The sequence below is a fragment of the Juglans regia genome, chromosome 6 (genome assembly GCF_001411555.2).
Source record: "Juglans regia cultivar Chandler chromosome 6, Walnut 2.0, whole genome shotgun sequence".
Classification (NCBI taxonomy): Eukaryota; Viridiplantae; Streptophyta; class Magnoliopsida; order Fagales; family Juglandaceae; genus Juglans; species Juglans regia.
In genome coordinates this window covers 36,918,327-36,990,415 of record NC_049906.1, presented here as the reverse complement: position 1 = coordinate 36,990,415, position 72,089 = coordinate 36,918,327, and the positions used below count along the sequence as shown (strand labels likewise).

The following is a 72,089-nucleotide window of genomic DNA, read 5'->3' as shown; positions in this document are numbered from 1 at the left end:
CACACATTACGATTAGAGTTCAAAGTGACAAATAATGAAGCTGAGTATGAAGCAATACTTGCCGGTTTGGCGATCATGAGGATATTAGGCCGATCCCATTGTCGCCCAGCGACAATCCAGGGGACGTTACTCAGTATATTCAGCACCCGAGTAATCAGAGGAGCTCCACCTAGATAATGCCCCATCTCGGCTTGGGGTCGTGATACGCACGCACCCAAATTCCATTCTCATATGAAAACCCAGTTTTTATAAACACATGAACATGAATGCAATACACGAAAACCTAGTTTTCCTTTACAAACATGATCATGCATGATATCATGAAATGTACATGGACCAACACAAATCCACAACCATCAATAACCAACCCAATCAATCCAACCAAACGACTTCAATCATCAATCCATCCAAACCCCGTACTCCTCGGACTCAGTCCGGCAAAACCAATCAATAGTTCAAATACAGTGAAATGCGTTAGTGCAAAAATATATTAAATTCACAAGAATTATTTGGAGAAATACTTACAGTGCAATATAGCAATTTTCGAAGGATCACGAAGCTGCCAGAAGTGGAAGAACAGCTGCAGAACAGTGTAAAATACACTGTGGCCGTGGGTCACAGATACCCACTTTTCAACGAAGACAAACGAAGATCCAAAATTGATAGGATAGGGCCTAGGGAGGTCGTTGAAGCCAATGGTGGTGGTGGTTTGCCGTGGGCGGCGGCGCAAGGGGTGTTTTTAGGCCAAAAATGCCGAAATCAGAGATGGGCTTAGTTGTGCTTCACCGGTGACGGATCGGAGCCGGGGTTGGGTCCATTGGGTTGCCAAGAGGTCGGGGATGAAGTGGTGTGAAGATGGTGGCCAATGGTGGCGCGACGGCGGCGCGCGAAGGAAGTGAAGGCCGCGGCAGGATGTTGCACGTGGAGGCTAATGACGGCGAGATAGGGGCTGAGATTTACGGGGAAGGGTCGCCGGCCAATGGGGAGGGGAACGGAAGGGGTGGTGTTGGTCACGGGCGACAGACGGCGGCGGGCTGGGTGGAGGAGAAATCGAACGGAAGAGAGAGGGAGGGGTGCATCGCGCGGGAGAACGAAACCGAAGGAGAAATAAGGAAGAAAAGAAAAGAAAGAGAAAAGAAAAGGAGGAAAGAGAAATAGAGAGAAAAGAAATGAGGTCCAATCTTCATAACTTGGGTCACGAAAATGATCCAACGGAAACGATTTTAAAACAGCTAGTGAAATAAAATATTTCAAACACAGTGATTAACATGAAAATAAATAATTAAACCCAATAATAAGTTAATTTAATTCGAGAAGAAATTTAAACACATAACAATAATTAATTTAAAGAAAGCACTTCGAAAATAATTTTCATAAACTAAAAATCATAAAAATAACCCAATTAAAAATTCAATAATTTTAAAATAAGAGAATAAAATTTTCGAATAAATAAAAATAATCATTCAGTAAAAATACACTAAAATACGGGGTGTTACAAATAGACTTGGGTAGCTTGACAAGCCAATACGAATGGATCATCTTCGTACCATTTAGATGCAGTATTGACATTCGTAAAGTGATTATCCCTATATATCGACACCCGACCACCGCCTAGATCCCACCAATCACATTTAAAGACATTTGTTACAGACCCACCTAGATATTTCAATCCAATAATATCAAGTATGACACCATAATATGGAATCTATAACCTCAAACCGTGCATGCAGTGTATCGAAGTGCTCTATTTGAGGGACCACGAGCCAATGCATACAATTTAGAAGAAATTGATCCAGGATCACGAGCATGTTGTTCCAAAATCTAACAATTGAAATAGTATATATTTATTATTTCATTATCTAGAGTTAAAAATTTCAAAATATAACATATATATAATTTTAGTTCATACACGTTCTTCAAACCATTTGGGAAATTTTTCTTCATGTCTTGCCTCTATATTTTCTACGCCTTCCGTCCTAAGTTTATCCATGTGCTCACTGTTATAACATGTTGCAAAAGAAGTATATTTTGAGCACAACAATTTAGTTAATTTTAAGAAAACTATAATTATTCAAAGCAATGAAATGACATACCTGAGATAATCATCAATCTCCCGACAATTATTTAGCACATACCACCGAACTTTACCCAACTCTCCATCAGTTAAATCGTAACCTGTTTGTGCACCCAATGATCGTACATTCTGGGAAAACACTGATAGCTGACAAGGAGGCGGAGCAGCAAGATCAGCATTTCGCTCTTGACGATTAAATCGTGTCTCAACACCACAAAGATATAGAGAGCAAAATATTAACCATTCATCGTGTATATAGGCCTCTGCTATTGAACCCTCAGCTTTGGCTTTATTCCCAACAGTGTGCTTCAGTCGACCCAAATATCTTTCAACTGGATACATCCAATGGAACTGCACCGGTCCACCCAGAAGTACCTCTCGCGGTAAATGTATTGCTAAATGGACCATGACATCAAAAAATGATGGTGGAAAGATCTGCTCAAATTTACATAGTATAGTAGCAACGTCTTCTTCCAATTTCGACAACACATCTCGATTTACTACCCGAGCGCACAAATCTTTAAAAAACATACAGAGTTCAGATATGGCGACACGTACATTAGATGTCAGCTTCCACGAATTCCCACAGGTAATAACTTCTGCAAAAATACGTGACAATCATGACTTTTTAATCCATTAATTTTCCAATCATCAGGAGTCACGTATCTACCAATATTTGAAGCATAACCATCTGGCGACTTCACACCTTGCAACCATTTGCATAAATCCATTCTCTCCTCCCTCGTTATCGTAAAACATGCATGCGGCATGACCTCCCTATTGCCTTCCACCCGCAAATGCAGATTATGTTCAATTCCCATTCTCCCAAGATCTTTCCTCGTCTTGATCGTGTCTTTCGTCTTTTTGTTAATACTCATCAATGTACCCAGTATATTATCATAAATATTCTTCTCTATGTGTATTACATCCAAACTATGTCGTAACTTGCATGACGACCAATACGACAAGTAAAAAAAAATAATACGCTTTGTCCGATTCAATTCTGCTGCGCCTCGTTTTCTCTTGCTCTTTCCCCGACCTTGGCCAAAATTGTTTGCTCTAACATGTTGTGTGGCGCCCCCAAACCCCCATGTAAGGAAACACGGGAATCGAGACGCCAGGATGATGACAACACGGTCACGCATCCCAACGAAAGTGCCAAGTGTGTGTGTACATGCAACGGTGTACAAAATAACGCAACGGATTAGTCAACTAAGTACCAGAATTTAAATACAATCTAAACATCAGTAAAGGTTTAAAAGTAGTTATACAGTCATCCAAAATTAAAATACAATACAGAAAATTAAAATATCTAAGCAAGTGATCCCAGATCACTCATCGGGCGGAGCTGTATCCGCAAGCTCACCCTTCTCTTCATCTGCATCAAAATCTGCGTTACCACAAAAGGTACCGCAGGTAAGTATAACCCAAATAACCACGTAATCAAAATGCATTAATGCAACCAACATGCATGCTTATCAAGAAATACGCATTTTCCTCGAAACATCATTTTTCCCGAAAATGATTATTTTCCAACACACGCCAAAATCTTATTTGGCTCAAAATATCCGTAAAACATTTTCCCAGAAAATGATTTACACAAAATCCAACACACTATTTTTCCAAAAAATAGCCAATTAATCCATTATTACCATATGCACCATGGTCTCCCCTAGGGACCATCCGCACGTCTTGGCTTCGTAGCGATGCTCAGTTCTGCGCCCAGCGCGTTCGTAGCCAAGCACCCACTATGCAACAAGTGATGCCTAGTTCTGCACCCAGCGTGTACGTGGCCAGACATCCTCTAGTCCCCGCCAACAGAAGGACCACGGAGTCGGCACGAGACCGTCTCGTCCTATCCCATTGTCGCCCAGTGACAATCCAGGGGACGTTACTCAGTATATTCTGCTCCCGAGTAACCAGAGAAGCTCCACCGAGACAATGCCCTATCTCGGCTTGGGGTTGTGATACACACGCACCCAAAAATCCATTCTCACAAGAAAACCCAGTTTTCAAAAACACATGAACATGAATGCAATACACGAAAACCCAGTTTCCTTTACAAACATGATCATGCGTGCAAAATGCAATGTACATGAACAACACAATATCTAAACCAACAATTACCAACCCAATCAATCACATAAAAAACTCCAATTACCAATCCATTCGACTCCCGTACTCCTCGGACTCAGTCCGGCATGTCCAACCAAATACAGTGAAATGAGTTAGTGCAAAAATACATTTAAATCACGAAAGTTTTTTGGAGAAATACTTACAGCACTATATAATAATTTCTGAAGGATCACGGAGGTGCAAGAAGTGGCAATGCAGCTACAGACCAGTGCCAAATGCACTGTGGCTGTGGGTCTCAAAGATCCACTTTTGAATGGGTGCAAACGAAAACCCGAGATTGATAGGGTAGGGCTTAGGGATGTTGGTGAAGCTAGTGGTGGTAGTGGTTGGCCGTGGGTGGCAGTGTAAAGGGCGGTCGAATGCTAAAATACCTAAAACGGAAATATTGATGATGGAGCTTCACCGGTGACAGATCGGAGGTGAGAATGGGTACATTGGGTTGCTATGAGGTCGATGATAAAGTGGTGAAGAAATGGTGGCTGGTGGTGGCTCGACGGCGGCGCGCTAGCACAAAGAACGCCGTGGCTTGGAGTAGTTCGTGGTGGCTAATGGCGGCGCAAGAGGGGCTGGAAATGGAGGGGTGGGGTCGCTGGCTGGTGGGGGAGCTGATGGGAAGGGCGGTGTCGCGCACGGCGGCGGTTGGGTGGAGCGGAAGAAGCGACGCATGGGAGAGAAAGGGAGAGAGTGTCGCGCGGGAGAACTAGGGGAGAAAGAAAAAAGAAAGAAAGGAAAAGAAGAAAAAGAAAAAGAAAAGAGGAAAGAGAAAATGTTGGGAAATAAATTAGGTCCAATTCTCACATCTTGGGTCACAAAAATGATCCAACGGAAACGATTTCGAAACAACAAGTTAATTAAAATAATTTAAACATAATGAAAAGGTGAAATTAAAATAATTAAATCCAACAATAAATTAATTAAATATGGAAAGCAAATTAGATGCATAACAATAATTAAATATTAAGAAAGCACATGAAAATAATTTTCACCAAATTAAAATCATAAAAATAAACTCACTAAAAATCCAACAAATTTTAAAACAAGAGAATAAATTTTTTGAATCCATAAAAATAATTCCTTCATTAAAAATACACTCAAATACGGGGTGTTACATGTTGCAGTTGTTCCACTATCTCTTCTCCAGAAAACTCTTTTGGTGCAATCCTATCCTCTACTCTCCTATCAAACTTGGCACATTCTTTTCTCCATGCATGATTTGCTTGTAAATAACGTTGATGATCCATGAAACACAACTTCTGAGAATAATTTATCCACTCACTAGCAGTTTCTTTATTACACGTCGGACACGCTAACTTCCCTTTCGTACTCCAGCCAGAAAGATTCCCATATGCTGGAAAATCATTTATGGTCCACATTACCGCAGCATGCATCTGAAAAGATGTCGACGTAGATGCATCATAAGTTCTAACGCCTGTTTCCCATAACTCTTTCAGCTCTTCAATCAACGGATGCATGAATACGTTAATATCATTCCCAGGTGATCTAGGGCCAGGGATGAGTAAAGTTAACAAAAAGTTTGGCGCCTTCATGCACCTCCATGGTGGAAGATTATACAGAATCAATACTATGGGCCAAGTGCAATAACTTGTAATCATATTCCCAAAAGGGTTGAATCCATCGGTTGTGAGTCACTGGCGCACGTTCCAAGCTTCTATCCCGAACTCTGGATATTGATTATCAAAAGACTGCCACACAAGTGAATCAGCTGGATGCCTCATATACGCATCATTCTTAATTGTTTTCTCCTCGTGCCACCTCATATCATGAGCTGTTTTCTTACACATATATAGTTTTTGCAACCTAGGTTTCAAGGGAAAATACCGCAACACCTTAACCGGCACGTTTTTCTTACCCTTCCACCTAGACTCTCCTCATATAGGACATGCTTGTTTCTCCTCATTCTCCATCCAGAAGAATACACAATCATTCTTGCATGCATGTATGGACTTGTACTCAAATCTTAATCCCTTTCTCAACTGTTTCGCTTCATAAAAGTTCATGGGCAATGCAGACCCTTCGGGAAGCACCTCGTTAAATAATTCCAATACCATGTTTATTGCTTTCGTCAACATCCCACACAATGACCTAATGTGAAGCAACCGCACAATAAACGACATTTTGGAATGTTTTGTACAACCTGGGTAAAGCTCGCGCTTTGCATCTTCCCACAGTGAAGGAAAATTTTCACAATCAGTCCCTCCACCACTTGACGCATTGTCGTTAACCTCATCCATAAACATCCCAGCTACAATGTCACCCAACATCTCCTCCATCTCATCCTGCTCATAAACATCATCCATGTGCCGCAAATAATTGTGATGATCGACCAATACATCTGTTGACCCTTCATAAGGCTCACCATGCAGTACCCATCGCGTATACCCCAGATCCATACCGTTCACAAATATATGACTTTCTACTTCATCCAATCCTATCGCACACAAATTTTTACACCCTCGACATGAACACTTAATGTAACCACGACTATCAGCAGAAGCCCGTGCAAAATCAATGAAGGTTCTTACTCCACGTGCATAGGGTACGTAATCCTTTCCAAGTCTATCGCCCAGACGCATCCAATTTTTGTCCATTTCTAAAAACATCTATATATTAATAATACGTACATTGAAAATTCACATGCATGTCATGCTCCAATTCTCATTGCTTTTTTGATAAGGTAGTTGGTCCTATCCCATTCGATATTATATTCTCCATATTGCACAAATCTCGTCACTCTACTACTTTCCATGTTAGTAGAAATTTCGGCAACACCTCCCCATAGTTCTCCAAGTATACATGTTCAAATATCAGGATTGTGACCCTACGAACAATATACCCGAAGAACAGTAAAGGAAGACACCGAAACTTCATATTAAAAGTAGAAAGTAGCGAGTAACAAAAATGTGCAATACAGATAATATAATCACAAATTGTCCACACTGGACAATTCAGGAATCAGTGGGCACATAAATGTACACTGATTCCCAAATAGGTCTATGGGTATTTATGCAATGTCACACACATCTATCAAAAAATCATACAAACAATATCTCCGTGTTGTTTAAATTAACAATGTCACCTTCAAGTAGTATTATATTGTTAAACTAAAGAGAGATGAAAGATTATGTGAATAAGTTTCGTGTCCTGTACACAACGAGGGAGAATGATCTTGAAGAAATATTTAAATTTTAGTCTAATTACTTAATCGTCATAAACTGTTCGACCTTGACAACTCTCAATGCCGAAGAGATTATGACAGTCAAGCAATTAAACTAAAATTTCAACATTTCTTCAAGATCATACTCCCTCGTCGACTACAAGATCATCAACTAACGTTCGAACGTACAATATAAACATTCGAACGTCTGAATAATCACAAAGATACCTTAATCGAGCGGGAAATTTCCCGCCTCTTAGTTTAACGTTCGAACGTTAACTTGAAACGCTCGAACGTACTTCATCCTAATATACTATATTATAGTATAGTATATATACACCATTTTACATATCTATAACTATGCTACATTGTATAGTATGATAGCATAATACTTTAGATCAGAACATAATAATACAGTATATAAACTATACCATATATATAAATCAATAATATATACTAAATTGTTACTTATTAAATTCTGCATTAAATACTAACTTATAATATAGTATATATACTATATTTTATATATCTATAACTATACTATATTGTATAGTATGATAGCGTAATACTTTAGATGAGAACATAATAATATAGTATATAAACTATACCATATATATAAATCAATAATATATACTAAATTGTTACTTTTTAAATTCTGCATTACATACTAACTTATAATATAATATATATACTACATTTTATATATCTATAACAATACTATATTGTATAGTATGATAGCATAATACTTTAGATGAGAACATAATAATATAGTATATAAACTATACCATATATATAAATCAATAATATATACTAAATTGTTACTTATTAAATTTTGCATTATATACTAACTTATAATATAATATATATATACTACATTTTATATATCTATAACTATACTACATTGTATAGTATGATAGCATAATACTTTAGATAAGAACATAATAATATAGTATATAAACTATACCATATATATAAATCAATAATATAGACTAAATTGTTACTTATTAAATTCTGCATTATATACTAACTTATAATATAATATAAATACTACATTTTATATATCTATAACTATACTACATTGTATATATCTATATAGACAATCAGAATGTGTATTTTGGACACCTATCTTGATGTCTGAAGATATGTACGGTCCACTTCATAGCCACAAACGCAACAAATGAAGGTACGCAACTACAACGTGATCACCAAGCTAGCTAGTTAGTCTGTCCTGTATTTTTTAATTTTTTTAAGATATAATTTATATTATACTTACAATTCGAATAATAATCATATTCTAACTAAATTAGTATGAATATATTATATATATTTACTCCATGTTATATATTCAACTTCATATTACCTGTATATTAAATGTTTTTAATATTTACTTAAAATTAAGATCATAAACTTATAATTTTCTTGTTAAACATATTCAATAAAAATTCAAAAATAATAATCACAATATTTTAAATCCATATCACAGAATATTCACAATATTCTCACAACAATATTTATAGACATATTAATTCATCAATGAACACCATAAACTCTCAAACTATTCATAAAATTCACAAACAATAATTATAATTATTTCAAGAGTAAGCATAAAATCACAACAACATGTATAAACATATTGCTAAACTTTAGAAATATAACTAGCACTCTCAAATTCAAAAAAATCAATTAATCTAATTGTCAATAATATTATATAACGTCCTAATATATAACATAAATATTTATAATATAATATATTATAGATAATATTTTAGAAATTAAATTGACAAACGTTCGAACATTTTGTGTAAATAAGGCCAAAACCGAACGTCAAAACGACATTTCCAAAACGCATCCATTGTCAACTCTGTTGCACGCCGCCACGCCTCCGTCATCGCAACTGTCAAACTCCACCACCGCAGCCGTCAAACTCCGCCACAACGTCACTAAAAGGTAAGTATTCATCTTTTTATTCAAATAGCATGTATTTTATTAATATTTGGATTGAGTTTTGTTTAAAACGGAAAATGTAGTGGCCGGATTTTCAACTCCATTTTCCGGCCACCACGGCTAGCCATTGGCCGAATAGTCACCGTAGAAATGTTTCTTGAAGTGTATACTTCATTTCTACGGTGACATTTCGACATTTCTTTTGTGCTTTGTTGAGAAGTTTGAAAAAGTTGTAATAATTAGAAGAAAAGGTCAAAAATTTAAAATTGAAAAGTGATTGTATTTCAGTGTTGTTTGAATGCTGAGATAAGATGAGATCAAATGAGATTAAATAGATTTACATAGTTTAGTATATGTAAGCAATATAGTATTACTACCATAAACAATCAAGTATAGAAATAAGTCAGATGCTAGTATTTAAATAAGCTTAGTATAATAAGTTAATAATACATAATATTAATTTACTAAAGTATAATAACATGTAATTAGACATTATAGTATAAGTCTTGTATAGAAACAAATTAGACACTAGTATAAAAATAACAAATAAGTCTAGCATAATATGTTAATAACGCATAATGCTAATTTACTAAAGTATAATAACATGTAATTAGATACTAAAAATAAGTCTAGTATAGAAATAAATTATACATAAGTTAGACACTTGTATAATATAATGGCATGTAATACTATAGTATAATAACATGTAATTAGACACTAAAAATAATATGTAATACTATAATATGATAACTTGTAATTAAACATGACTATAGTATATGTCTAGTATAAAAATAAGTTAGAAATTAATATAGAAGTAAATTAACAATGAATGATTTAGTTTTAGTTTTTAAATTTTTCAAAAAATTGAAATTTAAAAGCCCACAGAAAATTCTTTTTTGAATGGGCTAAATATGAAGCTAAAAGAAAAGAAAATTAAAGCTGAAACCTCAAATCCGACTCTGCTTCGAAAAGTCAGAGTTGGAGCCTACACAAGTCGGAGTCGGATTGGATCCTGCACGCACAAGTCGGAGTCGGAGTCGGAGTCGGATTTAGGAATGTCTGACTAAGTCGATGTTCGTCCCTAGTTGATAATATCTGAAGATCCAAACGGAGCCTTCCATACGTACACAGCATGAATGGAAACCACGCAACCGACCACGGAGCATGATACGGTTGGTTCATGTGGAAAGTGCTAGATACCTATTTAAAGAGAAAAGATACTTGTGGACCATTGCGGACTATTAAGGGTCGTATAGTTATTTCATGTGGCAGGATTTTATAAATATATGGATATTATGGCATGAATATGCTGGTCTAGATTACAATGCAAAATGAAAGAGAATAATTTTACATCAATTCTCCATGTCACATGACGAGATGCAGCCAACTTCATTGTTCAAATTAATTGCATAAGTCTATCCCCTAAAGATTCTATATATATGTATATATGCGCGATCACGCGCTATGATCTAGAAACTAGATATATTCAATGAGTGGATCTAGAAAATGTTCGAGTCATAGTCAGATTAATTAATATAATTTAATATTTAAGACTTTGACACGATATAAATACAAATTGTGGAATTCCAAACGAAAGGGAAAAATAATCAAGAGCTTGCCTAAACGATTTCTGATCATACGGGAGACAGATTGTGTAACACTCCGTATTTTAGTGTATTTTTACTGAATGATTATTTTTATTTATTCAAAAATTTTATTCTCTTATTTTAAAATTATTGGATTTTTAATTGGGTTATTTTTATGATTTTTAGTTTATGAAAATTATTTTCGAAGTGTTTTCTTTAAATTAATTATTGTAATGTGTTTAAATTTCTTCTCGAATTAAATTAACTTATTATTGGGTTTAATTATTTATTTTCATGTTAATCACTGTGTTTGAAATATTTTATTTCACTAACTGTTTTAAAATCGTTTCCATTGGATCATTTTTGTAACCCAAGTTATGAGGATTGGACCTCATTTCTTTTCCCTCTATTTTTCTTTCCTCCTTTTCTTTTCCCTTTCTTTTCTTTTCTTCCTTCTCCCGCGCGACGCATCCCTCTCTCTCTTCCGTCCGATTTCTCCTCCACCCAGCCGCCGCCGTGCGCCGCCCGTTACCAACACCGCCCCTTCCGTTCCCCTCCCCATTGGCCGGCGACCCTTCCCCGTAAATCTCAACCCCTATCTCGCCGCCGTTAGCCTCCACGTGCAACACCCTGCCGCGGCCTTCACTTCCTTCGCGCGCCGCCGTCGCGCCACCACCATCTTCCTACCACTTCATATCCGACCTCTTGGCAACCCAATGGACCCAACCCCACCTCCAATCCGCCACCGGTGAAGCTCCACTGTCCACATTTCCGATTTGGGTATTTTGGTCTTCTACCGCCCATTGCGCCGCCACCCACGGCCAACCTCCACCACCACTAGCTTCACCGACCTCCCTAGGCCCTACTCTATCAATTTTGGGTCTTCGTTTGTCTTCGTTGAAAAGTGGGTATCTGTGACCCACGGGCACAGTGTATTTTACACTGTTCTGTAGCTGTTTTTCCACTTCTTGCAGCTTCGTGATCCTCCGAAAATTTATATATAGCGCTGTAAGTATTTCTCCAAAGAATTCTTGTGAATTTAATGTATTTTTACACTAACACATTTCACTGTATTTGATCTGTTGATTGGTTTTGCCGGACTGACTCCGAGGAGTACGAGGGTTGGATGGTTTGGTGATTGGAGTTGTTTGGTTGGATTGATTGGGTTGGTTATTGATGGTTGTGGATTAGAGTTGGTACATGTGCATTTCATGATTTCATGCATGATCATGTTTGTAAAGGAAACTGGGTTTTCGTGTATTGCAATCATGTTCATGTGTTTATTGAAAATTGGATTTTCATGTGAAATGATTTATTGGGTGCGTGTGTATCACAAACCCCAAGCTGATTTGTTTGTTATTTTGGTTTTCTGTCTATGATCATGGATGTATTTTATGGAATTTGATTTTGATCAAGGCTGCAGAAGTTAATTGAGGAGTTTGAGTTATAACTCTTGGTTTTGGGAAAGAGAGTATTTCTTCTACCAAATTGTGATAAGAGTTTGTGGTTAATAAGAATGGAGCCACCTTGTAGTCGATGGTGTTAGTTGTATGAGGACATAAGCTTTATGCATGTGGCGAATATCAGAGTGCGCAGCAAAAGCGTGGTATATTTGGTTGTAGTCAGGAGTTCAGATTGTGCTGATTTTGAGGAATTAGTGGTGACTTGAATTTTGAGAAGATACTTGTAATTGGAGATTAATCATTTAGTTGTGCAATTTGTTATTGATGGATAACTTTGGAAGTGGCTATTAGGTTACCAAAAGTAGAATTCAATGGAGGTTCAGAAGTTGTAGCATAGGAGTTGATTGAGGTTGGCACATATTATTGTAAGAGCTATTGATCATTGGAATTTACTGGATGTTGTATTAAAGTTCTAGTGGAAAGTGAGATTTTGGATAATAGTCACCCTAGGAATACTGGTCGTGATGTACCGCAGGGGGACTAGTGTGAGAATGTTGGATATCGCCATGTTTATTGAGGAATGTGCCACGTGCTGTCAAGTTAAGGCTGAACATCAAGGTAGACTTCAACCTTTCCCTATTCCAGAGTGGAAGTGGGATGATATTTCCGTGGATGTTGTAGTGGGTTTGCCGAGGAACCGTAGTGGAAAGAACTCAATTTGAGTGATTGTTGATCGGTTGACCAAGAGTGCCAATTTCTTGCCTATTAATAATACTGACTCTTTGGGTAAGTTGACTCAGTTATATGTCAAGAAGATAGTGCGTTTGCGTGGAGTACCCAAGAGCATTGTGTCGGATTAGGACCTGCAGTTCATGTCCCATTTTTGGAAAAGTTTGCAGGCAGTATTAGGCACTGAGTTGAAGTTTAGTACTGCATATCACTCTCAAATAGACGGTCAATCAGAGCGTACTATTCAGACTCTGGAGGATATATTGTGGTCTTGTCATGGAATTTTAGGGAAGTTGGGAGAATCATAGGCCGCTAATTGAGTTCTCTTATAATAACAGTTTTCATTCCTCCATTCAGATGGCCCTGTATGAAGCTTTGTATGGAAATAAGTGTAGATCGCCCTTGTGTTGGGATGAAGTTGGCGAGAGAAAATTGTTTGGACCTGAGATAATTCAAGAAATGAAGGATCAAGTTCAGTTTATAAGAACTAAAATGGCGGAAGAGCAAAGTCGCCAGAAGAGTTACACAGATATAAGCAGAAGAGACTTATCCTTTGAAGTAAGTGATTGGGTTTATCTTAAAGTCTCTCCTATGAAAGACGTTAAGCGCTTTGGTAAGAAATGAAAGCTTAGTCCAAGATATGTTGACCCTTTTCAGATCGTAGAGAAGATTGGGCTTATTGCTTATAGAGTGGCCTTGCCGGACTATTTTGGCGGTATGTTATTAAGTCTGTTCTTAGTTGAATCTTATTCCTGTCTTAGTCTTAATGTTGACCTTGCCAATTTCGAGGACGAAATTTTATTTAAGGGGGAGAGGATGTAACACTCCGTATTTTAGTGTATTTTTACTGAAGGATTATTTTTATTTATTCGAAAATTTTATTCTCTTATTTTAAAACTATTGGATTTTTAATTGGGTTATTTTTATGATTTTTAGTTTATGAAAATTATTTTCGAAGTGTTTTCTTTAAATTAATTATTGTTATGTGTTTAAATTTCTTCTCGAATTAAATTAACTTATTATTGGGTTTAATTATTTATTTTCATGTTAATCACTGTGTTTGAAATATTTTATTTCACTAACTGTTTTAAAATCGTTTCCGTTGGATCATTTTTGTAACCCAAGTTATGAGGATTGGACCTCATTTCTTTTCCCTCTATTTTTCTTTCCTCCTTTTCTTTTCCCTTTCTTTTCTTTTCTTCCTTATTTCTCCTTCGGTTTCCTTCTCCCGCGCGACGCACCCCTCCCTCTCTGTTCCGTCCGATTTCTCCTCCACCCAGCCCGCCGCCGTGCGCCGCCCGTGACCAACACCGCCCCTTCCGTTCCCCTCCCCATCGGCCGGCGACCCTTCCTCGTAAATCTAAGCCCCTATCTCGTCGTCGTTAGCCTCCACGCGCAACACCCTGCCGCGGCCTTCACTTCCTTCGCGAGCCGCCGTCGCGCCACCATTGGCCACCATCTTCCTACCACTTCATCTCCGACCTCTTGGCAGCCCAATGGACCCAACCCCACCTCCGATCCGCAACCGGTGAAGCTCCACTGTCCACATTTCCGATTTGGGTATTTTGGTCTTCTACCGCCCATTGTGCCGCCACCCACGGCCAACCTCCACCACCACGAGCTTCACCAACCTCCCTAGGCCCTACTCTATCAATTTTGGGTCTTCGTTTGTCTTCATTGAAAAGTGGGTATCTGTGACCCACGGGCACAGTGTATTTTACACTGTTCTGTAGCTGTTTTTCCACTTCTTGCAGCTTCGTGATCCTCCGGAAATTTATATATAGCGTTGTAAGTATTTAACCAAAGAATTCTTGTGAATTTAATATATTTTTACACTAACACATTTCACTGTATTTGATCTGTTGATTGGTTTTGCCGGATTGACTCCGAGGAGTACGGGGGTCGGATGGTTTGGTGATTGGAGTTGTTTGGTTGGATTGATTGGGTTGGTTATTGATGGTTGTGGATTAGAGTTGGTACATGTGCATTTCATGATTTCATGCATGATCATGTTTGTAAAGGAAACTGGGTTTTCGTGTATTGCAATCATGTTCATGTGTTTATTGAAAATTGGGTTTTCATGTGAAATGATTTATTGGGTGCGTGTGTATCACGAACCCCAAGCCGATTTGTTATGTTGGGTACCTCGTACTCAATGGTGTTATGTTGTGATATAATTTAGGATTCAAACCTTGTGTTGATCTTAAGGGATTATTGGTGATTTGAAAATTTGAGATGACACTTGTAATTAGAGATTAAACTTTTGGTGATACGGATTTAAGATATAATTCTTGTTGATTTTGAGGGAATAGGTCTGGATGATGGAAATGTTTATTGATGGTTAACTTTGGAAGTGGCTAATAGGTTACCAACTTGTTGAATACAATGAAGGTTGGTGAGTTTTAACATAGGAGTTGATTGAGGTTAGCACAATTTGTGTTACGAAAATAATAATAATCATTAGGTTTTTGCTGAGTGTTGTATTAATGTTGTTGGTGGAAATGGAGATTTTGGATTTCGTGGCCACCCTAGGAGTAATAGACGTGATGTGTCATTGGGAGACTATTGTGAGCCTAATGGAATCGCCTATAGGAGTAGACTTGGGAGTGCATTACTCATGCTTGTTGGGAGTTGTTGATGGTATGGTCTTTTCGAGCGTGTTTTTGGTTGTATCTTGTATCCTGCTTTAGTGTGATGTTTGACCTTACAAATTTCGAGGACGAAATCTTATTTAAGGGGGGGAGGATGTGATACCCCGTATTCACATGTATTTTGACTAAGTAAATTATTGCATTTATTAAGATTATGAACTTTCTTATTTTAAATTTCAGATGATTTACGTTATATTATTTTAAGATTTTTAATTGTTAATTCAATGTGTTTTCTTGTTATTAAATATTGTTCATTATTTAAATTGCACTTTATTTTAAATTAGTTTATTGTTGGATTTAATTATTTTATTTTTATTTAATCACTACGTTTGAATTATTTTATTTAACTTGCTGTTTCGAAATCGTTTCCGTTGGATAATTTTTGTGACCCAAGATGTGAGGTTTGGACCTCATTTCTTTCCCTTCATTTTTCTTTTTCCTCTTTTTCTTTTCTTCCTCCTTTTCTTTTTCCCACCATTTCTTTTTCTCCTCTCTCTCTTTCCTCTCCCGCGTGCTGCCCCCCCTCTCCCCCGTGCAATTCCTTCATCCACCTAGCCCGCCGCCGTGCGCCGGCGATGATCGACACCGCCCAGCCGACTAGCTCCCCCAGCCATTGGCGACTTCACCCCACCAACCTCAGCCCTCCTCGCGCCGTCGTTAGCCCCTACACACCACACCAAGCCGCATCGTCATCTTCACTCCAGCGCCACCGTTGCGCCTACTCCGACCACCATCTCTTCACCACTTCATCATCGACCTCCTAGCAACCCAATAGACCCAACCCCAGCTCTGATCCGTCACCGGTGAAACACATTCAACTCCATTTCCATTTTGGGTATTTTTTCACTTCAACCACCATTTGCGCCGCCACCCACGGCCAACCACCACCACCTCTAGCTTCACCGACATCCCTAAGCCTTACCCTATCAATCTCAGGTCTTCGTTTGCACCCGTTCAAAAGTGGGTTTTTGAGACCCTCGGCCACATTGCATTTGGCACTGTTTTGTTGCTGCGTTGCCGCTTCTAGCACCTCCATGATCTTTCAAAAATTATATTATAGCATTGTAAGTATTTTCCCAAAGAACTTTTGAGATTTAAATGTATTTCTGCGCTAACTCATATTTACTATTAATTGGTTGGTTGTGCCGGACTGAGTCCGAGGAGTAAGGGGGTCTGTTAGATTGGATGATGGAGTTTTTGTGTGATTGGTTTATGCTATGAGATTTGTTGGCTGTTTTGGGGTTAAATATTGGTGCTTTGCGTTTGACGTTGGTTATGGTGGATATTGGTGATTTTAGGAAGTGATGATATATTTTAGAATTATGAGGGTTTTAAGTTTAGAGAAATTAAAATAGGTTATTTTAGAAGGTGTAACACCCCGTATTTTAGTGTATTTTTATTGAAGGATTGTTTTTATTTTATTCAAAAATTTATTCTCTTATTTTAAAATTGTTGGATTTTTAATGGGTTTATTTTATGATTTTTTAATTTTGTGAAAATTATATTTTGAAGTGTTTCTTAATTATTAATTATTGTTATGCGTTTAAAATCTCTTTATTCTCAATTAATTACTGTGGGATTTAATTATTTCAAATTTCACTTTACCATTACGTTTAAATTATTTTATTTAACTTGTGGTTTTGAAATAGTTTCCGTTGGATCATTTTTGTGACCCAAGTTATGAGGATTGTACCTTATTTCTTTTCCCTCTATTTTTCTTTTCTCCTTTTCTTTTCTCTTTCTTTTCTTTTCTCTTTATTTTCTCCTTCGGCCCTCTCTCCCGCGCGAACTGCTTCTCCCTCTTTCCCGTGCATTTCGTCGCTCACCCGGCCCACCGCCGTGACCGTCACCGCCCACCACCACAGCTTCCCCTCCCACCGGTCGTCATTCCCCATCAATCTCAGCCCCTAACTCGCCGGCGTTCTCCTCCACGTACGGCTTGAAGCCACGGCGTTCTTTGTGCTCACGGGCCGCCGTCGCACCACCTCCGGCCACCATCTTCACACCACTTCATTCTCGACCTCTTGGCAACCCATTGAACCCAACCCCACCTCCGATCCGTCACCGGTGAAGTACATCCAACTCCATTTCCGTTTTAGGTATTTTTGGTCTTCTACCGCCTATTGCGCCGCCACCCATGGCCAACCTTTACCACCACTAGCTTCACCGACCTCCCTAGGCCCTACCCTATCATTTTTGGGTCTTCGTTTGTCTCCGTTGAAAAGTGGGTATCTGTGACCCACGGCCACAGTGTATTTTACACTGTTCTGCAGCTGTTTTTCCACTTCTTGCAGCTTCGTGATCCTCCGGAAATTACTATATAGCACTGTAAGTATTTTTCAAAGAATTCTTGTGAATTTAATGTATTTTTGCACTAACGCATTTCACTATATTTGGTTGAGCATGCCGGACTGAGTCCGAGGAGTACGAGGGTCGGATGGATTGCTGATTGGAGTTGGTTGTGTGATTGATTGGGTTGGTAATTGTTGCTTTGGATATTGTGTTGTTCATGTACATTGCATTTTGCACGCATGATCATGTTTGTAAAGGAAAAATGGGTTTTCGTGTATTGCATTCATGTTCATGTGTTTATGAAAACTGGGTTTTCATGTGAGAATGGAATTTGGGTGCGTGCGTATCATGACCCCAAGCCGAGATGGGGCATTATCTCGGTGGAGCTCCTCTGGTTACTCGGGAGCGGAATATACTGAGTAACGTCCCCTGGATTGTCGCCGGGCGACAATGGGATCTGACGAGAGATTCGTGCTGACTCCGTGGTCCTTCTGCTGGCGGGGACTAGATGATGTCTGGCCATGAACGCGCTGGGTGCGGAACTGGGCATTGCTTGTTGCGTAGTGGATGCTCGGCCATGAACGCGCTGGGCGCGGAACTGGGCATCGCTACAAAGCCAAGACGTGCGGATGGTCCCTAGGGGAAGCCACGGTGCATAGGGTAATAACGGATTAATTGGCTATTTTCTGGGAAAATAGTGTGTGTTGGATTTTGTATAAACCATTTTCTGGGAAAATGTTTTACAGATTATATTTGGGGCAAATGGGATTTTGGCGTCTGTTGGAAAATTATCATTTCGGGGAAAATGACGTTTTGAGGAAAAATGCATATTTCATCATATGCATGCATGTTGGTTGCATTAAATGTATTTTATTCCTGAGGATTATTTGGGTTATACTTATCTGCGGTACCATTCTGTGGTAACGCAGACTTTGATGCAGATGAAAATGAGGGTGAGCCTGAGGAGTCGGCTCTGCCCGAGGAGTGATTTAGGATGACTGTATAACTATTTAAACCCTTTTACTGATGTTTACTTGTATTTAAATTCTGGTACTTAGTAGACTTAATTATCCGCTGCGTTGTTATTGTACACTGTTGCATGTACACACACTTGGCACTTTTGTTGGGATGCGTGACCGTGTTGTCATCATCCCGGCGTCTCGATTCCCGTGTTTCCTTATATGGGGGTCGGGGGCGCCACAAAACCTATAGCTAGCTGTACTCATAAAAATATTATTGATTCCATGCTGGCTGCTAATTATTACCAGCTTTTGAGAGAGTCCAATTGTAGTCATCGGCTTCCAGATGCCATGCGACGTAACCGCCCAAGTTATATTCCGTAAACGCCTCCCCAACCTTAGTAGCGATGCAATGCGCATTGTCAAAATCAATCCAAATAGCCTCCTGATGCCAGTAGGTGGCACCATACGCGTCATTATTCACGAGTCGGCCTCCATATTTGTTGATATATTGCTCCTGGATAGTTCTGAACTCTAAGGAGGTTGCTTTTGCTGGATCAGCGACTGCAAAGAACTCATGTTCATGTTTGCCTGCCAGAGTCCATTCATAGCCATAAAATGGAAGGCCGAGGACCAACTTATTGGTCTCAATTTTTACAGGATTAGGACCAATTCCATTAATCCAGTTATCAATGCCTGCACTTCCACACCAGTCTTTGTTTGCAGGATTACGCCACGCATGAACCGGCCCAGTTTGCTGGTGTGAGTTGGAGGGAGTATAGAAGTCCATGGCCAGTACGTTGATCCAGTCCAGGTTGTCAGAAAGGGCCTGAATGGGATAACTGAATTGGGAGAGAGAAAGAGAGTGATGAGAGAGAGAGAGAGAACGTGGTGGGAGAAAGAGAGAGAGACGGCGAGGATGCCGTGGCTTACCGAGAGGAACACCAAGAGGAACACGGCGGCTTGGGGGTGGCGTGAAGGTGACCGACAGTGATGTCTAAGCAGGTGGCAACGTCGTGGAGGAGGCTGGCCGTGGCGTGGGGTGGCTGGTTTGTGTCTCACGGTACTGTGGGCACACTCTGTTTTCGGTGAGTGAAACAGAGGAGGAGTGTTGGGCGGTGCTGGGGTGGTGTTGGGCGGTTCTGGGGTGGTGTTTGGCTGTGCTGGGGTGGCGTCGGTCTACGGTACGTGGTGCACTCGAGACAGAGCCTGCGGTGCAACTGGGCCAGAGTTGGACGTGGGCGACGGCTGGACAGCGGGATTCGACCGAGACGTTGCTCGCAGTACAGGGTGGCTCGAGGTGGGGCTTGGGCAGTGCTTAGAGGCTCACTGTAACTCAGGCGGCGTCAGGTGACTCTTAGGTTGAAGGTGATTTACGGGAGGGTATATGTTCTGTGTGTGATACTCGTGTAACGGAAGGAAAATAAAAAGACTAAGATAAAACCCTAGAGAAACAACGTGAAGAGAGTCGAGACGTGCATGCATGAACGTGGAGAAGTACAAGGCATGGACTTGGAGTCCGACTCTTAATTCTCACGGGTTGGGCTTTTTGAGTCCATTTTAAAGTGTTTGAGTCTATTTATATTGTATAGAATTAATAAATAGATCAGTCCGTTACCACATTATAATTTATTCGGCTTGTCAGAAATTTTTTAAATCTAAATTTTTAATAAATATTAATAGACCTAGACTGAAATTCTAAATTAACCAAATCCCGTCTTGTAACTTTTTCAGGTCAATTCCAACATAAAAAATCTCATTTAGTCATTTAAATAACTTAATGATCAAACTCAATAAAAATTCATATCCCATCGTAATAAAATATTTGGCCCGTGGTCTATTCAAAATTTATCCAATAAATATCAAATAGATTTTCCATATATAATAATTAAAAAAAAAATTATAGATCAGGGCTTGGTGCTTCACCCAGTGTAAAAATTAAACGTCGTTAAATATTTATTTTTACGGCATATTAATAAACGTCGCTACTTTAAATACCGCTAAATCCTCTATACTTTATTGACATTTATGCAAACGCCAACAAATGTATATTAAATTAACGGAGTTAAAATTACACGTCGTTAAAAATCTGTTTTCGCATCATATCAATCAACGCCACTAATTTAAATGCCGTTAAATCATCTCTATTTTATGGACGTTTATGCAAATGCCGACAAATGTATATTAAATTACCGGCATAAAAATTAAACATCGTTAAATATCTATTCTCGCGGCATATCAATAAACGTCGTTACTTTAAATGTCGCTAAATCCTATATACTTTTACCGACGTTTATGCAAATGTCGGTAAATGTACATTTAATTAATGGCATGCAAATGAAACGTCGATAAAAGACTATGGTCCCGGCATATCTATAACTGTCAGTAATATAAATGCCACCAAATCAACTCTAAGGTGCCGGCGTTTGTGCAAACACCAGTAACTGTATATTAAAGTACTGGCGTATAGGCATAAGCGCCACTAATTATCGACGCATAAACAATACGTCGGCAAATTACTATTTTTACCGTCATTTACATAAACGCCATTAATATAAATGCCGGCAAATTGCCCTTTTTTTGTAGTGCTGCAACCTGAGTAGCGATGCTATGCGCATCGTCAAAACCAATCCAAATAGCCTCCTGATGCCAGTAGGTGGCACCATACTCGTCATCATTCACGAGACGGCCTCCATTTTTGTTGATATATTGCTCCTGGATAGTTCTGAACTCTAAGGAGGTTGCTTTTGCTGGATCAGCGCCTGCAAAGAATTCATGTTCATGTTTGCCTGCCAGAGTCCATTCATAGCCATAAAATGGAAGGCCGAGGACCAACTTATTGGTCTCAATTTTTACAGGATTAGGACCAATTCCATTAATCCAGTTATCAATGCCTGCACTTCCACACCAGTCTTTGTTTGGAGGATTACGCCACGCATGAACCGGTCCAGTCTGCTGGTGTGAGTTGGAGGGAGTATAGAAGTCCATGGCCAGTACATTGATCCAGTCCAGGTAGTCAGAAAGAGCCTGAATGGGATAACTGAATTGGTCTGCATGATCAGGATTAATGACCCGCTGGTGAAAGACCGCTGCAGTTAGAAGCAACTTTGTTTCGTTGGCCTCCTCGTCCAGGGCATGTCGCCAATCAGCGAGGAGTTGGCCAAGAAGATGTTTAAGCTGTACCGTGTGGGACTTTTTCGTTCGGAATTTGCACACGACGATCACGACCACGTACACTAATTATGAAAATTGATGAGATATAATTTTAAGAAAAGATGTTTAAGCTCTTTTGCTAACTGACACAAGACAGAATAGAGATTCTGAAAATTAATTTTAATAGATGATTAATAGAGAAAAGTCTAGAGATTCTCTAAAAAAAAAAAAACCTTTGAATAATATTATTGATTAATAGTAAAATTTGAAATTAAATAGTTACAAAATTTAAAATCATGAAAATTTTTCCAAAAATAAAAATAAAAAACTAAATTATTATATGAGAAATAAATATATAAATAAACTTGAATCATAGCAAAAATTTGGATAAAATCAAAATAGAATCACTGTCAAAATTTAAAACCAAAAATTTACATATAATGCAAAATATTATAAATATATGATTTGATGGAAAATATGGTAAATACATGAGCTTTAATTAAATGAAAAATAATTTACACATAATATTTTTTATAATATTTTTTTACAATTATATTTTAAATGAAAAGTAATTGCATAAAATATTTTATAAAATTATTATTATTTTATAATATTATTATATAATGTGTTGCGTATACGTGATTATTCTAATTAAATAATCATAATCCGTCCAACATTAACGTTTCGTGCAGCACGCCCGCAGACATGAGGCTCCCAGCTCTCAATCATGATGCATGTAAATCATGATTCATGATGTAGACTGATCATCACGTGGAAAATAAGTTCATTAAAAATTGACGTGAGTGATGAGAGATATATATGGACTAATCGAAGCTAGAGTACCTCTCAACATGATAGTGAACATTTATTATATACAGCAAATTAATTAAATTCAAATAATTTGCAATGCTATATAAGTTAATCATAAGGTATAGATGTCCACACAAGATCAGCTTTTGATTATTTAATACATGATGATCAATGAATGAGAATAGTTTTCTTGTGTTCAAATCAATGGTATTGTGTGACCGATTCTAAATTAGACTTAATATTTCTAGTATATTAATATGTCATTAAACATATTTGCATATTGATTTTTCTTTATTTCAATTGTGAATCAACAATATGCAGTACTGTTGTGTGAACAATAATGTGGCAAAAAGTCTTGAGTCATCTATATATGATGATACGTACAAGTTGTTGAATACGTACAAGTCTAAGTTGTCCAATATTGGAACGTCGACCTCCAAGATTTACCTATCTAACATAATGTATCACTACAAAAAATTTGACTTTTAGAGATGAAATTTGTTAGGGACGAATTAAATTTCATCCTTAAAAGTCATTTTTGAGACAAAATGTCTCTAAAAATGCCTGACCTACTAAATGAATGGCAAGTAAAATGAAAAAAAAAAATCAAGGTAGCAAACACGAAAAATAAAAACCATATCTTAATTACATCTCAAATATATAATGCTCAATACAACATAAAAAGTAAAATAATAACTAAAACGACTATTTGCTAAGTAGATCAGCATCCTCTTGTAACATGTTAATGCGTCCATCCAGATCCCTAAACTTCTGCATAATGGGCTCAATGAACTCCACAAATAGAGCTCGTACCTGATCCAAAGTAGCCCCAGGAGGATGTTTCTCAACAGCAGCAGTACCAGTAGAAGCTTGATCGGTGGGCGAGGCACTAGGTTGTCCTGGTGCAGTCTTCCACAAGTGCCCATTGCTCTTGCTGAATGTCATCTTGTTAAGGGGCCCCATCTATGGCGACCTTTGCTTAGTTGCAGACACTGTAACCCCCAATTAGAGTAGGAGGTTAGATATCAGCAGTGCAAATGGTAGACTAACTCCACTGGAATAGCGTCACTCCGACCGAATGCAGTGGAAAGAAATACAATGTTAGATCAATGGGGTTCTCCTGTGCTATCCGCAACAAAAATCTGGCTCAATCGATCCCGAAATCAGTTTTGTATTTTTTCGGATCGATGTTATAGCCAACGATCAAATTAAACATTATGAAAAATGCTATACAATCGGCCTGTTGGATCACCTTGCTCCCATCATATGGAGGAGCCAAAAGATCTCACACTAGATGATGCACATAATCGTCTGTGAGACCATCATCAGGTAGATCCTCATCCTCACTACCATCCAGCTCTACATTCCAGGCTAGCATGGACGATGTAGCCAGTGTGTCGAAATCAAATGGTGCAGCAGCTGGTCCCGGTGTAGCCGTTGCAGGATATGCGCCGGCCACGCGCAGGATGTCAAGGAACTCAGCAATAATACGTGGAGAGAAATTAATACTCACTCTCCAGACCGATAAGGTGTTGAACAAAGCATCAACGTTCTCCTCTCCCATGGCATGGTAAAACTCACCGACTATCTCTGGATATGCAGTCCCCCATTGCTGACAAATCGGTGTCCATCACTGTTCGGTGAAGATGGACTGTATGCTCCGTCCATCCCATGAAAAATCGGAGAATTTAGACAAAATGATCTCACGCTTGATGAGTATAGGCCTCGTCTCCTGAGCATGAGCTGCTCCACTGCTTTGGCTGGCATGATCTCTTGCACCTTTTCTTCCGCTAGATGCCATTAGTACACTATTTAATCACAAGAAAAAATAAGAATATAATTAACCATAATATTTAAATTATATTATTGAAGAATTATACTATATTGAACTGAATTGAAATAACTAGTTCGGATGAAACATATTCGTTCGAACTAGTAAAATCTATTTGAATGGAATATTTTGTTCATTCGAACCGACAATTTGTGTTCATTCGAACGAAATTATTTTATTCGAATAGAAATAAATCTGTTTGGCAACTAAGTGTTCGAACAGACTAGAGTTAGATTGTACGAGAACACGCCAAACAGCCGTGGCTGAGTAGACTCAGCCTCGATCGAATGATGTTATGCTTTCTTTTAATTGGTAGAAATGATTAAGGAGTGAAGCCCAATCATTTATACCGATTATTTTGATGTTATTCTACGGAATACACCAAAATGGGGGGATTTCGGATTCGAAATCCATACCCCCCAAACACAACCCATTCGACCAAAAATGTGGCACTCCCGACCCCCATGTATGGAAACTCAGGAATCGAGGTGTCTGGATGATGACAACACGATCACACATCCCAACGATAGTGCCAAGTGTATGTACATGCAATAGTGTACAATAAACAACGCAGCGGATAATTAAAGTAAGTCAACTAAGTACTAGAAATTTTAATACAAATTTACATAGGTAAAATGTTTAAAGAGAGTTATATAGTATCCCAAAATAAAATATAATTCAAGTCCAAATACAATAACGAGTTATCCGATATCACTCCTTCAGTAGAGCTGAATCCTCAGGCTCACCCTCAGCTTCATCTGCATCAAAATCTGCATTACCATAAACAATATCGCAGGTAAGTATAATCTAAACAACCCTCGAGAATAAAAATGCATTGATGCAACCAACAATTATGCATGCATATGATGAAATATGCATTATGTCCAAAACATCATTTTCCCCGAAAATGAATATTTTCCAACGCATGCCAAAATCCTATTTGGCCCAAAATATTTCCACAAAAATATTTCCCGCCATTTTTCCTGAAAATGGCCCAAAACAATAATCCACCATTTTCCCAGAAAATGATTCACATAAAATCATTTTATCCAACACACGCAATTTTCCCAGAAACGGCCCATTAATCTATTTTTACCATATGCACCATGATCTCCCATAGGGACCATCCGCACACCCTAGCTCCCTTCGTCACACCACGGGTAACGACCGTGCGAGTGACTTCGTGGCCAAGCATCCTCTAGCCCCCGCTAGCAGAGGGGCCACGGAGTCGGCACGAGAGCGTTACCATCCCGTCCGATCCCGTTGTTGCCTAGCGACAACCCAGGGACGTCACTCAGTATATTCTGTTCCTGAGTACCCAAAGGAGCTCCACCAAGATAATGCCCCATTTCGGCTTGGGGTCGTGATACACACGCACCCAAAAACCATGTCTCACATGAAAATCCAGTTATCATTAAATACACATGAACATGTATGCAATCATGTGAAAACCCAGTTTTCATTTACAAACATGAACATGCGTGCAAATATGCCATGTACATGAAAAGACACAATATCCAGCAACCAACAAATCACAACACAACTTCATTCTCCAATCCATCTGACCCCCTTACTCATCGGACTCAGTCCGGCACAACCAACCAGATCACAGTAAAAATGGGTTAATACAAAAATATTTTTAAATCATGACATTTCTTTGAAAAAACACTTACAGTGCTATAATAAAATTTTCGAATGATCACGGAGGCGTAAGAGGTGGCGGCACAGCAACAGGACAGTGCAAAATGTACTAGGCCATGGGTCTCAAAAACTCACTTTTGAATATGAATAAATCAAGACTCGAGATTACTAGGGAATGACTTAGGGATGTCGGTGAAGCTAGTGGTGGTGGTGGTTGGCCGTGGGTGGCGTGGGTGGAGTTTGGAGGCCAAAATGCTCAAAACGAAAATGTGGATGGTGGAGCTTCATCAGTGGCAGATTGAAGCTGAGGATGGGTGGGTTAGGTTGTTGGGAGGTCAAAGATGATGTGGTGAAGAGATGGTGGCACGACGGCAGCACTGGAACAAATGGTGGTCGTGGCTTTAAGCCGTGTGTGGAGGTTAAAGGTGGCGCGAGAGGGGCTGGGAATGGGGGGGTGGTCGCCAGCCGGAGAGGAAGAGAATGGGAGGGGTGGTGACGACCAGGGCGGCGCACAACGGCAGTGTGTGGTGGACGATGCAAAGGACGGGAGAAAGGGAGGAAAATCGCTTGGGAGAGAAGAAAAAGAGGAGAAAAAGAAATGGGGAGAAAAGAAAAGAAGAAGAAAAGGAAAAGAAAAAAGAAAAAGAAAAAGTAAGGGAAAGAAATGAGGTCCAATTCTCACATCTTGGGTCACAAAAATGATCCAATGAAAAAGATTTCAAAACAGCAAGTTAAATAAAATAATTTAAACGTAGTGATTCAATGAAAATAAAATAATTAAATCCAACAATAAACTAATTTAAAATAAAGAGAAATTTAAATGCATAACAATAATTAATATTAAGGAAATATATCAAATTAATTTTCACAAATTAAAAGTCATAAAAATAAACCCACTGAAAATCCAATAAACTTAAAACAAGAGAATCAATTTTTAAATTAATAAAAATAATCATTCAATTAAAAATACACTGAAACACGGGGTGTTATAAAAAAAACCAAACAGTAGATGTGGAGACTTGACTCATACCTCTTAGAAGTTCAAATGTGGGGTTGCTACAGCGGTTGAGTGTCAGTTTTCACGGCGGAGATAAGGGGCGAACTTGGAAGCTCTTGGCAGCTGCTGGTTCGAATGAAGTGATTTGTTTCATTGTATTCGAACTTGGTATATAATGACCGTGGCGTCTCGTTTGAACGAGATAAATATTTGTTCGAATGGTTATTATACTAATATATTTCTAATTATATTACTAATAGTAATATATAATAATACTAAATTACAAAGTAGAAAAGTATAAAAATAATACTAATAATAGTATTATAATACTTTTATTTAATATATTTAGTATATTATTTGTAAATATACTTAGTCGATCACCTATAACAAACTAAGTACTTAGCATAATTACAATGGCTTAATTATATAGCCACTATATATAAGTTATGATAACTATACTCATATAGTTTATATAATATTATAACATTAACTGTAGATATACGTTACTATTATAAGTTATGATAAGTAGTGACCAAGTACTTAATATAATTAATATATATAATTAAGTACTATTAATAGTACTTATTAGTTATATAGCTATAACTATTATAAGTTATGATAACTATACTTATTATATTTTATATAATAAGGTAACAAGTTATATTATATAATATAGTGCAAAATTACAAGTAACTATACTATATATATATATATATATATATATTAATAGGTTATGATAATTATACTCATATAAATTATATAATAATATAACACTAAGTATTGTATAAGTACTATATATTAATAAGTACTATATATTAATAATTAATATATATATTTAGTATAAGTATTATATTCTATTAGGCCAAAAGTATATTATATATGATCAATTATAATATAAAATATTTGTTATAGTGTATATATATACTATATACTATATAATATTAAAATATTTTATACAATAGATTATTAAAATGATAGGAAATTACTAATAAGCATAATAATACTATTCTTAGTTCGAACCCAATAACATACCGTTCGAACGGATTTATCTCGTGAAATGTGTTTGGAGGGAAACTTCGCACCAAATACTCTGAATGTCAGTTTATTCAAACGTGAAAATTCCTGATTCAAATGAAAATACCATTTGATCTTCTCTACATATGAAAAATATGCCAATGAATATTTTGATTTGTTAGTTCGAACGAGGAATTTTCGCATTCGAACTTGAATTAAATCGCGGCAGAATTTGGCGCCTATTTGAAATTTTTGTGTTCGAATGAGTAAATGTCCAGATTCAAATACCGCAACCTCCAGTTCATTTTCACAGATTCAAATACCTTAACCTCCAGCTCATTTTCACTTCGATATTGCATTTCTTTGGAGGCAAAGCTTACTAGTGTGTGTGAGAGAGAGTTGTGGAGAGAGAGAGGAACAGACTTAGTGAGAGAGAAGGGAGTCTTGAGAGAGAGGAGAGGTTTATAAGAGGTAACTATTATTTTTCTATCTTTCAAGTTTCACTAATGTTAGTTTATCGCACATGATTTAGGGTTTTCTCATAATGTGTTTTATGCTTATATAGGTATTGTATATTGCTAGTTCGTTTGGATTGCTTAAATTTGAGGTAATATTTCTAATTTTTAAATTTTTGATAATTTATAGTTTTTAATTAATTATGTTAAGATTTTTGGTATATTTGTCTTTGTACAATCTCATTTAAAATGTATCTTACACCAATATGCATCTTATGAGATTGTGTTTATGAAAATTGTGTTTTGTGGCAAATGTTTTATCTTTGTTTCGTGTTTGGAATCTGAGCTTGTACTGTTCAAACGCTATAATCTTTGTTCGAACAGAATTCTGTCCGAACAGAATCTTGTTCGAACATAATTTTGTTTGAATAGACTAATAAGATTTTACTTACTAGATTTTACTTAAAATTATAAGATATATAATATAACATAGGAATTATTAATACTTAAATTAATAATTAATACTTATAAAATATTTAATTAAAAAACTATATAGTATAATTAATAAATTTTTTGGACTTAAATTAAATTAATGTTTAATACTTATAAAATATTTATAATATTGGTGATTTGTAATGTAATTTTGCAATGTATTTGTGATTTGGAATGTAATTTGCTTTCAAATTTATACAATAATTGTATGAGTTTGACAGTTTTGGATTTTAGTGTTATTTTTATATGCACAAGGTATAAGGACGATCTCTTTGTTCTCGCTTGCCAAGCAAATCAAGTATTAAATTTTGATGATCCGGAGTACGGAAATCCATGGTGGGTAGTGGAGCAGTTTGCACCAAGAAATGTATATGATTACATTCTAGAGGCAGATGAACCACATGAAGAAGTTGATAGTCCAGCAAATGAATAAGCATATCAAGAAAAACGAAGCAGGCATCAATCTATTTGTTGATCTAAACCAATATGATATGGTCCCATTACGTAGAGAAGATGTTCAACTAGAAGTAATTGAGGGTGAAATATCGGAAAAAGATGAATCAACTGACATATCTAGTGAGGATAAAGGCGACTGGTCTAGCAAAACGGATAATGAATGAATTTTTAACAAGAATTTTTGTAAATATTATTCTTATAAATATCCGTAACGATTGTTTGAATAATAATTTGTTATAATTTTAAATAGATCTGCCTCCCAAATGCAAAGCAACACGTGTGCCATCTTCATCTATTACTAGCTTCCCGTGTGGTTCATCTGCCATGAATAGTGAGCCAACATTACCAGATCCAGAATAAGATATTTTATCAAATTGAATACCACATTTTATGCTCAATTTAAGTAATATATCTATAAAATAAAATAATGTAATCAAATTACATGCTTTAATTTTTGTATAAATAGTTGTTGTAAGCCAGTGTCGAGGTAGAGGCACTACGTACGATGGGTGTCTACATAGAGAAAGTAAGGAAAGTCGGTAACATTAAAGTTGATATTCTTGATGATCACACCGGTGGCTCTGGAGATTTGGCAGTGTGGCTTACTTTTTATGTTGGTACGTTTACTCTCACGTATGCACTGATTGCAACATCCTATTGATCTAAAGTTTCCCAAGATGTGAAAGAGCACATCAAAATTCATTGCTCGGTAATAAGCTACATCTCAAGCAACTAAGTATATAAAATGTTACTTTTAAGTTATTTTGTATATATATTAATTGTTTATAATTTTTGAAAGGATGACTTTGAGCTAAATTTTGGCCGACGAGAGGATCGATTAACAGTTGAGGAACTGATGTCGAATGAATTCTAGAGGTACAAAGGTCGATACAATGCACACTATAAGAAGTTCAGTACTACAATAGAGGCGCGCCAAAATCCTTTATAAGCAATGCCACCAAACGAATGGGAGAAGATTTGTGCTATGTTTGAAGATCTTGCTTATCAGATAATTTCGCTGCTATCTTCTTTTAATACTATATGATAGATGTATTAAACATATAAACATAATATATATATTTTTTTTAGCAACGGAGTACTGTGAAAAAAGCAAATAGATCAAATTTAATGATACACAATCATGATATCTCTTAAAGAAACTGCTGCAGATCCATCTGATGCATCATCTGTCAACGATGCTCAGATCCTTTCTCAAGTTCTTGGATCACGTTTTGGAGATTTGAGGGGCTTAGGACGTTGCGTCAAGCCATCATCAACATCATCATCCTCTTCTTGAGTCAAATCGAATGACGACAAGACTAAAGAATTTAAGGAAGCAACACTTGAGATAGAACGATTAAGGTCCAAGGAAAAAGAGTTGCTAATCCCATTAGATCAAGCAGTGGATCTTGAGCCAAGATTAGAAGAGAACATGCAAAGGAGACTGGGGATGGAGATACAAAAAGCTGTGCTCAGTTGCAATCAATTATGTTACAAAACTCTATACCACCACCACAATTGTAAAAAGTTATATTTTTCTTTCATTGTCTTTCTATTATTATGTTCCAAAACATTTGAATAATTTATGTTTGAATTACAATGTGTATTACTAGTATGGTATTTTTAATTAAGTAAATCATGTTATGTATGATTAATACTATTCGAACAATAAATAACAAGTTCGAACGGTAAATTACTATTTATAATTCCATTCAAATAAAAACAGACCCATTTAAACAAAAAATAACCAATTCAAAAAAGAAATGAGAAATACAGTTCGAACAGACATAATTTATATTCGAACAAAATTTATTACCTCGAACACTACATTCGTTTGAACAGGATCAACTATGGTTATTTGTTCAAATGGATAGGTCGGTTCGAACTGACAAATATTTCATTCGAACAATTTGTTGAGATGAAATTGGTTTGTCTCACCCCAAACACCTTTTGAGATGGTCTTTTAGAGGCAAAATAGAGACAAAAAATTTTCGTCTCCAATTCTTTTTTGGGATGAAATTAGGGTTTTTTAATTTTTTGTCTCAAAAAACCATATCTCTTGTAGTGTTTGAGACTTAACATTAATTGCCTGATCATGATCAGTCATATAAGACAAAAAATTCTATGGAAATTTCAAGTGTAAACAATCGGGAAAAACAGAGTTCTTCAATAGGGAAAAAAATTAAAGAGTTGTGGAATGGAATTAACATGAAACCCAGGATTTGTTCACAAATAAATCGTTCTGGAATTAAGATAAAGTTGCTAATTAATTAATTTTTTAAGAGAATTATAGCTGGCTAGTTTGTAAATTTTATTGATAAAATGCTCACTTATGATGGAAAAATGCATATTTATAATTATGAGCTATGACCTATAGTTTGTTTTTTAATTTTTCTAATATAATTGTAAACGAGATTTGTAGGTGTATCTTTGAAAATCAGGGATAAAGATTACTAGCATTACTCTTACTACTCAAAGCGGCATTCTTTTTAGGTCAACAGAATTTATATCAATAAAATCAATTTAAGGGTATTCATTTTGAAAAAATATAAGTGTAATTTAGTAATTATATAGAAAATGCTTGAGACACGAGATCACCTATCCATGAGGTTTGTACGTACAGGATCAAGCATTGCTTTATTGTTGTTCACGCATTGTTTATAAATATTAAGGCATAAAAAAAATATGAACAATGCATTAACAATTATATAACCAGTGCAAACCCTTCTCTACCCATATGTATCTCTCTCTCTCTCTCTCTCTCTCTAAAACAGAAGAAAAAAACCCATTTGAGTTCAAAAACCCTAGCCATGCACCACCACTATTCCACTGTGCCACTTCATTTTCCATCAGCTACAATTAGCCCTAGATCTCTGTCTCTGTAACACTCACCCTCTCTTACCTCAATCTGCTTTTCCCACTCTCTCACTGTTACGGTGATTTTATCTATTTATTCATTTATCTGCATTTTTTTGTGTTCTCGTATTAACTATTGTTGTTGTCAAGTCACATCGAGGGCATTTTTCCTCATTCACACTGTTGTTCAGTCATAAAGGAGGGTTTGAATTTCCCACTAATTTTACTACTTTATGGCTTTTGAATATGTGCCGAAAATCCCATCCCTTGCACTGAATTATTGTTAATGAATGCATGTTGGAGGTTTTCCCATGTGATTAGTTAATAAATCCTTTAAGTAATTGCCGTATTTTAGTGGACTACATTACAATTGATACATGTTGTTGATAATCTTGTCATTGAATTGTGATTGTGTATAAATTGAGATTCATAAATTTACTTGATCTTGTATTATATGTCTTTTTGGGGGTATGTGTGTATCATGACCCCAAGTCGAGATGGGCCGGTGGTGTTCCTTTGGTCACTTCGAAGTGCATAAATTTAGTGATATCCCTTGGGTTATCTTTGGGAGACAACAGACTTGGATAAGACAGTAACGATCTTGGGTCGATGTTGTTACCTCTCTGTTGGGGAAGACTGGAGTATGCTTGGCCACAAGGGTGATGGGCGCGTACTTAGGCATTACTTGTTACGAAGTCACAAGCACAGTCGTTACCCATGGTATGGTGAAAGAACCAGGCCGAGTGGATGGTTCATTTAGGTGTGAAGTCCAGCCCAACCTCAGGCCTAAGGCCCTTGGAAGTCTACCAAGTCCACCATCAAAATGACATTGTTTTGACCCCTTAAACAAGACCCTACTCCCTTTCCTCCCTCCCCCATCCTCCCTCTTTCCCTCTCTTTCTCCTTCTCAGTCTTCCTTCTCCCTGTCTCCCTATGGTAATCCTATCTGCAGTTTCACTCCCCGAAACTGTCAGTTTTGATGCAAAGCATGGGTATGGTGATAGTTTATCTGTTGTCTCCCTATTGTAATCATGTGTTGTACTTAACTCTTTTTAATTAGTTTGGGTTACTGTAATAACCGATTGCTTATAGTTTGAGACAAGTGACTTATGAATAATCCATTGTGATGAAATTTGAATATATTATGGTACTGATATTTAGATTTAATGGCCTACTCTTTAATTTAGTTGCAAATATAACTATATACCATTTAGTTTTAGCATGTGCGTGCACACTTATTGCCACATTGAGCGAGAGGCGTATGATTCGTGTACCAAAATCTCGACATCATGCCGAGGTGAGGGCCAAGGGTACCACATTAGGGGATACCATGGTGCACACATTAATAATTTGATTTTATTTGGGTGTGTGTATCATGATGAGAGGTGGAACCGGGAATTTTTTTTTTTTTTGGGGGGGCGGAACCAACATAAATATAAAAGCATGTAAGTTCTAGTAGTCCCCCTCTATATGAGTACACGTGCATTACTAAAGATCTATTTAAAGACTTGAAGTAAAAAATCAATATTGTAACCACTCAAAATCGATTAAATAATACAAAAGTCAATATTGTTCTACAAATTCATCATAAAAGCACAAATAAAGGATAAAAATTAGGAAAATAGAAAATAAACTTCATTGTTGAATCTAAAACTCAATGTTGAAAGCCTTCTATTATATAGATAGGAATAGCCATGTGATATATGTTGCCTTCATTTCTAATTGTTAACTAACTTGATGGTAGCATAGATGTTAACAAAACCCAATCACAATTAGCTAGTAGAAAATTTTCTTTATATTGAGGACATTTAAAAAAAAAAATTATGTATTAAAGAAGGGTTTTGAAAAACATGGCACCCCCACCCCTATATGTAGTTTCGACCTTGATCACGACCCTAAGCCGAAATGGAGCAATATCTCGGTGGAGCTCGTCTGATTACTCAAGAGCACATAAAGTTGAGTGACATGCCCTGGGTTGTTATTGGGCAACAATGGGCTCGGGTGAAACTGTAATGCTCTGGGGTCGATGCCTTTGTCTCTCTGCTGGTGGAGGCTAGACGATGCTTGGCCACACATCCGTTGTGAGTAGAATTGGGTATCGCTTATTACGAAATCACATTGTTGTTACTCGTTGTGTGGTGAAGAGAGCCAAACTGTATGGATGGTCGGCATAGAGGAGACCGTGATGTTATATATCATGCAATTATGACTCATAAAATTTGATACGATATATTTATAAGCTAAATGACGGAACATAATTAGTTGGAAGTTTTTAAGATTTCTTCTGCTAGTTTGGTGAATTTACTCATCAATCCCTCTAAGAGAACTTTAGAGCAATGGTGCATAATACACTACAACATATAAAGTTTTTTGGGATGACAATTTTTGGAACAAAAAATAAATACTTCTTGGAACAAAAAAAAAAAAACCATCCCAAGGCCGTTCCAATAACAGTGTCCCTGTAACACCCCGTATTTTAGTGTATTTTTAATGAATGAATTATGTTTATTGATTCAAAAATTTATTCTCTTGTTCTAAAATTATTGGATTTTTAATTGGGTTATTTTTTATGATTTTTAATTTACAAAAATTATTTTTGAAGTGCTTTCTCTGAATTAATAATTGTTATGCGTTTAAATTTCTTCTCTAATTAAATTAACTTATTGTTGGGTTTAATTATTTATTTTCATTTTAATCATTACGTTTGAATTATTTTATTTCACTTGTTGTTTTAAAATCGTTTCCGTTAGATCATTTTTGCGACCCAAGATGTAAGGAATGAACCTCATTTCTTTCCCTACATTTTCTCTTTCCTCTTTTTTTTTTCTTCTTTTTTTCTTCTTTTCTGCTTTTTTTTTTCTTTCTTTCTTTTCTTTTTCTTCCTTCTCTTCCCACGCGCACGTCTCTCCCTCTCTTCTCTCCGTCCGTGCGTCGTCCCCCAGCCAGCCGTGTGCCGGCAGTGACCGACACCGCCCCTCCCTCTCACCTCCCCTTCGACCGGCGACCACCCCCCTGTAATTTCAGCCCTCCACGCGTCGTCGTTAGCCTCCACGCATTGCTTAAAGCCGCGGCCACCATTTGTTCTAGCGCCGCCGTCGCGCCACTTGCGGTCACCATCTTCTCACCACATCATCCTCGACCACCTAGCAACCCAATGGACCCAACCCCAGCTCCGATTCGCAACCAGTGAAGCTCCACCATCCACATTTCCGTTTTGGGCATTTTTGCACTTCAACCACCCTTTGCGCCGCCACCCACGGCCAACCACCACCACCACTAGTTTCACTGACATCCCTAAGCCATACCCCATCAATCTCAGGTCTTCGTTTGCACCCGTTCAAAAGTGGGTATTTGAGACCCACGGCCACTGTGCATTTGGCACTGTACTCGTGGCGCCCCCGACCCCCAACACGGTCACGCATCCCAACGATAGTGCCATGTGTGTGTACATGCAACAGTGTACAATAAAAACAACGCAACGAATAAGTCAACTAAGTACCAGAATTTAAATACAATCTAAACATCAGTAAAAGGGTTTAAAAAATTATACAGTCATCCCAAAATAAAGTTTAATACATGCCCCAAAATACAAATGAGTGATCTCAAATCACTCCTCGGGCGGAGCCGACTCCTCAGGCTCACCCTAAACTTCATCTGCATCAAAATCTGCGTTACCACAAAATGGTGCCACAGGTAAGTATAAACCAAGCAATCCTCAGGAATAAAATGCATTTAATGCAACCAACATGCATGCATATGAAGAAATATACATTTTCCTCAAAACATCATTTTTCCCGAAAATGATTATTTTCCAACACACGCCAAAATCCCAGTTGGCCCAAAATAATCCGTAAAACATTTTCCTAAAAATGGTTTACACAAAATCCAACACACTCTATTTTCTCAGAAAATAGTCCATTTTTTACGTATGCACCATGATCTCCCCTATGGGTCATCCGCACACCCTGGCTTTGTAGCGATGCCCACTTCCGCCCCAACACGTTCGTGGTAAAACATCAACTACACAACGAGTGATGCCCAGTTCCGCGCCCAGCACGTACGTAGCCAAGCATCCTCTAGTCCCCGCCAGCAGAAGGACCACGGAGTCGGCACGACTCTCCCGTCCAATCCCATTGTTGCCCAGCGACAATCCAGGGGACGTCACTCAGTATATTATGCTCCCAAGTGACCAGAGGAGCTCCACCGATATAATACCCCATCTCGGCTTGGGGTTCGTGATACACACGCACCCAACAAATCATTTCACATGAAAACTCAGTTTTCAATAAACACATGAACATGAATGCAATACACGAAAACCCAGTTTCCTTTACAAACGTGATCATGCATGAAATCATGAAATGTACATGTACCAACTCTAATCCACAACCATCAATAACCAACCCAATCAAATCCAACCAAACAACTTCATTCATCAACCCATCCGACCCCCGTACTCCTCGGACTCAGTCCGGCAAAACTAATCAACAGTTTAAATACAGTGAAATGTGTTAGTGAAAAAATATATTAAATTCACAAGAATTCTTTGGAAAATACTTACAGTGCTATATAATAATTTCTGGAGGATCAGGAAGCTGCAAGAAGTGAAAAAACAGTTGTAGAACAGTGTAAAATACACTGTGGCCGTGGGTCACAGATACCCAGTTTTCAACGGAGACAAACGAAGACCCAAAATTGATAGGGTAGGGCCTAGGGAGGTCAGTGAAGCTAGTGGTGGTGAAGGTTGGCCGTGGGTGGCGGCACAAGGGGGTGGTTTAAGGCCAAAAATACCCAAAACGGAAATAGAGTTGGATGTGCTTCACCGGTGACGGATCGGAGGTGGGGTTGGGTCCAATGGGTTGCCAAGAGGTCGAGGATGAAGTGGTGAGAAGATGGTGGCCAATGGTGGTGCGACGGCGGCACAGCGGCGAAAAGAATGCCACGGCTTCAATGGGCTCGTGGTGGCTAACGGCGGCGCGAATGGAGCTGAGGTTGGTGGGGTAGGGTAGCCGGCGGCTGGGGAAGCTAATGGGCTAGGCTGTGTCGGTCACCGCAGGCTCACGGTGGCGCTGGGTGGAGAAGAAGCGAACGGACGGAGAGAGGGAGGGGAGCTGGGTCGCGCGCGGGAAGAGAGTCGAAGGAGAAATAAGGAAAAAGAAAAGAAAGAGAAAAGAAAATGAGAGAAAAGAAAAATTGAGGGAAAAGAAATGAGGTACAATCCTCATAACTTGGGTCACAAAAATGATCTAACGGAAACGATTTCAAAACGACAAGTTAAATAAAATAATTTAAACGTAATGGTAAAGTCAAATTGAAATAATTTAATCTCGTAGTAATTAATTAAATATTAAAAGCAATTTAAATGCATAACAATAAATAAATATTAAGAAAGCACATAAAAAATAATTTTCACCATTTAAAAATCATAGAAATAAACTCACTAAAAATCCAACCAATTTTAAAATAAGAGAATAAATTTTTGAATAAATAAAAATAATCTTTCAGTAAAAATACACTAAAATACGGAGTGTTACATCCTCCCCCCTTAAATAAAATTTCGTCCTCTAAATTAGCAAGGTCAAACATTAGACTAAGACAAGATCAAGATTCAACCGAAAGCAGACTTAGAACATACTGTCAAAATCAATCAAATAAGTATGGATATTGCTCCCTCATGTCGGCTTCTCTCTCCCAAGAGAAATCTTGAGCCAACAGATCACCCCATGACACTTTCACCAAAGGTATTGTCTTGGACCTCAACCTTTGCTCTTTCCAATCCACAATCTGTGTGATACCCCATATGATATGGATAAGGGTAGGTCGTGTATGGGATCCCACATTACTTGGGAATGAGAAGTTATTGCTCTTTATAAGGTTCCAATGGGGCTCCAATTGTATCATTGACTAGTCCTTTTGGAGTATAGGCCATGTGGTTTGGACCTTCTATTGGGGCGTTACAAATGGTATCAGAGACTATCCCAACCAGAAATGTGAGACTTGAGCCATGCCACCTACAATGGACAGACCCGACGAGGACGTCAGAAATTTAAGGGGGGTAGATTGTGATACCCCATATGATATGGATAAGGGTAGGTGGTGTATAGGATCCCACATTGTTTGGGAATGAGAAGTTCTTGCTCTTTATAAGGTTCTAGTGGGGCTCCAATTGTATCATTGACTAGTCCTTTTGGAGTATAGGCCATGTGGTTTGGACCTTCTATTGGGGCGTTACAAATGGTATCAGAGACTATCCCAACCAGAAATGTGGGACTTGAGCTATGCCACCTACAATGAACAGGCCCGTCGAGGACGTCGAGAATTCAAGAGGGGTAGATTGTGATACCCCATATGATATGGATAAGGGTAGGTGGTGTATGGGATCCCACATTACTTGGGAAGGAGAAGTTCTTGCTCTTTATAAGGTTCTAGTGGGGCTCCAATTGTATCATTGACTAGTCCTTTTGGAGTATAGGCCATGTGGTTTGGACCTTCTATTGGGGCGTTACAATCTGTGTCGGGGCAACTTCATAAGTAAGGTTAGGCTGAAATTGAATGCGTTCAGGGTCAACAAAACGTGGCTCTTGCTGTCCAAAACTCCTCTTCAACGAAGACACATGAAACACATCATGAACATCCCCAAAATAGTCCGGCAAGGCAACTCTATAAGCAACAAGCCCAACCTTCTCTATGATCTGAAAAAGGCCAACATACCTTGGACTAAGCTTTCCTTTCTTACCAAAGTGCTTAACGCCTTTCATAGGAGAGACTTTGAGATAAACCTAATCACCTACGTCAAAGGATAAGTCTCTTCTTCTTGTATTTGTGTAACTCTTCTGGCGACTTTACGCTTCTGCCATTTTAGTCCTTATAAACTGAACTTGATCCTTCATTTCTTGAATTATCTCAGGGCCAAACAATTTGCTCTCGCCGACTTCATCCCAACACAAGGGCAATCTACACTTCCTTCCATACAAAACTTCATACGGGGCCATCTGAATGGAGGAATGAAAACTGTTATTATAAGAGAACTCAATAAGCGGCAGATGATTCTCCCAACTTACTTGAAATTCCATGACACAAGACTACAACATATCCTCCAGGGTCTGAATAGTACGCTCTCATTGACCGTCTGTTTGAGGGTGATATGCAGTACTAAACTTCAACTTAATGCCTAAGGCTACCTGCAAGCTCTTCCAAAAAGGGGATGTGAATCGCGGATCCCAATCCGACACGATACTCTTGGGTACTCCATGCAAACGCACTATCTCCTTGACATATAACCGAGTCAACTTACCCAAAGAGTCAGTATTATTAATAGGCAAGAAATGGGCACTCTTGGTCAGCCGATCAACAATCACCCAAATTGAGTTCTTCCCTCTAGGAGTCCTCGGCAAACCCACAACAAAATCCATAGAAATATCATTCCACTTCCACTCAGGAATAGGGAGAGGTTGAAGTCTACCGGCAGGTCTTTGATGCTCAGCCTTCACTTGACGGCACATGTCACATTTCTCAATAAACAAAGCGATGTCCAACTTCATTCCTTCCCACCAGAAATTCCTCTTTAAATCTCGATACATCTTTGTGCTTCCTGGATGAACTGAATAAGGAGCCGCATGAGCTTCTGCCAAAATCCGCTCTTTAAATTCAGAATCTCGGGGAATCACTCTATGATCCTGAAACCGAAGAATACCATCCTTATCCAAGCTGTAATGCAAGGGTCCTCTAGACTTCCTGACTCTTTTCCTGATAGCTAACAACTTAGGATCCTTTCTTTGAAGAGTCTTCAATTCTTCAAAATCCACTATTCGGACATCCAAGACTATAGATAACAATTCCTCTTGCTGTGAACTCTCGATAAGAAGTCTTCTCATTCCACAAAGGAGAGAGTCCAAATCTGATGACTCTGCTTCATCCACTTGTTGAGACTTCCTACTCAAAGCATCAGCGACTAGATTCGCCTTTCCTGGATGATACTTGATCTCACATTGATAGTCGCTAATCAGCTCTAACCACCGTCTCTGCCTCATATTGAGATTCTTCTGAGTAAACAGATGTTTCAAGCTCTTGTGGTCAGTATAAACTTCACAGGTTTCGCCATACAGATAATGCTGCCAAATCTTAAGCGCAAAAACTATTGCTGCCAACTCCAAATCATGTGTGGGATAATTCCTTTCATGAATTTTCAGCTGACGAGATGCATAAGCAACAACCCATCCCTCTTGCATAAGAACGCATCCCAACCCAAATTTGGATGCATCGCTAAAAATCACAAATGGCTTGTGTGGCTCCGGAAGTGCCAAAATAGGTGCCGTTGTCAATCTTCTCTTCAACTCTTGAAAACTTCTCTCACATTTGTCAGACCATACAAACTCAGTATTCTTCCTCGTCAAGGCAGTGAGAGGTCCTGATAGTCAAGAAAAACCTTCCACAAATCTTCGATAATAACCGGCAAGTCCTAAGAAACTTCGTATCTCACGAACTGTTGAAGGGTGAGGCCATGACAAAACAGCTTCTACTTTACTAGGATCTACAGCCACCCCTTCTTGAGAAATCACATGTCCAAGAAACTCAACTTCTTCTAACCAGAATTCACACTTGCTTAGCTTAGCATACAACTGATGCTCTCTTAATTTTCCAAGTGCCAGACGAAGCATGCTCTTCAAAATCTCGAGAATAAATCAGAATGTCGTCAAGAAACACCACCACAAAAGAATCCAAAAAGGGTTGAAACACCCGATTCATTAAATCCATAAAAGCGGCAGGAGCATTCGCTAACCCAAAAGACATCACTTTAAATTCATAATGCCCATACCTCGTCCTGAAAGCAGTCTTGGGCGCGTCCTTATCCCTTATCCTCAGCTGATAGTACCCTGATCTCAAGTCAATCTTCGAAAAGACAGCTGCTCCCTGAAGCTGGTCAAACAAATCATCAATTCTAGGAAGAGGGTACTTGTTCTTGATAGTCACCTTGTTAAGCTCCCGATAGTCTATACACATTCTGAGAGTACCATCTTTCTTCTTGACAAACAAAATAGGCGCTCCCCACGGCTAAGTACTAGGCTGAATAAATCCTTTATCAACCAATTATTGCAATTGAGTCTTCAACTCTTTTAACTCAGCCGGTGCCATGCGGTAAGGAGCCTTATGCATAGGAGCCGCCCCAGGTTCCAGATCAATAAAAAATTCCACATCGCGAACGGGAGGCAATCCAGGTAACTCATCCACGAACACATCAGGAAATTCTTCCACCACTGGAATATCCGCTAAAGATTTCTTCTCAGATGGTGTAGACACGACTTGAACCTAAAAAGCATCTGCTCCACAAGCTATATCTCTCTTAGCTTGAATTGCTGATATAATTGATGGTCTTGCCTTCAACTTGCTTCCCACGAATTCTAAATAATCCCCATCCGAGAGTTGAAAATAAATTACTCGACTTCTACAATCAATATTTGCAGAATATCGATACAGCCAATCCATACCCAAAATTATATCAAATCCAAGCAACTTGAATACAATCAAATCTGTGTCCAATGTCCTTCCACCAAAATCTAAAGGACAGCCTAAAGCAACTTTGAAGCACCATACCATCTCACCATTTGGAAAAGTCACTAATAGGGATTGTGATAAAGGCTCCGTGACTAGATTACACATCTGAGCAAAAGTGGCGGACACAAAAGATTGGGACGCCCCAGAATCAAACAAAGTACATGCACAGAAATCATATTGACGAACTCTACCTGAAGCAAACACATCCACCAGAAAAATTCAAAAAACCCAACCACACCAAACATTAAATCCAAATAAAATAACTAAATGCATACCAGTAATCACCCAGCGTCGTGGGTCTCTGGAGCCTCATAATCCACATCGCCAGGAGTCACTGCATAGACCTGGGCTTGTACCAACTGTCTCTAGCTGCCCCTTCCACCTCGTCGACCTCCTCATCCTCCTTGACCTCCTTGAACTCGACTGGGACACTCTCGAGCAAAGTGACCCGGCTGGCCACATCTATAACACTGAATTCCCCTTTGACCTCAATCGCCCTCATGGGCTCTACTGCATCTAGGGCACACTGGAGTCCGGCCTCCTACACGAACACCGGAGGTTGTCTGTGAACGGGCCCCGGTCCTCTGAACAAACTTCTGTGGCGATCCAGAACTACTTCCTTCACCAACATAACTCCGCCTTTTCTGACCCAGAGGGGAGCCCACTGCAAAGTTATTCTCTCGCTCTGCTATATTGGCCAAGTCCACCAACTTCTGAAATTCCATAATCTGAAGATAAGCCACTTGTCTGCGTATTTCAGGGTGCAGACCCTCCAGGAAACGCTCAACCGCAACTCTTCGGTGGCAATAAGGTGAGGAGCGAACCGTCCAAGCGCCATAAATTTCCTTCCATATTGCTCGACCGTCATGTCTCCTTGAACCAAATTATTGAACTCTCGAGCCTTTTGCCGTCTCACCGAAACAGGGAAGTATCGATCATCAAATTCTTTCTTAAACCGCTGCCAAGACACAGCAGCCAAGGATCCCAACACCATTTCTAGAAGTGGCCGCTTGGTCTCCCACCAGTTTGCCGCTTCACCTTGCAACATATAGCTTCCATATAATACCATATGGGCCTCAATGCACCCACAGACTTCAAATGTTCTTTCCAGATCTTGAATCCACCTCCTAGCTCGCATTGGATCCTCCTCCACAGAAAAGTCAGGAGTCCTATGCGCTAGGAAGCGCTCATAGGTGCACCCAACTTGGACCGCTCTATTTGGATCTCCTTGTGGCAGTCGGAAATTTTGCTAGAGGAACTCTGTCATCCGATTCAATGCCCTCGCCATGGCATAATTTCCATCTCCCCTTGGTAGTTCATCCCCGGGCTCATCGGCTGGCCTCCTTGGTCTTACCATTTTCCTGTCATAGAGCAATTTCCAACCCCGCCTAATTCCAGGTAAAACCAAACTCAACCAAAAGCAACACAAAAAATACAATAAGATAAAATAGAATTAAATAACATCAATCAACATAAAATAAAATAACAATAAACTCATAATATCTCATATTTATTTTTAAAATAATTCATTTAACTTACAACACTTTAAAAATTATTTTAAAACAATAAAATAATTTCTGGTACTATCCTAAGGGACATGTGATTTTACCCAAAGCCGAACTGCTCTGATACCACCTATGGCGCCCCTGACCCCCATGTAAGGAAGCATAGGAATCGAGACGCCAGGATGATGACAACACAGTCACGCATCCCAACGATAGTGCCATGTGTGTGTACATGCAACAGTGTACAATAAAAACAACGCAGCGGATAAGTCAACTAAGTACCAAAATTTAAATACAATCTAAACATCACTAAAAGGGTTTAAAAAATTATACAGTCAACCCAAAATAAAGTTTAGCACATGCCCCAAAATACAAATGAGTGATCTCAAATCACTCCTCGGGCGGAGCCGACTCCTCAGGCTCAGCCTCAACTTCATCTGCATCAAAATCTGCGTACCACAAAATGGTACCACAGGTAAGTATAAACCAAGCAATCCTTAGGAATAAAATGCATTTAATGCAACCAACATGCATGCATATGAAGAAATATGCATTTTCCTCAAAACATCATTTTGCCCGAAAAAATCCCAGTTAGCCCAAAATAATCCGTAAAACATTTTCCCAGAAAATGGTTTATGCAAAATCCAACACACGCTATTTTTCCAGAAAATAGTCCATTTTTTACGTATGCACCATGATCTCCCCTATGGGTCATCTTCACACCCTGGCTTTGTAGCGATGCCCACTTCCGCCCCCAACACGTTCGTGGTAAAACATCAACTACACAACGAGCGATGCCCACTTCCGCGCCCAGCGCGTGCGTAGCCAAGCATCCTTTAGTCCCCGCCAGCAGAAGGACCACGGAGTCGGCACGACTTTCCCGTCCGATCCCATTGTCGCCTGGCGACAATCCAAGGGATGTCACTCAGTATATTATGCTCCCGAGTGACCAGAGGAGCTCCACCGAGATAATACCCCATCTCGGCTTGGGGTTCGTGATACACACGCACCCAACAAATCATTTCACATGAAAATCCAGTTTTCAATAAACACATGAACATGAATGCAATACACGAAAACCCAGTTTCCTTTACAAACATGATCAAGCATGAAATCATGAAATGTACATATACCAACTCTAATCCACAACCATCAATAACCAACCCAATCAAATCCAACCAAACAACTTCATTCATCAAGCCATCCGACCCCCGTACTCCTCGGACTCAGTCCGGCAAAACCAATCAATAGTTTAAATATTGTGAAATGTGTTAGTGCAAAAATACATTAAACTCACAAGAATTTTTTGGAAAATACTTACAGCGCTATATAATAATTTCTGGAGGATCAAGAAGCTGCAAGAAGTGGAAAAACAGCTGCAGAATAGTGTAAAATACACTGTGGCCGTGGGTCACAGATACCCACTTTTCAACGGAGACAAACGAAGACCCAAATTTGATAGGGTAGGGCCTAGGGAGGTCGGTGAAGCTAGTGGTGGTGAAGGTTGGCCGTGGGTGGCGGCACAAGGGGTGGTTTAAGGCCAAAAATACCCAAAACGGAAATGGAGTTGGATGTGCTTCACCGGTGATGGATCGGAGGTGGGGTTAGGTCCAATGGGTTGCCAAGAGGTCGAGGATGAAGTGGTGAGAAGATGGTGGCCAATGGTGGTGCGACGGCGGCGCAGCGGCGATAAGAATGCCGCGGCTTCAATGGGCTCGTGGTGGCTAACGGCGGCGCGAATGGAGCTGAGGTTGGTGGGGTAGGGGCGCCGGCGGCTGGGGAAGCTAATGGGCTAGGCTGTGTCGGTCACCGCCGGCTCACTGTGGCGCTAGGTGGAGAAGAAGCGAACGGATGGAGAGAGGGAGGGGAGCTGGGTCGCGCTCGGGAAGAGAGCCGTAGGAGAAATAAGGAAAAGAAAAGAAAGAGAAAAGAAAAGGAGAGGAAAGAAAAATGGAGGGAAAAGAAATGAGCTCCAATCCTCATAACTTGGGTCAAAAAACGATCCAACGGAAACGATTTTAAAACGACAAGTTAAATAAAATAATTTAAACGTAATGGTAAAGTCAAATTGAAATAATTTAATCTCGTAGTAATTAATTTAATATTAAAAGCAATTTAAATGCATAAGAATAAATAAATATTAAGAAAGCATATAAAAAAATAATTTTCACCAATTAAAAATCATAGAAATAAACTCACTAAAAATCCAACCAATTTTAAAATAAGAGAATAAATTTTTGAATAAATAAAAATAATCATTCAGTAAAAATATATTAAAATACGGGTTGTTAAAGTTCTTCCTGCATTTCCACTTCTTGTACCCCTGTGATCCTCCGGGAATTATTAAATAGCACTGTAAGTATTTTTCAAAGAACTTTTGAGATTTAAATGTATTTTTACACTAGCTCATTATATTGTGTTTGGTTGAACAAGCCGGACTGAGTTCGAGGAGTACGAGGGTCGGTTGGATTAGTGGAGGAAATTTGTTTGTGATTGGATTGTGTTGGCAAATTGTTGGTTGGGATTTGTATTGTTCATGTACATGACATATATGCACGCATGATCATGATTGTAAAGGAAACTAGGTTTTCGTGTATTGCATTCATATTCATGTGTTTATTGAAACTGGGTTTCATGTGTAAGAATGTTTTGGGTGCGTGTGTATCACGAGCCCATGTCGAGATGGGGCATTATCTCAGTGGAGCTCCTCTGGTCACTCGGGAGTGTAATATACTGAGTGACGTCCCCTGGATTGTCACCGGGTGACAATGAGATCGGATGAGGTAGTCTCGTGCCGACTCCGTGGTCCTTCTACTGGCGGGGACTAGAGGACGCTTTGTAACACCCTGTATTTTAGTGTATTTTTATTGAAGGATTATTTTTATTTTATTCAAAAATTATTCTCTTGTTTTAAAATTATTGGATTTTTAATTGGATTATTTTTAGGATTTTTAATTGGTGAAAATTAATATTTTTATGTGCTTTCTTAATATTTATTTATTGTTATGCATTTAAATTGCTTTTCATATTTAATTAATTACTGTGGGATTTAATTATTTCAATTTGACTTTACCATTTCGTTTAAATTATTTTATTTAACTTGTGGTTTTCAAATCGTTTCTGTTGGATCATTTTTGTGACCCAAGTTATGAAGATTGGACCTCATTTCTTTTCCCTCTATTTTTCTTTCCTTTTTTCCTTTTCTCTTTCTTTTCTTTTCTTCCTTATTCTCCTTCAGCCCTCTCTCCCGTGCGAACTGCTCCCCTCCCTCTCCCCGTGCATTTTTTTGGTCCGCCCAGCCCACCGCCACCACGCCGCCATGACCTGCACCGCCCGGCCCACCGTTTTCCCCACCCACCGGCGACCTTCCCCCACCAACCTCAGCCTCCCTTGCGCCGCCGTTAGCCTCTACACGCACCACAAAGTCGCGGCACCTCTTGTGCTCGCGCGCCGCCGTCGCACCACCATTGGCCGCTATTTCTTCACCACTTCATCATTGACCTCTTGACAACGCATTGGACCCAACTCCACCTCCGATCCATCACTGGTGAAGCACAACTAACCACATTTCCGTTTTGGGTATTTTTGGCCTTAAACCACCCCTTGTGCCGCCACCCACGGCCAACCTTCACCACCACTAGCTTCACCGACCTTCCTAGGCCCTACCCTATTATTTTTGGGTCTTCATTTGTCTCCATTGAAAAGTGGGTATCTGTGACCCACGGCCACAGTGTATTTTACACTGTTCTGTAGCTGTTTTTCCACTTCTTGCATCTTCGTGATCCTCTGGAAATTATTATATAGCACTGTAAGTATTTTTCAAAGAATTCTTGTGAATTTAATGTATTTTTACACTAACACATTTCACTGTATTTGAACTGTTGATTGGTTTTGCCGGACTGAGTCCGAGGAGTACGGGGGTCGGATGGATTGGTGATTGGAGTTGTTTGGTTGGATTTGATTGGGTTGGTTATTGATGGTTGTTGATTAGTGTCGGTACATGTACATTTCATGATTTCATGATTTCATGCATGATCATGTTTGTAAAGGAAACTGGGTTTTCGTGTATTGCATTCATGTTCATGTGTTTATGAAAACTGAGTTTTCATGTGAGAATGGATTTTGGATGCGTGTGTATCACGACTCCAAGCCGAGATGGGGCATTATCTCGGTGGAGCTCCTCTGGTTACTCGGGAGCGGAATATACTACGTAACGTCCCCTGGATTGTTGCCGGGCGACAATGGGATCGGACGAGATGGTCTCATGCCGACTCCGTGTACCTTCTGCTGGCGGGGATTAGAGGATGTCTGGCCATGAACGCGCTGGGCATGGAACTGGGCATCGCTACAAAGCCAGGACGTTCGGATGATTCCTAGGGGAGATCATGGTGCATAGGGTAATAACGGATTAATTGGCTATTTTCTGGGAAAATAGTGTGTTGGATTTTGTGTAAATCATTTTCTGGGAAAATGTTTTACGGATATTTTGGGCCAAATGAGATTTTTGCATGTGTTGGAAAATTATCATTTTCGGAGAAAGTGATGTTTTGAGGAAAATGCATATTTCATCATATGCATGCATGTTGGTTGCATTAAATGCATTTTATTCCTGAGGATTATTTGGGTTATACTTACTTGCGGTACCATTCTGTGATAACGCAGATTTTGATGCAGAGGAAGATGAGGGTGAGCCTGAGGAGTCGGCTCCGCCCGAGGAGTGATTTGGGATCACTCATTTGTATTTGGGGCATGTGTTAAACTTTATTTTGGGATGACTGTATAACTATTTAAACCCTTTTACTGATGTTTACTTGTATTTAAATTCTGGTACTTAGTAGACTTAATTATCCGCTGTGTTGTTATTGTACACTGTCGCATGTACACACATTTGGCACTTTCGTTGGGATATGTGACCGTGTTGTCATCATCCCAGCGTCTCGATTCCTGTGTTTCCTTACATAGGGGTCGGGGGCGCCACAGGTGGTATCAAAGCAGTTCGACTCTGGGTAAAACCAGTTGTCCCTTAGGATAGTACCAGAAATTATTTTATTGTTTTAAAATAATTTTTGAAGTGTTGTAAGTTAAATGATTATTTTAAAAATAAATATGAGATATTATGAGTTTATTGTTATTTTATTTTGTTTTGTTTTGTTTTATTTTGTTCAGAGTAGAAAGGTGGGTTAAGGATTGTGTTATGACAGGAAGATGGTACGACTGAGATTGCCATTGTTAAACTTGAACATTTGGTGTAGTAGGCCTGAACTCTTGGTGATTGATTTGTTTTAATATCGAGGCTCGAACATCTGGTATGGGTGGACTCTTGGAGTAGGAACTCAAGTTGCTGTTGAGGAGGGGAATAGTTTTAAATTGCTTAGGATAATTAAGGTCTTAGGTTCCGTAGAATTTATGTAATGAGTCTTTGGGGTAGGAGGTTGTAAGTTCAACGAATTTCAAGGTTAGATTTATGAGAAGTTCATCTGAGGTTTGAGGCTTCATAGTTTTTAGGAAATAAGTTTTTGGGATTTAAGCTGGTAGGTTCAACAAACATTTGAGGGATTACTTAGATTAGAAGTTTTCGATCTTGTCGACCTTGATAAGCAATTTGATAACATTTGGAGTTTTAGAATTTACAAGTTTTATAAGGTGAATGTTTTAGATTTAAGGTCATCGATCTTGAGGATTTCGGGAAATAATTTTTATCTGGGTTAAGGTTTTAGAATTGCAGAGTTGAAGGGCTGAATTAAAATAGGATTGATGAGAGTTGAGTTACTGATATGAGAATTTTTTCAGGAGAGAATTTCTTTGGAGATGGAAGGTAATGATCTAGTTTGTGTTTTTCTGGGGATTGAAGATGTTGATCTAGTTTGGTTAATGATTGTTTGTAGCTCGAGGTTACAGTGACAAGTTGACGATTTAATCCATATCAATTTTAAGGATAATAAATGGTGCGGATTTAGGAAATGATTCTTGTTGATTTTGAGGATATAGATCCAGATGATGGAAATGGTAATGATGATCACTTGCACGTTTAGAGGATTATTGGTTTTGGCTAATGGTGCATGAGATTAATGCGTAGTAATGGTGAGTGTGTATAGATTTTGGAGAGTACAGATCCTAGTCTCATTTTGGTTTGGAAGAAGTGGTTTTGGTAGGTGTTGAAGAGGAGTTGATACAGTAGTACTAATTCAAGAGACCTTGGCTTTGAGATTTTTGATGAGTTGATTTGAGTGAACAGTTGAAGTGGGTTACTCAATGAAATCATGGTTGGGAATAGTTATTGTGATTATTTTCAGGAATTAATTGTGACTTGAGGTTATCTAGGAATTTTTTTTAATTTTGAGGATATACTTTCTTTTGGAGTTTGAGCCTCCAGTTGCTTGAATAAAGGACATTGTTATTTGAAGAGAGATTGATGGGATGTTATGTATGGTGTATGATAAGATCTTGGAAGTTGAAGTTTAGGCATCAGCAGTGGATAATAGGATCAAGTACGTGAGTCAATAAATCTTTAAGATCCATGGGTGTTGTGCAATGGCTTTTGGTGGATTGAAGATTTGAGCAGTATGGCTTGCTTTGAGGTTTAATAGAGATGTACTATTGAAGGAACTAGTTGTGTTAATGCTAGCTTGGAGGAGTAGAAATAGGTGGGCGAGTTACCAAGATGGTTTCGATAATGTTTTGGTGTAGTCAATGGTGGTTCGTAGTGAGTTTAGTCACCGCTAGATTAGATGTTGTTCAGAATGTAGACGATGAGCTTTTGGGTTTAGATTGTTAGGTAGAAGTCTCTAGGCACTCTTTTTGGTTCGCTTTTGGAATTGAGTCTTTTAAAGTATGTTCCTTATCTTAGATAAGATGAGTGTATTTTGGGTTGAAGTTGCTTGTTTCCAATTTGGGATGCTGAGGTTGTTTGAGATTGGGTTTCTGTCAACCATCATGGATGTATTTTGTGGAATTTGAGTTATAACTCGTGGTTTTGGGAAAGAGAATATTTTTCTACCAATTGTGATAAGAGTTTGTGGTTAGTAGGAATGGAGCCACCTTGTACTCGATGGTGTTAGTTGTATGAGGACATAAGCTTTATGCATGTGGCGAATATTAGAGTGTGCAGCAGAAGCGTGGTATTTTGGTTGTAATCCGGAGTTCAGATTGTGTTGATTTTGAGAAATTAGTAGTGACTTGAATTTTGAGAAGATACTTGTAATTGGAGATTAATCATTAGGTTGTGTAATTTGTTATTGATGGTTAACATTGGAAGTGGCTATTAGGTTACCAAAAGTAGAATTCAATGGAGGTTTAGAAGTTGTAGCATAGGAGTTGATTGAGGTTGGCACAAAGTATTGTAAGGGTTATTGATCATTGGAATTTTCTGGATGTTGTATTAAGGATCTTGAGGAAATGAGATTTTGGATAGCATAGTCACCCTAGGAATACTGGACGTGATGTGCCGCTGTGGGACTAAAACGAGTATGTTGGATATCACCATGTTTATTGAGGAATGTGCCACGTGCTGTCAAGTTAAGGCTGATCATCAAGGTAGACCTCAACCTCTCCCTATTCCAGAGTGGAAGTGGGATGATATTTCTATGGATTTTGTTGTGGGTTTGCCGAGGACTCCTAGTGGAAAGAACTCAATTTGGGTGATTGTTGATCGGTTGACCAGGAGTGCCCATTTCTTGCCTATTAATAATACCGACCCTTTGGGTAAGTTGACTCGGTTATATGTCAAGGAGATAGTGCGTTTGCATGGAGTACCCAAGAGTATCGTGTCAGATCGGGACCTACAGTTCACGTCCCATTTTTGGAAGAGCTTGCAGGCAGCTTTAGGCACTAAGTTGAAGTTTAGTACTGCATATCACCCTCAAAAAGACGGTCAAATAGAGCGTACTATTCAGACTCTGGAGGATATGTTGCCGTCTTGTGTCATGGAATTTCAAGGAAGTTGGGAGAATCATCTGCCGCTTATCGAGTTCTCTTAAAATAACAGTTTTCATTCCTCCATTCAGATGGCCCCGTATGAAGCTTTGTATGGAAGGAAGTGTAGATCGCCCTTGTGTTGGGATGAAGTCGGCGAGAGCAAATTGTTTGGGCCTGAGATAATTCAAGAAATGAAGGATCAAGTTCAGTTTATAAGGACTAAAATGGTGAAAGCGCAAAGTCGCCAGAAGAGTTACACCGATACAAGAAGAAGAGACTTATCCCTTGAAGTAGGTGATTGGGTTTATCTTAAAGTCTCTCCTATGAAAGGCGTTAAGCGCTTTGGTAAGAAAGGAAAGCTTAGTCCAAGATATGTTGGTCCCTTTCAGATTGTAGAGAAAGTTGGGCTTGTTGCTTATAGAGTTGCCTTGCCGGACTATTTTGGGGATGTTCATGATGTGTTTCATGTGTCTTCGTTGAAGAAGAGTTTTGGACAGCAGGAGCCACGTTTTGTTGACCCTGAACGCGTTCAACTTCAGCCTAACCTTACTTATGAAGTTGCCCCGACGCAGATCGTGGATCTGAAAGAGCAAAGATTAAGGTCCAAGACAATACCTTTGGTGAAAGTGTCATGGGGCGATCCGTTGGCTCAAGATTTCTCTTGGGAGAGAGAAGCCGATATGAGGGAGCAATATCCGTACTTGTTTGATTGATTTTGACGGAATGTTCTAAGTATGCTCTCGGTTGAATCTTGATCCTGTCTTAGTTTAATGTTTGACCTTGCTAATTTCGAGGACGAAATTTTATTTAAGGGGGGAAGGATGTAACACCCCGTATTTTAGTGTATTTTTATTGAAGGATTATTTTTATTTTATTCAAAAATTATTCCCTTGTTTTAAAATTATTGGATTTTTAATTGGTGAAAATTAATATTTTTATGTTCTTTCTTAATATTTATTTATTGTTGTGCATTTAAATTGTTTTTCATATTTAATTAATTACTGTGGGATTTAAGTATTTCAATTTAACTTTACCATTTCGTTTAAATTATTTTATTTAACTTGTGGTTTTGAAATCGTTTCCTTTGGATCATTTTTGTGACCCAAGTTATGAAGATTGGACCTCATTTCTTTTCTCTCTATTTTTCTTTCCTCATTTTCTTTTCTCTTTCTTTTCTTTTCTTCCTTATTCTCCTTCGGCCCTTTCTCCCGTGCGAACTGCTCCCCTCCCTCTCCCCGTGCATTTTTTTCGTCCTCCCAGCCCACCGCCCCCGCACCGCCGTGACCTGCACCACCCGGCCCACCGTCTTCCCCACCCACCGGCAACCTTCCCCCACCAACCTCAGCCTCCCTTGCACCGCCGTTAGCCTCCACGCGCACCACAAAGCCGCTGCACCTCTTGTGCTCGCGCGCCGCCGTCGCACCACCATTGGCCGCTATTTCTTCACCACTTCATCCTAGACCTCTTGGCAACCCATTGGACCCAACCCCACCTCCGATCCGTCATCGGTGAAGCACAACTAACCCCATTTCCGTTTTGGGTATTTTTGGCCTTAAACCACCCCTTGTGCCGCCACCCACGACCTACCTTCACCACCACTAGCTTCACCGACCTCCCTAGGCCTTACCCTATCATTTTTGGGTTTTTGTTTGTCTTCGTTGAAAAGTGGGTATCTGTGACCCACGGCCACAATGTATTTTACACTGTTCTGCAGCTGTTTTTCCACTTCTTGCAGCTTCGTGATCCTCCGGAAATTATTATATAGCACTATAAGTATTTTTCAAAGAATTCTTGTGAATGTAATGTATTTTTACACTAACACATTTCACTGTATTCGAACTGTTGATTGGTTTTGCCAGACTGTATCCGAGGAGTACGGGGGTCGGATGGATTGGTGATTGGAGTTGTTTGGTTGGATTTGATTGGGTTGGTTATTGATGGTTGTTGATTAGTGTCGGTATATGTACATTTCATGATTTCATGCATGATCATGTTTGTAAAGGAAACTGGGTTTTCGTGTATTGCATTCATGTTCATGTGTTTATGAAAACTGGGTTTTCATGTGAGAATGGATTTTGGGTGCGTGTGTATCATGACCCCAAGCCGAGATGGGGCATTATCTCGGTGGAGCTCCTTTGGTTACTCGGGAGCGGAATATACTGAGTAACGTCCCATGGATTGTCGCCGGGCGACAATGGGATCGGACGAGATGGTCTCATGCCGACTCCGTGGTCCTTCTACTGGCGGGGACTAGAGGATGTCTGGCCATGAACGCGCTGGGCGCAGAACTGAGCATCGCTTGTTGCGTAGTGGTGCTCGGCCATGAACGCGCTGGGCGCGGAACTGGGCATCGCTACGAAACCAGGACGTGCGGATGATCCCTAGGGGAGATCATGGTGCATTGGGTAATAACGGATTAATTGGCTATTTTCTGGGAAAATAGTGTGTGTTGGATTTTGTGTAAATCATTTTCTGAGAAAATGTTTTACAGATATTTTGGGCCAAATAGGATTTTGGCATGTGTTGGAAAATTATCATTTTCAGGGAAAGTGATGGTTTGAGGAAAATGCATATTTCATTATATGCATGCATGTTGGTTGCATTAAATGTATTTTATTCCTGAGGATTATTTGGGTTATACTTACCTGCAGTACCATTCTGTGGTAACGCAGATTTTGATGCAGAGAAAGATGAGGGTAAGCCTGAGGAGTCGGCTCCGCCCGAGGAATGATTTGGGATCACGACAATTGTATTTTGGGGCATGTGTTAAACTTTATTTTAGGATGACTGTATAACTATTTAAACCCCTTTACTGATGTTTACTTGTATTTAAATTCTGGTACTTAGTAGACTTAATTATCCGCTGCTTTGTTATTGTACATTATCGCATGTACACACACTTGGCACTTTCGTTGGGATGTGTGACCGTGTTGTCATCATCCCGGCGTCTCGATTCCTTTGTTTCCTTACATGGGGGTCGGGGGCGCCACACGCTTGGCCACGTACGTGCTGGGCGCGAAACTGGGCGTCGCTCGTTGCGTAGACGATGCTTGGCCGTATACGCTAGGCGCGGAACTGAGCATCGCTACGAAGCCAGGGTGTGAGGATGACCATAGGGGAGATCATAGTGCATACGTTAAAATGGACTAGTTTCTAGGAAAATAGCTTGTGTTGGATTTTTGTAAATTGTGTGGTCATTTTCTAGGAAAATATATTATGGATATTTTTGGGCCAACTGGGATTTTGGCTTGTGTTGGAAATATTCATTTTCGGGGAAAATGATGTTTTGGATATAATGTATATTTCATCATATGTTGGTTGCATTAATACATTTATATCTCGTGGTTGTTTGGTTTATACTTACCTGCGGTACCATTTTATGGTAACGCAGATTTTGTTACAGATGAAGATGAGGGTGAGCCTCAGGATTCAGCTCCGCCCGAGGAGTGATTTGGGATCACTCATTTTATTTGGGACTTTGATTATATTTTATTTTGGATGACTGTATAACTTTTTAAACCATTTTACTGATATTTAAATTGTGTTTAAATTCTGGTACTTAATTGACTTAATTATCCGCTGCATTTTTATTGTACACTGTTGCATGTACACACACTTGAAACTATTGTTGATATGCATGACCATGTTGTCATCATCCTAACGTCTCGATTCTCGTGTTTCCTTACATGGGGGTTCGGGGGCACCACAGTCCCCAAAAGGTATTTTTGGACGAAAATATCAATTTTGTCCCAAACAAATCTTGTGGGATCAAATTGAGCAGAATCGTTTGATCACGTTCAAACAGAATAATTTTTTTGGGACGTTTGAATTTCATCCCGGAATCACGTCCGAATGTTACAAAATTTACGTTTGAGCGTATTTTGTGTTATTTATGATGGTACAAGGAAACATGAGGAAACATTCGAACAAACAATTGGGTCGAATAGTAAGACGTTCGAACGGACCTTGGTAGGATTGAACGATTTCATATCAATAGACGTTTGAACGTTTAGTTCACGTTCAATGATTCGTTCGAACGGTTTCACATACTGTCCAAACGTTTAATTTTGATTACATTTGAATGTTTTGTATCAATGTTCAAATGATTTTAATCATCTTTTTGAATGGTTTTTTTCTCGTTCGACCGTTAACTATTTTAGTTAACCAATAATTAAAAACAAAATAGACATACATAATATTTAATAAAATACATTACAACTTTTTCAATAGCCATAAAACAAGTCTAATAAGTGTGAACTAAATTAATAAAATAGTAGTAGTACTAGCATTCTTCGTACATAAATATATCCCAAAATTTGTACATAAAATGTAAATTAGTTGCTTGGAGACCTGAACTGTTCCATAAACATCTGCATTTGGAGTTGCACATCTCTCCTAAACTCTTCTTATTGTTGTTCTTGTTGTTTACTGCAGATCTCCATATCTGCTTGTTTCGCCAATTGAGCCTCTAATTCATGCTGTCATGCAGTCAATTCTTCAACGTTGGAATTCACTTTGTCTAACACTATAAAGGTATTATAGGCAAACTTGAACGATGATGAAGAGCTAAAAGGCTTTACATAGCGACCCAAACCTCTAAGATACCCTGAACTTCTGTAAAAATTTCAACATCAATTGTTGAGAAATTTTGATCTAATGCTAATTCAACATGTAGGGTAACCATTTTATCCTACACACGAGAAAGAATTAATATCGTCACAAATATTCAAATATGTTTAATTAAAATAGATTATAATACTTGCATAATTTTTACGAGTATCGGGATGAGTCTACTCTCCATTACGATTAGTATGTGATGCATCATATAATTTTGTCAGATCATAATTGGTATCTGACTTTTGCTACAAGAGACATTTATTTAGATATAAAATCATTAGAATCCTCCAAATAACAAACAATATACAATAAAAAAATAGTATTACCAATTATTTAGAGAGGCGATGGAAAGATCTTGGATCTTGAACCTGCCTGATGATGAATCTTCAATTTTGATCTATTTGTTTTGTTTATAGAACTTCACTCCTAAATAGAAGTTGTAAATATTAGGAAGCGAAAATTATAAATAGAACGCATAATGCTCATGATACCTCGCCTTATATTTACAGAATGCATTACACATAAACTAATAGACAGTCTTACTGTGACGCCCCGACTCCCATATACAGGAACGCGAGAATCGTGACATCGGGATGATGACAACATGGGTTACGCATCCCAACGAATTGTGCTCAAGTGCGTGCAACATGCAAAAGTGCACAAGTAAAGTCGCAACGAATAATATAAATAAGTCAACTAAGTACCAGAATTGTTTAATACAAATATCCAAAACAAATTACCTTCAAAAGTTATACAGTCATCCCAAACTATATTGCAAACGACAATTACATAAATAAGGGATAAAATGAATCTCGACACACGTGAGCAATCACAGATCGCTCTTCCAACGGAGCCAACCACTAAGGCTCGTCATCCTCATCTGCATCAAAATCTGCGATTCCATAAAACGGTACCGCAGGTAAGTAAAAATCAAAACAACTGTCAAGATAAAAAAGCATTAAAGCAACCAACTAACAGATCCCAAAGCCTCATTTTCTCCAAAAACGAGTATTTTTCCAACACACGCTAAAAATCCCATTTTTAGCCAAAATGTAAAATCCAACATTTTTCCAGAAAATGATTTACACAAAAACCCAACCATTTATCGGACACTGTAGGCTGGAATCACAGGCGGGACTATACCACCATCCTTGCTTACCACCATCCCTACCGCGTGCACCGTAGGCGGGAATCACAGGCGAGACACAATCACCATCCCTATAGCGTGCACCGTAGGCGGGAATCGCAGGAGGGACTCTACCACCATCCCTACAGTTCCTTTCCACACAATGAATACATATCAGAGCACTGTAGGCGGGAATCACAGGCGGGACTCTACCACCATCCCTACCGCATGCACCGTAGGCGGGACACAACCACCATCCCTACCGAGTGCACCGTAGGTGGGAATCGCAGGCGGGATTCTACCACCATCCCTGCTTACCACCATCCCTGTAGTCTCCTTCCCTTTTTCTCAAACCAGTCAATCCAAACATTTCAAACATACTTAAAATTATTTCGCACATGAAAATCCAGTTTTCAAATAAATACATGAACATGCATGCAATCATGTGAAAACCCAGTTTTCAGTTACAAACATGAACATGCTTGCAAATGAAATGAACACAACATGACAACAATAACCAACAATCAACAATGTCAACACAATACAATCACACAAGCAACTTCATTCTCCAATCCATCCGACCCCGTACTTCTCGGACTCGGTCCGGCAAAACCAACCAACAGTCCAATACAGTGTAATGTGTTAGTGCAAAAATACATTTAAATCACAAGAGTTATTTGGAAAATACTTACAGCGCTACATAGCAATTTTCAGAGGATCACGGAAGTGCAAGAAGTGGAAATGCAGCTACAAAACAGTGCCAAATGCACTGTGGCCATGGGTCTCAAAGACCCACTTTTGAACGGGTGCGAACAAAGACCCGAGATTGATAGGGTAGGGTCTAGGGATGTCGATAAAGCTAGTGGTGATGATGGTTGGCCGTGGGTGGCGGTTGGAATGCAAAAAGCTCAAAACGGAAATGTGGATGGTGGAGCTTCACCGGCGGCGGATCGGAGCTGGGGTTGGGTCCAATGGGTTGCTAGGAGGTCGAGGATGATGTGGTGAGAAGATGGTGGCCGGAAGTGGCGCGACGGCAGCGCTAGAGCAAGTGGTGGCCGCGGCTTTAAGCCTTGCGTGGAGGATAACGCCGGGGAGTTAGGGGCTGAAAACTGGAGGGGGAGGTCACCAGTGGGTGGGGAGGCTAAAGGGCTGGGCGGTGTCGCACACGGCGGCACGAGCCGGCAGGGCTGGGGGACGATGCACGGACGGAGAGGGGCTGCTCGCACCCGGGGATAGAAGCAGAAGGAGAAGGAAAAAAAAAAAAAGAAGAAAAGAAAAAGTGTGGCGCCCCTGACCCCTATGTAAGGAAACACAGGAATCGAGACGCCGGGATGATGACAACAAGGTCATGCATCTCAACGAAAGTGCCAAGTGTGTGTATATGCGACAGTGTACAATAACAACGCAGCGGATAATTAAGTCTATTAAGTACCAGAATTTAAATACAATTTAAATATCAGCAGAGGTTTAAAAGTAGTTATACAGTCATCCAAAATTAAAATACAATACAGTAAAATAAAATAACTAAGCCAGTGATCCCAGATCACTTCTCGGGCAGAGCCGTCTTCTCAGCCTCGCCCTCATCCTCCTCATCTGCATCAAAATCTACATTACCACAAAATGGTACCGCAGGTAAGTATAACCCAAATAATCCTCAGGAATAAAAATGCATTAATGCAACCAACATGTATGCATATGATGAAATACGCATTTTCCTTAAAACATCATTTTCCCCGAAAATGATAATTTTCCAACACACGCCAAAATCCCATTTGGTCCAAAATATCCGTAAAACATTTTTCCAAAAAATGATTTACACAAAATCCAACACACACTATTTTTCCAGAAAAATAGTTCATTTATCCATTATTATCATATGCACCATGGCCTCCCCTAGGGACCATCCGCACGTCCTGACTTCGTAGCGATGCCCAGTTCCGTGCCCAGCGCGTTCATGGCCGAGCACCCACTACGCAACAAACGATGCCCAGTTCCGCGTCCAGCGTGTTCATGGCCAGACATCCTCTAGTCCCCGCCAGCAGAAGGACCACGGAGTCGGCACGACTCTCTCGTCTGATCCCATTGTCGCCCGGCAACAATCCAGGGGACGTTACTCAGTATATTCCGCTCCCGAGTAACCAAAGGAGCTCCACCGAGATAATTCCCCATCTCGGCTTGGGGTCGTGATACACACGCACACAAAATCCATTCTCACATAAAAACCCAGTTTTCATAAACACATGAACATGAATGCAATACACGAAAACCCAGTTGCCTTTACAAACATGATCATGCGTGCAAAATGCAATGTACATGAACAACACCATATCCAAACCAATAATTACCAACCCAATCAATCACACAAACAACTCCAATCACCAACCCATCCGACCCCCGTACTCCTCGGACTCAGTCCGGCAAAACCAATCAACAGTTCAAATACTGTGTAATGTGTTAGTGCAAAAATACATTAAATTCACAAGAATTCTTTGAAAAATACTTACAGTGCTCTATAATAATTTCTGGAGGATCACGAAGCTGCAAGAAGTGGAAAAACAGCTGCAGAACAGTATAAAATACACTGTGGCCGTGGATCACAGATACCCACTTTTCAACGGAGGCAAACGAAGAACCAAAAATGATAGGGTAAGGCCTAGGTATGTCGATGAAGCTAGTGGTGTCGGTGAAGGTTGGCCGTGGGTGGCGGCACAAGGGGTGGTTTAAGGCCAAAAATACCAAAACGGAAATGGGGTTAGTTGTGCTTCACCGGTGACAGATCGGAGGTGGGGTTGGGTCCAATGGGTTGCCAAGAGGTCGAGGATGATGTGGTGAAGAAATGACGGCCAATAGTGGTGCGACGGCGGCGCGCGAGCACAAGAGGTGCCGCGGCTTTGTGGTGCGCGTGGAGGCTAACAGCGGCGCAAGGGAGGCTAAGATCGAAAGGGGAAGGTCACCGGTGGGTGGGGGTGTGGCTGGGTTGAGCGGTGCAAGTCAGGCGGCGCGGCGGCTGTGGGCTGGGTGGACGAAAAAATGCACGGGGGAGAGGGAGGGGGAGCAGTTCGCGCGGGAGAGAGGGCGAAGGAGAAATAAGGAAGAAGAGAAAAGAAAGAGAAAAGAAAAGGAGGAAAGAAAAATAGAGAGAAAAGAAATGAGGTCCAATCCTCATAACTTGGGTCACAAATATGATCCAACGGAAACGATTTCAAAACCTCAAGTTAAATAAAATAATTTAAACGCAATGGTAATGTGAAACTAAAATAATTAAATGTAACAGTAATTAATTTAGAATAAAGAGATTTTAAACGCATAACAATAATTAATAATAAGAAAGTACTTCAAAATAATTTTCACAAAATTAAAAATCATAAAAATAACCCAAATAAATTTAATAATTATAAAACAAGAAAATAAATTTTTGAATAAATAAAAATAATCCTTCAGTAAAAATACACTAAAATATGGGGTGTTACAAAAAGAAAAGAAAGAAGAAAAGAAAAAGGGAGGAAAGAAAAAATGGAGGGCAAAAAATGAGGTCCAATCCTCACATTTGGGGTCACAAAAATGATCCAACGGAAACGATTTTAAAATAATAAGTAAAATAAAATAATTCAAACGCAATGATTAAAATGAAAATAAATAATTAAACCCAACAATAAGTTAATTAAATATGAAAAGAAATTGAAATGCATAACAATAAATAATATTAAGAAAGCACTTCAAAATAATTCTCACAAAATTAAAAATCATAAAAATAAACCAACTAAAAATTCAATAATTTTAAAACAAGAGACTAAATTTTTGAATCAATAAAAATAATTCCTTCATTAAAAATACACTTAAATACGGGGTGTTACACTTACGCTCCTCTCTCTTACCAAAACTTAGTTCGAAGTCATCCTTAAAAAAATATATACACGAAGATATTATTACCCAGAACAGTCTAAATTTTGCATATATATTAAAAATTATTAATATAAATCAATTATTTAAATATTACCAAACAACACTTTTTGATAAACTCTTTCACATCTTTGGAGAGTATTTACCATGAACTCGTAGCCAAATGTGCATAAATTCATGTAAGAGCACTCACATGCGATGATGCATGCAGTGATGCATGGACGGACTAGACAACAAAATGAAGCAATCGAAGGCATTCTCCACAGCTATAAAAATTCTTAGAAAAGCATTAATGGTTTTTAATACACAAACAAATATTACTTCACATCCTAAATTAATACACAGACAATCATGTGATAGTTGTAGAGTACTTAAATTACATCTCTTTTCCTTTTAGATTCTTTAAATAAATGTATATTATTTTTTAGCGACTTTGGAAAAGTCTTTCAACATTTAAATCTACAACTATCACATGATTTTCCGTGTATTAATTTAGGATGTGAAGTAATATTTGTTTGTGTATTAAAAACCCTTAGTTGTGGGGAATGCCTTCGATTGCTTCCTTTTCTTGTCTAGTCCGTCCATGCATCACTGCATGCGCCATCATGAGGCTGATCTCGATCATGATTCGTTAACGCGGTCTCTAGCTAAGTACTACTGATGTACATAAAATGTCCCACAATATTGTGCATCATGAAGCCATCTGACATTTATAATTAACCTAAGCCAGCCCTATACATATATCAAGCAATATCAATCAGAGACATTTCTACGTCGGAATCGTTTAGGATCGACTATTATTTGTATCTTTAAATATATCTCGAAGTGGATTGAGGAATCAATCTCTCAATTTCAGGCCCTATCGCATGCATGGAATAAGTTCTTCTTCTTGGCTGCTTGTGGGATATTGGACCAAGGCTATATATTATGGCAATACCATGCACACAATCCATTGGCTAGCTTTTATATAAACTATATATATATATATATATAGGGTCATGCATGTGGCGAAATACTTTTGTTTATAATTTTGAAGGTCTTCATATCAACAAAACTGGTTTTATACACTACTTCTTGATCGGATTAAATCTATAAACTTGACGTGTTGAGGCGTATAATTAATTAATATAGAAACTATTTTAAAACTTGTGAAAGATGGTTCGTGGTTTTTCAAAAAAAATAAAGCACAAGCTAACAAAAGTACTCTTAGACAAAACTGCATATATATATATATATATATATATATATATATATATATATATCGAGTTAAATTGAAAAATTAAGGGTAATCTAAGTATTCCACGTGGCAGAAGTTCATATGGATGGCATGAAATATGCTGGTATGGATTGCAAAAAAAAAAAGTATCATTCCATTTCAATCAAAAACAAGTTAGGCTTCCTCGATGGCATCATTTATACTCTTGAGTTGTTAGATCCCTCATATGTGTCATGGCTAAGATGCAACAACATCTTACTTGCTTGGATCCTAAACTTTGTTTCAAAGGATATTGCATCTAATGTATTTTTCATGACCTCAGCTAAATTGGTTTGGGAAAAGCTTAAAGAAAGATTTGCTCAACCTGATGAAGCTCGAACTTATCACCTCCAAAAAAAACTCAGTAGCATTGTTCGAGGACATCTCTCTAAAAGTGATTACATCACACAGCTTAATGTTATTTGGGAAGAGTTACACAATTACATACATCTTTCTTGTTGTTCATGTGGAACCAGTTAATGGGGGTGAGACAATGAAAGTGCTGGCATTGTCACTATGATGTAGAAAGAAGGGACTGCTTGGGTCCTCAACAAGGGAAATAGGAGAAGAGGAAGAGGAGGATGTCATGGCTTAGGAAATGAAGTTTGTTTGCAAACTTAAGCAAATACAACATGACAACTAGCCAGCTCTGATACCATGTTAGAAGTGAAAATAAGAACTCGAAGTGAATCCATAATATGGAGAAAATCTGATTCTCATGGAATTAATTACTAATACAAAGTTCTGCTATATATATACACTACAGAAAACAAAAAAGGAAGAGTCCTAAAGTTAACTTTTTATCTTCTACTAATTTACAAGTAATCTTTTGTAGTCAGTTGGATTAGGCATTGCTTTACATATATTTCATCACTTTATCTGCTTCTGTGCGCAATCTGTGCAGCCTTTGAGAGTGATCTGTCGCCACATGCTTTTCTTCTGTTGCCTTGCTTTTCTGTGTCACTGCTTCACACCTTTTAGCTACTGCATTGTGCTTTTCATCAACTTGGTTGCTGCATTGTACTTCCTGCATGTTGTGGTGTGTTTGTTTAGTGTTCTCATGTGTCTTTTCCTTGTATTTATCATATTTTGTTTCGTGAGAAGCTGTACATGATAATGAATGTACCCTACACAACAAGTTTTTATTATCTAATACGCGGTACGTGAATGATCATACAATATATAGTAGCGAACGTAGTCGCACTAATGATCATGGCCTTTTTTTAATATAACTTGGAGGACAGCACCCCCCTGATTTTTATTGATGCTCAGTACTTATAGCTGAGCAAACCGTGGTAAACAACCAATTAAAAAGGAAATCAACAAAACAACCAGAAAGAGGAACAAAGCTATGATTTTTAATGATCATAGCCTAGAGATCATGCATAAAATGGTTTTATTTTCTTAAATTAAGAAAAGAATGTCTACACAAGATATATGTCAGTTTTTGATTATTTGATTAATGGATGATACATGATTAATACTAGCTAGCTAGGAATTACTTAGTCGGGGAGTAAAAAAGATATTCATCAAAGCCGTCTCAATTAGTATTACCAATATTAATGTAGGTCATTTATATACAATATCATGCATGACGATTCTGTAATTGACGTCATTCATTCCACGTGTACATGACGTGTACGTCAGACGAGAGGAAACACTGTGCATTCATACGTACGTAATCGTGCTTTGATCATGCTCAGACGTGTGCATGCATGACTTGTATGACACATCAAACGAATCCAGTACTCAAATACTAGATGTGGGGGCCGGGAAACAAGACATATATATATATATTCTTTTTTTTTTTTAGAGAAGAGACTTTTATATAAATACATATATATATATATATTTATATATATAGGTACGTATCACCTAATTTATATTGCATACCATGCATATGATACATTAATAATACTTGATCAGATGTAGCGAAGTCTTCCCTGTGGTTCAAGTGCGATTAATGATGATCCGTAATTAATAGTTACGCTAATTAAGACACGAGAGTAACGAAAGAGTACATATATATATATATCTTTTGTAATTCAAAATTATTTTTTGTAAATTAATTAAAGGTATTTCTTACTGGTAGAGTAGTACTGAGAGTACTTTAGTAATAATAAAACTAATTAGAGTCGTTGCATCTCCGAAATCAAGCTTCGTACCTTTGAGACAATATTACACATTGAGTTTAGTAATACATGATGATAATCAATAAATGAGTCCAACATATATGAGGATGGCCATCATCATCGTTGACCTAGGCAAAGCCAGCATAAAGATGTGTGAAGAATTCCGAACGTATTTCTTCTACTAGCCGGTTCATGTCGAAAGACCAGTATCCGGCTTTCACAAGGCCATGACTGGCACTGGAAGCCATTCGATCGAGGGAAAGGCGAAGCAGGCGTAGTTACTATATTTTTTTTTGTGTTTGGTGGTACGAGTAGTGGTAGTTGCTAGCCATGTATGCTTGTGTATTTATAGCCTTTTCAAACCCATATAGAAACAAGCCATATTAATTTTTTGATGTTGTCCCAACTCCCAATTACTGCCATTGCCGGTTCCCTGTAATGGCCCAGCAAGGCAGTACTAGTTAGTACTAATCCGACGGACAGACTTTAATGGGATCTTGTGTGTATATATATATATATATGAAGCCAGCAAGAACGCACGGCCACAGTCGAAGCAACCAAATTATCATGTGTTAATGGACGTGATCTCTCTGTCACAACTGTACTTCGGGGTTTAATGGCAAGTAAAAACACCGTTAACCAACAACAAAGCATGCATGCATCATGAGGCTATTGATCATCTAGATGCCATGAGAGAAAGGGAGTGAAAAGAGAGATCACACCTGAGGGCAGCAGGGTTGTCCATTTTAAAACTCCAAAACTTTCAAAAACATAAAAACTAATACATATTTAATATATGAAGCAAGCAAGAACGCACGATTGATCATCATCTCGTACAATTGGTCACAAGATTAACCTTATTGATGATAATAATAATTATACAAGATTCTATAATAATAATAATAATAATAATAATAATAATAATACACACAACGTACGTACACAACATGATAGCCAGCTAGCCATTGGCCTTATTCTTGATAATACAAGCATCTTATAATATGTTACATATATTAACAGAACTAGTACTAGTACTAGTAGCAGCAGTAGTAGTAGTAGTAGCACTAGTAGTAGTAGTTGTAGTAGTAGTAGTACTACTAGTACTAGTACTAGTGTTTTGATCTGAATTTTGCTGATCATTATCAATATCCTCTTCTCCAGAAGCAGCAGTAGTAGTTGTAGTACCAGTATTAGTATTATTAATATCCCCTTCTCCAGCAGCAGCAGCAGCAGCAATAGTAGTAGTAGTAGTAGTTGTAGTACCAGTATTATTATTAGTAGTTGTAGTAGTAGTAGTAGTAGTATTACCAGTATTAGTAATAGTAGTATCAGGATTATTAATCGCATTAGCCCATGCATTGGAAGCTACTAAAAGAAAGAGAAATTATGTTCATTAGAATATAGAAAATAAAATTTTAAGAAAAGAGAGCTAGCAGCTAGGATATATAGAGATTCTTGTTTTCCCAGCGTTTTGCTTTGGTTAAAATTTATTTACTAAAGTTATCGTCACAAACGACCTAACAGACCTATCGAGTTTCATTTGCTACACATATATAATAAAAATGAAAACGACAATTATATATATAGATATATATATATATATATATATATATATTAGTATAGTACGTTGATATGGAAATTAATTAAGCTTCTAAACCAGTGGTACTATATTGTTGGGTGTGTAAAAAATAGGGTTTATCATTAAATAGTTGTTCTCAATTCTAAAAGAATTTATAGTTACCATTATTTAAGAAATACTTTCATGATATACAGAGATGTAGCCAGTTCATGTTGGCTAGAACCAGAATCATTTGTTTGCTCATTATCAGAAGGAACATCCTGATCAAGTTGTTTATCAATTTTAAACATTAAAAATTTTTGTTTTAAAATCTCATTTTCAGATTTAAGATTGTTAATCTCAGATCTGAGTTTGAAGATTAAAAGGAAACATTGAGACTTTTTTGAAAGAATGTTACAAGTATTTACATGTTGGATCTGTTCAGATTGCTGCCAAACCTTTAACTAGAAAAGACATTAATGCGGGATGGTATTCGCAGGACCCTGAAGTGCGAAGGTCGGTATTGTCTAACAACAAAATAATTAGAATGAATAGATCTAATTCAACCATTAGTTCCAGGTCGACTATGCCTCCTGACATAGTTGGGATTGCCTCTTCAAAAGAACAGTCTTCTTCATTAACTATGTCAGGAGGCATAGTCGACCGGAAACTAATAGTTGAATTAGATCTATTCATTCTAATTATTTTGTTGATAGACAACACTGACCTTCGCACTTCAGGGTAAGCTTATCATGTGAAATATACCAATAAGAAAAATTGCGTATGAAACGCAAATGGAAAGAAGAAATGAATAAGCTCCAAAAGCATATTCTCTTCTTTGATTTTGTTGAAAGTTCTTATGTTTCTAACAAAGCTTTTAGGAATCTTCCATGATTCCAGCATAGTTGGGATTGCCTCTTCAAAAGAGCAGTCTTCTTCATTAACTATGTCAGGAGGCATAATCGACCTGGAACTAATGGTTGAATTAGATCTATTCATTCTAGTTATTTTGTTGTTAGACAACACCGACATTCACACTTCAGGGTCCTGCGAATACCATCCCCGGGTGCATTAGCTCCGGGGTGTACCTAACATAATGATTTAAATAAAATAAAAAAGTAAAAAAGTCAATAGTTTATTTGTTTGAGAAAAGAAAATACAAGGTTAAAAAAAGACAAAAAATCAAGATTAAAAAAAAATCTAAATTTTAGCAAAATATGAGCATTGCATCCATATTGGATTATCTATTTACTCTCTATATAATAATAAAATATTATTAAATTAATATTATGGATCTTTAGATAAAACATAATCATTCATTAAATTCTTCCAGGGAGCTATACGTCAAATGGTCAAAGGTCTTAAAGACATTTTGGTAAAATAAGATCCTTCATCAAAATGAACAAGTGGGCTGCACGTCAAATTGTCAAAAGTTTTAAAAGTCTTTTGGTAAAACATGACTTAACGGACTTAGTGGAAAAACAAGAAAAATTACTATTCACAGTTAGATAGTTACTTATTATAATAGAGTAGATATTAGATTGTAAAGTTTTTTTTTTTTTTTTCAATAGAGTAAGATCTAATAAATCACATTTAGCTGCAATAGTTTATAAGTTTTACTTGATTGAAATCAGTAACTAAACCTATAGCTAGCAGTACTCATAAAAATATTATTGAATCCATGCTAGCTGCTAATTATTACCAGCTTTTGAGAGAGTCCAATTGTAGTCATCGGCTTCCAGATGCCATGCAACGTAACCGCCCAAGTTATATTCCGTAAACGCCTCCCCAACCTTAGTAGCGATGCTATGCGCATCGTCAAAACCAATCCAAATAGCCTCCTGATGCCAGTAGGTGGCACCATACGCGTCATTATTCACGAGTCGGCCTGATCCATATTTGTTGATATATTGCTCCTGGATAGTTCTGAACTCTAAGGAGGTTGCTTTTGCTGGATCAGCGCCTGCAAAGAATTCATTTTCATGTTTGCCTGCCAGAGTCCATTCATAGCCATAAAATGGAAGGCCGAGGACCAACTTATTGGTCTCAATTTTTACAGGATTAGGACCAATTCCATTAATCCAGTTATCAATGCCTGCACTTCCACACCAGTCTTTGTTTGGAGGATTACGCCACGCATGAACCGGTCCAGTCTGCTGGTGTGAGTTGGAGGGAGTATAGAAGTCCATAGCCAGTACGTTGATCCAGTCCAGGTTGTCAGAAAGGGCCTGAATGGGAAAACTGAATTGATCTGCATCTCCAGGATTAATGACCCGCTGGTGAAATACCGCTGCAGTTAGAAGCAACTTTGTTTCGTTGGCCTCCTCGTCCAGGGCATGTCGCCAATCAGCGAGGAGTTGGCCAAGAAGGTTCGACAGCGACTGCGAGGAGTCCAGGGGCTGCGGGTACAGCCAGCAGAGGTCCAGGCCATCGAAATTGAACTTCCTGGCTAGTTTTATGGAGTCCTTTATGAATCTTTGATGCCTATTTGGATCGCTAACCACGTAGGCAATATCATCAGAACGGCCTTCACCACCGATGGATAAAAGGAATTTCAAATTAGAGTTTTGATGGACGGTTTCGGATATTTTCCCGACGTCGCCAGGTGGGAAAAGGATCACGCTTTGATCGCTGTCATCAAACGCACTACGATTGACCTGGGCAAAGCCAAGATAGACATGAGTGAAGATCAGGCCGCCATTTATAATTCCATCGAACGGGCGGCTGCCGGCCGATGCAGGAAGAATCCAGTATCCGGCTTTCACGCCAGCCATTGCATGGATCAAATTAAGGAGATTACTTTTTTGTTGTTGTTGCTGATGACCTGTGTGCAGTAGAACTGGTGATTGCATATATGCTATCTATACCTCTATTTATATTGAAAAAGTCTATTTGCACTCGGAGTAACCCCCGCGTGTACGATTAGTAGATTACCGTGTGGGACTTCTACGTTCGAAACCTGCACACAACGAGCACGATCATGTCTTTCAATCATGAAAATTGACGAGATATAACTACAGAAAAGTTGCTTAAACTCTTTTGCTAACTGATACAAGATAGAATAGAGATTAATTTTGAAGGCTAATTTCAATAGATGACCAATAAAGAAAACACAAGAGATTCTTTCAAAAAAATAAAATTTTTTTGAATAATATTGATTAATAATAAAATTCGAAATTAAGTAGTTGAAAAATTCGAAATTGTGAAGATTTTCCAAAAAATAAAAATAAAAAACTAAATTATTATATGAGAAAAAATATATAAATAAACTATTAATAAATATATGAATCATACCAAAAATTTAGATAAAATCAAAATAGAATCACTTTCAAAATTTAAAGTAAAAAATTTACTAATAATGCAAAATATTATAAATATATGATTAGATGGAAAATATCTATTAATATTGTAAATACATGAGCATTAAATATTCATAATCCGTCCAACCACATTTCGTGCATCCCGCCCGCAGACATGAGGCTCCATCTCAATCATGATGAATGTAAATGATGTACACAGATCATCATGTGGAAATTAAAATAAGTTCATTAAAAATTGACGTGAATGATGATAGATATATGACTAATCAAAGCTAGAGTACCTCTCAACATATATGATAGTGAACATTTATTATAGAGAAATACTACTTTGCCCTTGAAGTCTACTTCTCAAATGTACCGCAAGTCATTTTAATTTTTTATTTTTTTTTACAATTATTTTTAGTTAATAATTAAGAAAGTGATTTTAAATGTATTGGTGTATTTTTTTATTTTTTAAAAATATTTAAATATATTAAAAAAATTTGAAAAGAAAAATAAAAAAAAAAGTAAGTTAAAAATAAACAAGCAGTACAATTGAGCGTGCCACTCAGGTGACAAAATAGCACTTCTCTTTATTATATACATCAAATTAATTAAAGTCAAATAATTTGCAATGTTATAAGTTAATCATAACGTATATATTTCCACACAAGACCAGCTTTTGATTATTTAATGCATGATGATGATCAATGAATGAGAATAGTTTTCTTGTGTTCAAATCAATGGTATAGAGTATATTTATATGTCATTTAACATATTTGCATATTGATTTTTCTTTATTTCAAGTGTAAATCAACAATATGCAGGACAGTTGTGTGAACAATAATGTAGCAAAATGTCTGAGTCATTTATAATATATGATGGTACAAGTCTAAGTTGTTGAATAGTAGATAAAATTAATGTGATATCTCGCATTTACGTGTATTTTGACTAAGTAATTATTGTATTTATTATGATTATGATATTTCTTATTTTAAATTTTAGATGATTTACGTGAAATTATTTTAAGATTTTTAATTATTAATTCAATGTGTTTTCTTGTTATTAATTATTATTCACTATTTAAATTGCTCTTTATTTTAAATTAGTTTATTGTTGGATTTAATTATTTTAGTTTTATTTCGTCACTACGTTTAAATTATTTTATTTAACTCATTGTTTTGAAATTATTTTCGTTAGATCATTTTTGTGACCCAAGATGTGAGGATTGAACCTCATTTTTTTCCTTCACTTTTTCTTTTTCCTTTTTTTCTTTTTCCTCTTTTTCTTTTTTTATTCTCTTCTTTTTCTCTTCATTTCTTTTCTCCTCTCTCTCTCTTCCCGCATGACACCTCCCTCTCTCTCTCCCCCCATCCGTGCGTCATCCTCCACAACGCCGCCGTGCACCTCCCATTTCCGTCACCGCCCGTCCCATTCATCTCCCCACCAGCTGGCGACTCCACCTCCCAATTTCCAGCTCCTCTCACACCGTCGTGAGTCCACACGCACGGCTTCAAGCCACAACACTCCTTGCTCTCGTGCGCCGCCGTCGTGCCACCATTGGCTGCCACCTCTTCACCACATCATCGGCTACCCCCAGCTACCTAACCCACCCATCCTCAGCTTCGATCTGCCATCGGTGAAGTCCATCCAACTTCGTTTCCTATTTGGGCTTTTTGGACTTCAACTACCCTCTACGCCGCCACCCACATCCCTAAGTCATTCCCTTGTAATCTCAAGTCTTCGTTTGTCTCCGTTCAAAATCTAGCATTTTGAGACCCACGACCATAGTGCATATTGCACTGTTACGTTGTTGCGCCGCCACTTCTAGCACCTCCGTGATCCTTCGAAAATTATATTATAACACTATAAGTATTTTTCCAAAAGACTTTTGAGATTTAAACGTATTTTTGCACTAATTCATATTTACTGCGAATTGGTTGGTTGTGTCGAACTGAGTCCGAGGAGAAAGGGGGTCGGTTGGATTGGAGGATTGAGTTGTTTGTGTTATTGGACTATGTTTTGATTTGCTAGTTGTTGAATATTTGCATTGTGTCATATACAATGCATTTACACGCATGTTCATGTTTGTAACTGAAAACTGAGTTTTCGTATAATTGCATACATGTTCATGTGTATACTTGAAATACTAGGTTTTCATGTGAGAAATAATTTTGATTATGTTTAAAATGACTGGATTGACTGGTTTGAGAGAAAGGAAATGAGACTATAGGGATGGTGTTATAGACCCTCTTGTGATTCCCGCCTACGGTACACGCAGTAGGGATGATGGTATAGTCTCGCCTGTGATTCCCGTCTATGGTACATACGGTAGGGATGGTGGTAAGCAGGGATGGTGGTATAATCCTGCCTATGATTCCAGCCTACGGTGCATGCAGTAGGGATGGTGGTAGAGTCCCGCCTGTGATTCCCGCCTACAGTGCTCTTGAGCATATTTATATATAAGGAATGAGCAATTCTCTCTTGTTGAATTGGTTTTATGATATGAGTTAGACGGATTAATTTCTTCATAGTATCAAAGCAGAGGTCCTGAGTTCGAATCCTGACTATACACTA

The 72,089-nt window shown here is 38.4% G+C and overlaps 3 protein-coding genes across 3 annotated transcripts; all 3 read right to left on the bottom strand.

The window, feature by feature from the left end:
- Positions 1 to 19,244: 19,244 nt before the first annotated feature.
- On the bottom strand, positions 19,245 to 19,739 carry LOC118348694 (class V chitinase-like). The gene has a single exon (XM_035690812.1). The coding sequence runs from the start codon at positions 19,737 to 19,739 to the stop codon at positions 19,245 to 19,247; it is 495 nt and encodes a 164-aa protein (XP_035546705.1).
- Positions 19,740 to 41,741: 22,002 nt separating this feature from the next.
- On the bottom strand, positions 41,742 to 43,344 carry LOC118348692. The gene is made up of 5 exons (XM_035690811.1): positions 42,995 to 43,344; positions 42,836 to 42,953; positions 42,567 to 42,747; positions 42,090 to 42,397; positions 41,742 to 41,960 (listed from the first exon to the last, which is right to left on the bottom strand). The coding sequence occupies exons 1-5, from the start codon at positions 43,342 to 43,344 to the stop codon at positions 41,742 to 41,744; spliced, it is 1,176 nt and encodes a 391-aa protein (XP_035546704.1).
- Positions 43,345 to 43,455: 111 nt separating this feature from the next.
- On the bottom strand, positions 43,456 to 69,031 carry LOC109012972 (class V chitinase-like). The gene is made up of 4 exons (XM_035690810.1): positions 67,916 to 69,031; positions 65,760 to 66,020; positions 44,106 to 44,160; positions 43,456 to 43,594 (listed from the first exon to the last, which is right to left on the bottom strand). The coding sequence occupies exons 1-4, from the start codon at positions 68,985 to 68,987 to the stop codon at positions 43,456 to 43,458; spliced, it is 1,527 nt and encodes a 508-aa protein (XP_035546703.1). The 5' UTR covers positions 68,988 to 69,031.
- Positions 69,032 to 72,089: the final 3,058 nt, after the last annotated feature.

Excerpts from the sequence above, each read along its gene's own strand:
- LOC118348694 (XM_035690812.1), bottom strand. The coding sequence starts at position 19,739 with ATGGACTTCTATACTCCCTCCAACTCACACCAGCAAACTGGGCCGGTT.
- LOC118348692 (XM_035690811.1), bottom strand. The coding sequence starts at position 43,344 with ATGCGAGCTAGGAGGTGGATTCAAGATCTGGAAAGAACATTTGAAGTC. Across the intron at positions 42,954-42,994 it reads ATTGCCACCGAAGAGTTGCG|ACAAGTGGCTTATCTTCAGA; the intron begins GTTGAGCGTTTC and ends TGAAATACGCAG. Across the intron at positions 42,748-42,835 it reads GTCAGAAAAGGCGGAGTTAT|GAGGCCGGACTCCAGTGTGC; the intron begins GTTGGTGAAGGA and ends GTGTTCGTGTAG.
- LOC109012972 (XM_035690810.1), bottom strand. The coding sequence starts at position 68,987 with ATGGCTGGCGTGAAAGCCGGATACTGGATTCTTCCTGCATCGGCCGGC. Across the intron at positions 44,161-65,759 it reads AGATCAAAACACTAGTACTA|ATTTTGATGCAGATGAAGTT; the intron begins GTACTAGTAGTA and ends TGTGGTACGCAG. Across the intron at positions 43,595-44,105 it reads GAGTCGGCTCCGCCCGAGGA|GCGGGGTTGGAAATTGCTCT; the intron begins GTGATTTGAGAT and ends ACCTGGAATTAG.